The sequence below is a fragment of the Parasteatoda tepidariorum genome, chromosome 12, assembly GCF_982258835.1.
Source record: "Parasteatoda tepidariorum strain Cologne lab strain chromosome 12, Ptep-v5.0, whole genome shotgun sequence".
Lineage (NCBI taxonomy): Eukaryota > Metazoa > Arthropoda > Arachnida > Araneae > Theridiidae > Parasteatoda > Parasteatoda tepidariorum.
Genome location: NC_141766.1, coordinates 56,342,594 through 56,414,682, shown reverse-complemented (window position 1 = coordinate 56,414,682; position 72,089 = coordinate 56,342,594). Strand labels below are relative to the sequence as shown.

Here is a 72,089-nt window from a genome sequence, read left to right as displayed (position 1 = left end):
ATTTAGTTTATTTAGTTTTTTCAGTTTCTTCAGTTTATTTAGTTTATTTAGTTTAGTTTTTTTAGTTTATTTAGTTTAGTTTTTTTAGTTTATTTAGTTTATTTAATTTATTTAGTTTTTTCAGTTTTTTCAGTTTATTTAGTTTATTTAGTTTTAGTTTTTTTAGTTTATTTAGTTTTTTTAGTTTATTTAGTTTATTTAGTTTATTCAGTTTATTTAGTTTATTCAGTTTATTCATTTTTTTTTTAGTTTTTTAGTTTATTTAGTTTATTTAGTTTATTTAGTTTATTTAGTTTATTCAGTTTATTTAGTTTATTTAGTTTAATTAGTTTATTTAGTTTATTTAGTTTTTTTAGTTTTTTTAGTTTATTTAGTTTATTTAGTTTAGTTTTTTTAGTTTATTTAGTTTATTTAATTTATTTAGTTTTTTCAGTTTTTTCAGTTTTTTCAGTTTATTTAGTTTATTTAGTTTTAGTTTTTTTAGTTTATTTATTTTATTTAGTTTATTTAGTTTTTTTGGTTTTTTTAGTTTATTTAGCTGATTTAGCTTATTTAGTTTATTTAGTTTATTTAGTTTATTTAGTTTATTTAGTGTTTTTTTAGTGTTTTTTTTTAGTTTTTCTTAGTGTTTTTTTAGTGTTTTTTTAGTGTTTTTTTAGTGTTTTTTTAGTGCTTTTTTAGTGTTTTTTTAGTGTTTTTTTTAGTGTTTTTTTTTAAGTTTTTAAACTATAAGAACTATAAAAACTAAAAAAACTGAAAAAACTAAAAACTAAAAATTAAAAAATAAAATAAAATAAAATAAAATAAAATGAAAATAAAATAAAATAAAATAAGAAACATTATGAGTCTCGATGCTCAGGAGATAGAGCGATCACTTTCCGATGAAGTGAGCCGGGTTCGAATCTCAGCAATGGTTGGTCGATACGAATCTGCATCCGGCTTGCACCGACCGCAGTGCTGACATGAAATATCCTCAGTATCCTCAGTAGACGGATCTTGGGTACGCTGACGGATAGAGTCCCCCAGCCGTCAGGCTAACCGTAGGTGGCTTTCGTGGATTTCCTCTCCATATAATGCAAATGCGGGTTAATTCCATCCAAAAGTCCTCCACCAAAGCAAAATTTCTCCCAATACTCGTTCCAGGAGTTCCCTTGTCAGTTTATTCAGTTTTTCTTGAGATCAAAATTACAAGGCAACGGAGTTGAACATTAGCAGTCGTAAACCCATTAAATTGGGTCGGCTGCTCTGTGACGGTTATAAAATTAAAAAAAACTAAAAAAAACTAAAAAAAAACAGAAAAAAACACTAAATAAAACACTAAAAAAAACACTTAAAAAAACACTAAAAAGAACACTAAAAAAACACACAAAAAATACTAAAAAAAACACTTAAAAACCAAATATTTAGTTTTTTTTAGTTTTTTTAGTTTATTTAGTTTATTTAGTTTAGTTTTTTTAGTTTATTTAGTTTATTTAATTTATTTAGTTTTTTCAGTTTTTTCAGTTTATTTAGTTTTAGTTTTAGTTTTTTTAGTTTATTTATTTTATTTAGTTTATTTAGTTTTTTTGGTTTTTTTAGTTTATTTAGCTGATTTAGCTTATTTAGTTTATATAGTTTATTTAGTTTATTTAGTTTATTTAGTGTTTTTTTTACTGTTTTTTTTAGTTTTTTTTAGTGTTTCTTTTAGTGTGTTTTTAGTGTTTTTTTTAGTGTTTTTTTTAGTGTTTTTTTAGTGATTTTTTTAGTGTTTTTTTTAAGTTTTTAAACTATAAGAACTATAAAAACTAAAAAAACTGAAAAAACTAAAAACTAAAAATTAAAAATTAAAATAAAATAAAATAAAATAAAATGAAAATAAAATAAAATAAAATAAGAAACATTATGAGTCTCGATGCTCAGGAGATAGAGCGATCACTTTCCGATGAAATGAGCCGGGTTCGAATCTCAGCAATGGTTGGTCGATACGAATCTGCATCCGGCTTGCACCGACCGCAGTGCTGACGTGAAATATCCTCAGTAGTAGACGGATCTTGGGTACGCTGACGGATAGAGTCCCCCAGCCGTCAGGCTAACCGTAGGTGACTTTCGTGGATTTCCTCTCCATATAATGCAAATGCGGGTTAATTCCATCAAAAAGTCCTCCACCAAAGCAAAATTTCTCCCAATACTCGATCCAGGAGTTCCCTTGTCTTCTAGATTGAGATCAAAATTACAAGGCAACGGAGTTGAACATTAGCTGACCCATTAGCTGAACATTAGTAAACCCATTAAATTGGGTCGGCTGCTCAGTAACGGTTATAAAATTAAAAAAAACTAAAAAAAACTAAAAAAAAACTTAAAAAAACAAAAAAAAACAAAAAAAAACACTAAATAAAACACTAAAAAAACACTTAAAGAAACACTAAAAAGAACACTAAAAAAAACACACAAAAAATACTAAAAAAAACACTTAAAAACCAAATAAACTAAATAAACTAAATAATATTTAGTTTTTTTAGTTTATTTAGTTTTTTTAGTTTATTTACTTTATTTAGTTTATTCAGTTTATTCAGTTTTTTCAGTTTTTTTAGTTTATTCAGTTTATTTAGTTTATTTAGTTTATTCAGTTTATTTAGTTTATTTAGTTTATTTAGCTTTTTTAGTTTTTTTAGTTTTTTCAGTTTATTTAGTTTATTTAGTTTAGTTTTTTTCAGTTTATTTAGTTTATTTAGTTTTTTCAGTTTTTTCAGTTTATTTAGTTTATTTAGTTTAGTTTTTTCAGTTTATTTAGTTTATTTAGTTTTTTCAGTTTTTTCAGTTTATTTAGTTTATTTAGTTTATTTAGTTTTTTTAGTTTATTTAGTTTATTTAGTTTATTTAGTTTATTTAGTTTATTTAGTTTTTTTTAGTTTTTTTAGTTTATTTAGTTTATTTAGTTTTTTCAGTTTATTTAGTTTATTTAGTTTAGTTTTTTTAGTTTATTTAGTTTATTTAGTTTTCTCAGTTTTTTCAGTTTATTTAGTTTATTTAGTTTAGTTTATTTAGTTTATTCAGTTTTTTCAGTTTTTTTAGTTTATTCAGTTTATTTAGTTTATTTAGTTTATTCAGTTTATTTAGTTTATTTAGTTTTTTTAGTTTTTTTAGTTTTTTCAGTTTATTTAGTTTATTTAGTTTAGTTTTTTTAGTTTATTTAGTTTAGTTTTTTTAGTTTATTTAGTTTTTTCAGTTTTTTCAGTTTATTTAGTTTATTTAGTTTAGTTTTTTTAGTTTATTTAGTTTATTTAGTTTTTTCAGTTTTTTCAGTTTATTTAGTTTATTTAGTTTATTTAGTTTATTCAGTTTATTCAGTTTATTCAGTTTATTTAGTTTATTTAGTTTAATTAGTTTATTTAGTTTATTTAGTTTTTTTAGTTTCTTTAGTTTATTTAGTTTATTTAGTTTAGTTTTTTTAGTTTATTTAGTTTATTTAATTTATTTAGTTTTTTCAGTTTTTTCAGTTTTTTCAGTTTATTTAGTTTTAGTTTTAGTTTTTTTAGTTTATTTATTTTATTTAGTTTATTTAGTTTTTTTTGGTTTTTTTAGTTTATTTAGCTGATTTAGCTTATTTAGTTTATTTAGTTTATTTAGTTTATTTAGTTTATTTAGTGTTTTTTTTAGTGTTTTTTTTAGTTTTTTTTAGTGTTTCTTTTAGTGTTTTTTTAGTGTTTTTTTTAGTGTTTTTTTTAGTGTTTTTTTAGTGTTTTTTTAGTGATTTTTTTAGTGTTTTTTTTAAGTTTTTAAACTATAAAAACTAAAAAAACTGAAAAAACTAAAAACTAAAAATTAAAAATGAAAATAAAATAAAATAAAATAAAATGAAAATAAAATAAAATAAAATAAGAAACATTATGAGTCTCGATGCTCAGGAGATAGAGCGATCACTTTCCGATGAAATGAGCCGGGTTCGAATCTCAGCAATGGTTGGTCGATACGAATCTGCATCCGGCTTGCACCGACCGCAGTGCTGACGTGAAATATCCTCAGTAGTAGACGGATCTTGGGTACGCTGACGGATAGAGTCCCCCAGCCGTCAGGCTAACCGTAGGTGACTTTCGTGGATTTCCTCTCCATATAATGCAAATGCGGGTTAATTCCATCAAAAAGTCCTCCACCAAAGCAAAATTTCTCCCAATACTCGATCCAGGAGTTCCCTTGTCAGTTTATTCAGTTTTTCTTGAGATCAAAATTACAAGGCAACGGAGTTGAACATTAGCAGTCGTAAACCCATTAAATTGGGCCGGCTGCTCTGTGACGGTTATAAAATTAAAAAAAACTAAAAAAAACTAAAAAAAAACAGAAAAAAACACTAAATAAAACACTAAAAAAAACACTTAAAAAAAACACTAAAAAGAACACTAAAAAAACACACAAAAAATACTAAAAAAAACACTTAAAAACCAAATAAACTAAATAAACTAAATAATATTTAGTTTTTTTAGTTTATTTAGTTTTTTTAGTTTATTTACTTTATTTAGTTTATTCAGTTTATTCAGTTTATTCAGTTTATTCAGTTTTTTCAGTTTTTTTAGTTTATTCAGTTTATTTAGTTTATTTAGTTTATTCAGTTTATTTAGTTTATTTAGTTTATTTAGTTTATTTAGTTTTTTTAGTTTTTTTAGTTTTTTCAGTTTATTTAGTTTATTTAGTTTAGTTTTTTTAGTTTATTTAGTTTTTTCAGTTTTTTCAGTTTATTTAGTTTATTTACTTTAGTTTTTTTAGTTTATTTAGTTTATTTAGTTTTTTCAGTTTTTTCAGTTTATTTAGTTTATTTAGTTTATTCAGTTTATTCAGTTTATTCAGTTCATTCAGTTTATTTAGTTTATTTAGTTTAATTAGTTTATTTAGTTTATTTAGTTTTTTTAGTTTCTTTAGTTTATTTAGTTTATTTAGTTTAGTTTTTTTAGTTTATTTAGTTTATTTAATTTATTTAGTTTTTTCAGTTTTTTCAGTTTTTTCAGTTTATTTAGTTTTAGTTTTTTTAGTTTATTTAGTTTTTTTAGTTTATTTAGTTTATTCAGTTTATTCAGTTTTTTCAGTTTTTTTAGTTTATTCAGTTTATTTAGTTTATTTAGTTTATTCAGTTTATTCAGTTTTTTTAGTTTATTTAGTTTATTTAGTTTATTTAGTTTATTTAGTTTATTTAGTTTATTTAGTTTATTTAGTTTATTTAGTTTATTTAGTTTATTCAGTTTATTTAGTTTAATTAGTTTATTTAGTTTATTTAGTTTTTTTTAGTTTTTTTAGTTTATTTAGTTTATTTAGTTTAGTTTTTTTAGTTTATTTAGTTTATTTAATTTATTTAGTTTTTTCAGTTTTTTCAGTTTATTTAGTTTTAGTTTTAGTTTTTTTAGTTTATTTATTTTATTTAGTTTATTTAGTTTTTTTGGTTTTTTTAGTTTATTTAGCTGATTTAGCTTATTTAGTTTATATAGTTTATTTAGTTTATTTAGTTTATTTAGTGTTTTTTTAGTGTTTTTTTTAGTTTTTTTTAGTGTTTCTTTTAGTGTTTTTTTAGTGTTTTTTAGTGTTTTTTTAGTGTTTTTTTAGTGATTTTTTTAGTGTTTTTTTTAAGTTTTTAAACTATAAGAACTATAAAAACTAAAAAAACTGAAAAAACTAAAAACTAAAAATTAAAAATGAAAATAAAATAAAATAAAATAAAATGAAAATAAAATAAAATAAAATAAGAAACATTATGAGTCTCGATGCTCAGGAGATAGAGCGATCACTTTCCGATGAAATGAGCCGGGTTCGAATCTCAGCAATGGTTGGTCGATACGAATCTGCATCCGGCTTGCACCGACCGCAGTGCTGACGTGAAATATCCTCAGTAGTAGACGGATCTTGGGTACGCTGACGGATAGAGTCCCCCAGCCGTCAGGCTAACCGTAGGTGACTTTCGTGGATTTCCTCTCCATATAATGCAAATGCGGGTTAATTCCATCAAAAAGTCCTCCACCAAAGCAAAATTTCTCCCAATACTCGATCCAGGAGTTCCCTTGTCTTCTAGATTGAGATCAAAATTACAAGGCAACGGAGTTGAACATTAGCAGTCGTAAACCCATTAAATTGGGTCGGCTGCTCAGTAACGGTTATAAAATTAAAAAAAACTAAAAAAAAACTAAAAAAAAACTTAAAAAAACAAAAAAAAACAAAAAAAACACTAAATAAAACACTAAAAAAACACTTAAAGAAACACTAAAAAGAACACTAAAAAAAACACACAAAAAATACTAAAAAAAACACTTAAAAACCAAATAAACTAAATAAACTAAATAATATTTAGTTTTTTTAGTTTATTTAGTTTTTTTAGTTTATTTACTTTATTTAGTTTATTCAGTTTATTCAGTTTATTCAGTTTTTTCAGTTTTTTTAGTTTATTCAGTTTATTTAGTTTATTTAGTTTATTCAGTTTATTTAGTTTATTTAGTTTATTTAGCTTTTTTAGTTTTTTTAGTTTTTTCAGTTTATTTAGTTTATTTAGTTTAGTTTTTTTCAGTTTATTTAGTTTATTTAGTTTTTTCAGTTTTTTCAGTTTATTTAGTTTATTTAGTTTAGTTTTTTCAGTTTATTTAGTTTATTTAGTTTTTTCAGTTTTTTCAGTTTATTTAGTTTATTTAGTTTATTTAGTTTTTTTAGTTTTTTTAGTTTATTTAGTTTATTTAGTTTATTTAGTTTATTTAGTTTTTTTAGTTTTTTTAGTTTATTTAGTTTATTTAGTTTTTTCAGTTTATTTAGTTTATTTAGTTTAGTTTTTTTAGTTTATTTAGTTTATTTAGTTTTCTCAGTTTTTTCAGTTTATTTAGTTTATTTAGTTTAGTTTTTTTAGTTTATTTAGTTTATTTAGTTTTTTCAGTTTTTTCAGTTTATTTAGTTTATTTAGTTTAGTTATTTTAGTTTTTAGTTTATTTAGTTTTTTTAGTTTTTTTAGTTTATTTAGTTTATTTACTTTATTTAGTTTATTCAGTTTATTCAATTTTTTCAGTTTTTTTAGTTTATTCAGTTTATTTAGTTTATTTAGTTTATTCAGTTTATTTAGTTTATTTAGTTTAATTAGTTTATTTAGTTTATTTAGTTTTTTTAGTTTTTTTAGTTTATTTAGTTTATTTAGTTTAGTTTTTTTAGTTTATTTAGTTTATTTAATTTATTTAGTTTTTTCAGTTTTTTCAGTTTTTCCAGTTTATTTGGTTTATTTAGTTTTAGTTTTTTTAGTTTATTTATTTTATTTAGTTTATTTAGTTTTTTTGGTTTTTTTAGTTTATTTAGCTGATTTAGCTTATTTAGCTTATTTAGTTTATTTAGTTTATTTAGTTTATTTAGTGTTTTTTTTAGTGTTTTTTTTAGTTTTTTTAGTGTTTTTTTTAGTGTTTTTTTAGTGTTTTTTTTAGTGTTTTTTTTGTGCTTTTTTAGTGTTTTTTTAGTGTTTTTTTAGTGTTTTTTTTAAGTTTTTAAACTATAAGAACTATAAAAACTAAAAAAACTGAAAAACTAAAAAAACTGAAAAAACTAAAAACTAAAAATTAAAAATGAAAATAAAATAAAATAAGATAAAATAAAATAAAATAAAATAAAATAAAATAAAATAAAATAAAATAAAATAAGAAACATTATGAGTCTCGATGCTCAGGAGATAGAGCGATCACTTTCCGATGAAGTGAGCCGGATTCGAATCTCAGCAATGGTTGGTCGATACGAATCTGCATCCGGCTTGCACCGACAGCTGTGCTGACGTGAAATATCCTCAGTAGTAGACGGATCTTGGGTATGCTGACGGATAGAGTCCCCTAGCCGTCAGGCTAACCGTAGGTGGCTTTCGTGGATTTCCTCTCCATGCAAATGCGGATTAATTCCATCAAAAAGTCCTCCACCAAAGCAAAATTTCTCCCGAGTTCCCTTGTCTTCTGGATTGAGATCAAAATTACAAGGCAACGGCATTAGCAGTCGTAAGCCCATAAAATTGGGTCGGCTTCTCTGTGACGGTTATAATATTAAAAAAAAACTAAAAAAAAACTTAAAAAAAACTTTAAAAAAACACAAAAAAACAAAAAAACAAAAAAAAAACACCAACAAAACACTAAAAAAAACACTAAAAAAACACTAAAAGAAAAACTAAAAAAAAAAACACTAAAAAAACACTAAAAAAAACACTTAAAAACCAAATAAACTAAATAAACTAAATAATATTTAGTTTTTTTAGTTTATTTAGTTTATTCAGTTTATTTAGTTTTTTTAGTTTTTTTAGTTATTTTAGTTTATTTTAGTTTATTTAGTTTAGTTTTTTTAGTTTATTTAGTTTATTCAGTTTATTCAGTTTATTTAGTTTATTTAGTTTTTTTAGTTTTTTTAGTTTTTTTAGTTTATTTAGTTTAGTTTATTTAGTTTATTTAGCTTTCTTAGCTTATTTAGTTTATTTAGTTTTTTTAGTTTATTTAGTTTATAAAAAACTAAAGTTTATTTAGTTTATTTAGTTTATTAGTGTTTTTTAGTGTTTTTTTTAGTGTTTTTTTTAGTGTTTTTTTTAGTGTTTTTTTAGTGTTTTTTTTTAGTGTTTTTTTTAGTGTTTTTCTTTTGTTGACGTGAATAAACTAAATAAACTAACTAATATTTAGTTTATTTAGTTTATTTAGTTTTTTTAGTTTTTTTAGTTTTTTTAGTTTATTTAGCTTATTTAGTTTATTTAGTTTATTTAGTTTATTTAATTTATTTAGTTTTTTTAGTTTATAAAAAACTAAAGTTTATTTAGATTATTTAGTTTTTCAGTGTTTTTTTTAGTGTTTTTTTTTTAGTGTTTTTTTTAGTTTTTTTTAAAGTTTTTTTTAAGTTTTTTTCTTGTTTTTAAACTATAAAAACTATAAAAACTATAAAACTAAAAAACTAAAAACTAAAAAAACTAAAAAAACTAAAAATTAAAAATAAAAATAAAATAAAATAAAAAACATTTTGTTATGAGTCTCGATGCTCAGGAGATAGAGCGATCTCTTTCCGATGAGCCGGGTTCTGAGCCGGGTTCGAATCTCAGCAATGGTTGGTCGATACGAATCTGCATCCGGCTTGCACCGACCGCAGTGCTGACGTGAAATATAGTACACGGATCTCAGTAGTAGACGGATCTTGGGTATGCTGACGGATAGAGTCCCCTAGCCGTCAAGCTAACCGTAGGTGGCTTTCGTGGATTTCCTCTCCATGTAATGCAAATGCGGGTTAATTCCATCAAAAAGTCCTCCACCAAAGCAAAATTTCTCCCAATACTTGATCCGGGAGTTCCCTTGTCTTCTGAGTTGGGTTAAAAATAACAAAGCTACAGATTTGATTATTAGTAATCTTAAGCCCGAAAAATTGGATAGGATGTTCAACGACTGTCATAAATACATTTTGTTATAATAACGCCCTTTGTTCAGGTTGTGCTTTACTGAAATTCAAAAAGAAAAACTTTTCGTAATTATTAATTACTTCTAAAAAATGTTTCAGTCAAACCTTAATCACTTACTCTTAAGTTTCTTTTTAAACGTCATCCTCCAAAACAAATTGCAAAGGTTCAGCATTTTTAAAAATTCTTTTAATTAATTACAAAGTTAATTCAAGGTGGCAAATTTTCAGATAAAGACACAATATATCTTCAATCAAATTTTTACTTAACATGGCAACCAAAGATAATAAGGAAAAGAAAATGATAATGATTAACTTAAGATTACTTAATAATTAAACTCAGTTTGTTAATAATTGCTTCTTGCACATTGTCAGTTTTGCAGATTACCGTTTGACGAACGCTGATGTATTCTTTTACATTTATTGGCAATCTTTTAAATTTTGAGTGAATTAAACATGCCATCAAGCAACAAGACTCGAACCAAGTGTTATTTTATTATGCGTAATGTATTATACATATGCGTAATGTATTATGCGTATGATTTTACTGCACCTGAATTGTTTTGTTTTACGCATAATTTTACTGAATCTGGAAACTGTATTTTGTTTTATGCATAATTTTGTACTTTTATTTTTCTTGTATTTTTAATTTTGCATAATTCTGTTTATGTATTATATTTTATATACAATGTTTCTGTCTTTGTAATATATATTACATTTACAATTTTACTGTATATGTATTGAATAATATTTTAAAAACAATTTAACTATCTGTATTGCATTATATTATCGGTTCAATTTTATTATATCTGTATTGTACTACGCAAGAAAAAAAAATTTCAGCATCTGTATTGTACTATATTATATGTAAAATTGTATTTTACTGTATGTGTATTGAATAATATTTTAAAAACAATGTAACTATCTGTATTGCATTAATAGGGGAGAGTGGGGTCAATTGTAACATTTTTTACTTAACTATTTTTAACTAACAAAAAATCCAATATATTATTAGTATTAATTGACAGACGAGTAAAGTAGACCATCCTCTACTAGAAAAAAAATAAATACCTGATTTTAAATATTATTATATTAGTTATTAACAATTTTTGACAGTCGTGCAGTTGTTGCAATTGTCCCCACTTACGGGGTCAATTGTAACAGTTCATAAATTCAACTAAAATAGTTAATTATACATATTATCATAGTTGTGATATATTTTGCTATTGATCAAAATAGTAGTGATATTTTAGGAGTAAAAATAATAATGAGCAGAAACCTAAAGGGTTAAACTTTTAACTTTAAGGGGTTAAAAAATTTTATTTATGCTGTGAAAGGTGACAAATAAAATAATGCACATGCCACATAATATAAATGATATAGGAAACTATTGGTGGTTCTTAAAGACTTAAGTAATGGTTTGTAAGCATAAGATTATTTATTTTCAGCTGTTACAATCGTCCCTTTACTTATTGTTACAATTGTCCCCAAGACGCCATTTCAGCTTCATTTGTTAAAAACAATGCTAGTTAATTAGCAAAACTAATCTTTTTTTTATTGAAATGTTAATTAAAGTGTCCACTTACATATTCGGTTACTAATTTTTATTTGTTTAAACAAAATTACTTTGTTACAATATAATATTCTAATACCAAAAAAAGTACTTGCGTGGCGTGAAAATATCTTTTGTGATGTAACTCTTTCAAAAGTACATAAAAATGGTTGCCATCAGGGGTGTACATGTAGATTTATTAAATACACCCTGTGCGCCACCTAGGAACCAAATCTAGAACCCGACACTCGAAATTTTAGCTCTGTTACAATCGTACCCTGTTACAATTGACCCCACTCTCCCCTACAGATAGTTAATACAAGGAACTCTCCGGTATCTGTTCAATTTTATTACATCTGTATTGTACTACATGCGTGAAATTTTTCAGCTTCTGTATTGTACTACACTGGTTATCATAAATTAAGGAAAAATCACAAAAATAGCGATAACTCTTTCAAAAGTAAGCCAAACCGTGCAAAATTTGCATATGTTGTCCACTAAGAGTAGCTGAGTAAAATTGCAATATGCAAATTAGTGGCGCTGCACTCGGCTTACGTCATCTGCCTGGAGCATAAAAGTCCAAGTTTGAGAGAAAGCACACAAATTTTACTGTGATTGCGACATTGAAAATCTGAGATAGCCAATTCGTAATAATGACCTCTAGGCATCATTTGCCTGAAGAACTACGATGGAGAGCCATCGGGAGACTAGAGGCAGGGCAGAGTCAATCAGAAGTGGCCAGATGGCTAAATGTGAGTCCATCTGTGGTTCATAGACTTTGGAGGCAATTTCAAACCACAGATTCGGCATCTAGGAGGTTCAGTCAAGGACGGCCAACTGTTACGACCAGTGCCGATGACCGATATTTGACATTAAGTGCACGCAGGAATAGAACCGCTACTCCGACACATCTTAGATCCTCTCTTGCTGCAGCCACCGGAAGGTTGGTGTCAACGTCAACTGTGCGCAGAAGGCTCCACGAAGGTGGTCTGTATGCGAGACGACCAGCCATTTGCGTGCCGCTCACATCACGCCATAGGAGAGACCGTTTGCAGTGGGCCCGACAACATGTCCACTGGACGTCAGATCAATGGAGGCCTGTTCTCTTTACGGATGAGTCCAGGTTTAGTCTAGAAAGTGACAGTAGACGTTATTTGATATGGAGAGAACCTGGGACCCGTTATCATCCATCAAACATCCGTGAAAGAGATGCATACGGAAGAGGCAGTGTCTGTGTTTGGGGAGGCATATCCTTAGGAGGGCGCACATACCTCCATGTCTTTCCAAGGGGAACCGTGAATGCTCAGGTTTATCGAGACAACATCCTTGATGCTTATGTGCGCCCATATGCCGGGGCAATTGGTGATTGCTTCCTGTTACAGGACGATAATGCAAGACCACACAGAGCTCGCATTGTTGATGATTATCTTCAACAGGAAACAATTACTCGCATGGAGTGGACAGCTCGATCCCCGGACTTGAATCCTATCGAGCACGTTTGGGATGCTCTAGGGAGGCGTGTATCTGCCATCAATCCGCCCCCTCAGACCCTTGCCACGCTTGCAACTGCTTTACAAGAGCAATGGCTCTCACTTCCTATTGAACTGATAGACCGCATAATTGAAAGCATCACACATCGCTGTTTGTGCTGTATTGCTTCTAGAGGCAATCATATTCCATATTAAAGGTACTTTTTCTATTGCAAACCGATACTTCCAATTTGTTTATTTTATACATGTGCTAATTTCTATACTACTATTAATGTCTGATAATTTCTTTTTATGTTGTTTAATACCTTACTATGTGTTGTATATTGTGGGTAAGTTTCATAAAATTCCATGTGTAATTTCTTGAGTTATCGCGATTTTTGTGAATTTTCCTTAATTTATGATAACCAGTGTATATTATAAATAAAATTGTATTGTATTTGTGTTGTATGTATATTTTTATTGTGTATGTATTACTTAAATTTTCAAATTTTATTGTATTAGATTACAATAAAATTTTGAGAATCAACTTTGCCATCATTAATCTTAAAAGTTTTGAAAAGTCTTTTAAGTGATTTTTTGTCGAGTTAAAATTTAAATGTGAACTTTAAACTTTTTAAGATAAAAACTTAATCTAAAAAATATCAGACTTAATTTTCCCCTTCTTTCAAAGACTTAAAAGAGCTTTCTATTTTATACAAAGCTATCCATTTTCATATAAACTACCTGTAATCGTCTATTATCGTGTTGCTAATTGAAAAACAAAAGGAATTTTAAAGGATAATTAGCCACGTTAATCTGCAAAGAATATAGTTGACGGATAACCAATTAGAAAGAATATTTTAACTAGGTATATTGGTGATTCTTGATACAGCAAGAGATTGCAAACTATAAATAAGACAGAAATGCTCAGAAAATTATTTGCTAATGATGCTTGGATTGTTTGTACTATTTTTTTATGCTTACAGAAAAAAAATTAACCACTTTTTTCATATTATAATTCTATTCTGTAATTTTGACAATATTAATTTTTCTATAATCGCTCAATACTTCTGCTCCGGAGATCGGTTTTTCAATATTCCTTAACTATTTGTGCTGGGGGGAAAAAACCACACACGTCAAGATTTTTTTTTCTTTTTTTGTCCTAAAATCAATCCCCAATAACAAGCTGTGGACGACGGCAGACAATTAACACAGACATATAAAAGAAGTTTTTGGTTTGTATCACAGAAAAAATTGTTTCAATATCCCGTAGGGCATCAAACACATTGCTGTGGGTCGCTGTTGACTGTCTTGTTAACCTTTCATAAGTTTGTGAAAATTATATTTCCTGTCAACTTCAGTAATTTTAAATGTCGATAGAAGGCCATTTTCTTAACTACACCCTTGTGCAAATTAATTGAAACAAACTTTTTTTTCGTGTTTTTTTAAAGAAGATGTTTTGGGGTTGTTTCGGTTACAATGGGGTTGGACCTTTGCAGCCTATTGACGGTATGATGCGTTCTGAGCAGTACATTACTATTCCGGGTAAAAAAGTTGTTCCAGAGTTGAAGAAACGATACCCTGATGGAACAGGGATTTTTCAACAGGATTTAGCTCCTTGTCATACGTCCAAAATTGTCAAGAAATTCATGTCTGAGAATCAAATTGAGACATTGGAATGGCCAAGGAACTCTCCGGATATCAACCCAATTGAGAATCTCTGGGCCATATGCAAGAATCGCCTATTAAATATGGACTGTACAACTATGGAGAAGCTAATCACCGCGTTAATTCATGTGTTGTACAAGGACACAAATATTATAAATGACTGTAAAAAATTAGTGGAATCCATGCCGAATCGTGTCCAAATGTTAATAAAGTGTCGTGGAGATCATATTATGTACTAAAAATTTTTGAGTTTGTATAAATTTAAATAAAATAGCATTTTCTCTTAGTTTTCTGAATTTATTGAGTTTGTTTCAATTAATTTGCACAAGGGTGTAGAAAACGAAAACACACACAGAAAAAGAGAGAAAAACGAAGAAAATTAATTGGTTTTATTAACTGCGCATAAGCTGCAAGCATATAGAACTCCTAAAATAAGTTAAAATGTAGAGGAAATATTCAAAATATATTCAAAACTCGCACTATTGCATTGATATATTTTGCTTCGGCAATATTGATACAATATTAGAAAGCACTCATTTTTACGGATATAATCGTGTGAGCTGATGAAGAGATTATATATTTTTCTTTCTTTGTCTTCCATAAGTTTAAATTTTTTTAAAGATAAATAAATAAAAAAAATAAGTAGTTTTAAAAATTATTTTATTTTAATAATTTTTCTTCTTCTCTTGTCATCAATCTTTATTATTTTGAATATTTTCTCAATATTTTAACTTTTTTTAAATATATATATATATATACCTACTAATACCTGCAAATTTTTACTATGATAGAATTTTTACTACTCTATATAACACATTTCTGTTTCTACGCTAACAAGGTTTCTCTAAAAAACTGACGATTTATAAAAAATAAAAAAATCTACCGTAAACCGGGGCGAGTAAACCGATCCAGGGGCGAGTCTACCCATTTTAGTTTTATTTAATTTTCCCTATTTTAAATTGCAAATAAAATTTCTTTTACCGACTGAGGACTTATTTCAGACTCTAAGGAAGATGGCGCTGTAGTAGTTTGATCCGTTTTTATTTATTTGGTGTCTTTTTAACCGACCTGTTCAAACGTCTTTTGAGAGATTTGTATTGAAAATCAGCAAACTTTTAGTTGGTGCTCCGTAAGTATATTATTATTACTACTATTTTTCACTTTGGTTAAGTGATAAACTTATCTAAGACTAAGATTACATTAATTTTATATGAAAAAAAAACAAAAAGAGTGCAAGTTTTGCTGTTGTAAACAAAAAGCCAGAATTCGCGGGGCGAGTCTACCCATTCGTATTTAGTTTTAATAAAGCATAATAATATAATTTAGAACTTTGTTTATATTAAAATTAAGTCATTTTAATTGAATTTGAGTATATTATTTTAATTCTGCATTGATAAATTTATCATTAATAAGAAAATTTATAGGTTAAATATAAATGTAAATATAAAATATGTTTATTTTACCTATTTTTTCAATTTTTATATTACAAAATTAACTTTTTTTATTTAATGCAAGTTAATTAAATTATTATTTATTATTACAGATGGTTCGAAAATATATTCGCAAAACAAATGGATTCAAATGTTACAAAAACTGCCACCTGAGATGGAAAAAGCTATCCAAAGGATAAAAGCCAAGCAATAACAATATTAATTTTAATTTATTTTTATCTACAATAATCAGAAAAAAAATTTATTTTATAATGTTAATGATTATAAAAACAAAACTGTGATCAAAATGGGATAATCGATCAAATACTCAATTTGTGCTATTTTATGAATAAAGAAATGGAATATATAATAAAGTTATGAATTTTACTTCATAAATATCCTATATAGTAACTAAAATAACAATTTAAAAGTAAAATTTGATTATTTACAATGTTAACATTCATTTTAGTAGAATGGGTAGACTCGCCCCATACGAGAGATTTGTCAGCAGTTCTATAAAAATATACAGTAACAGCGTAACTGTTATTATTTTCTAAAATCGATTTCACAGCTTTAAAGAGGGATAAATAGCGATTCCGAAACACCTATTAAAAGCCTTTTTTCTTTAATATTTACAAAAGTTTGACCACTTGAAAGTTGACAAACTGGAAAAATGGGTAGACTCGCCCCGGTTTACGGTATGTAAAATAAAAATTAAAAGCGATAAAAAAAATACGATTTGTTGTGTTTTGTTTAGGAGAGCAGTTTATTTTTTTTAGTAAATTGCAAAATTACTTAAAGTTCTTCAACAGTCGGCACTGTTAACTGGAAAACTAAAAAACAATGTTTTATTTCTACTGTGCCAAATTATTACGAATAAAATGTGCACCTATAATTAATCAATTTTTCTTCAAACTGTACTGCATTTTTCTTACAAATAGTGATTATTTTCAAAATAAGTGTCTCGTAATTTTTTAAAAGGTGCATTACCCCCGTAAACGATTGGAAAACCTTATGAAAAACTGACCAGATTCCCTTAAAAAAATATCAACTATTAATTTCTATCTTCTTCCATTTTTAAAATAATTTTCAAATAGTTAATTAATTTCCGTGGTTCATAATCGGAGTAAAAAATTAGTACTTTTGGTCATCAGATCGAAACTACGTATGTTCAGAAATAAAATGCAATTTGACAATTTTAATAGTTGATAAACTAAGTAAACACTAAATTGAATGATAAACCACGGTAATTTCAATTAACTAGAACACTCAAATTTTAATGGAATAATTTTTTAACGAATTATATTTTAAAATGGCAAGCAGCCTATTAATAGTTTTTCGTTTCAACCCTCCAAGTACAGGCTTTGTAGTTCCACATCAACCATTTTCTTTCATCTCCTCGTTTATATATGTTATTATACATATGTCTTTGTTTATATGTGTTATTATACATATGAGCAATTCTACAAGTAAACGCCAATCAGGCGGCCAAAAAAAAATTAAAAAGATTTTGGGGGCACACTATTTCTACATGAATTTTCTTCTTTTTCACACCCTAAAAAGACAAGAAAAAATCGTGAACATGAAATTTTTTCTTTGTGACATACTTTAAATGTGACATACTCTTTCTGACATACTCAGATAAATCTGAGCCATTTATTCAGATAAAACGATTTTTACATAAATATAATATTATTATACTCTCTAAAATGTATTTATAGAGATTTCATACTATAAGATTATATTTTAGTATAAAAATTGGCGTTTATTTGTAGAATTGCTCATATCGTCGCTTTGAAACTAAACCATGGTAACTCAAAAAAGCAAGTTTTTCAGGAGAGCAATTTCTAACTTTCCGCGCTAATTTTAATCGCGCCAATGCGATAACGATTTATCTGCTCTCTAAATTAATTTTATGGAACTATGAAGAACACTTTGTTTCTCTAAAAGGGTGATTTTTTTTTACACAAAATGACCCAAATATCTCATTTTTCGATTTTTTTGAGTTATTACGGTTTAGTTTCAAAGCAACGATATGAGCAATTCTACAAATGAACGCAAATTAGGCGGGCAAACGAAAATTTAATTTTTTTTTGGGGGGGGGCACGCTATTTCTACATGAATTTTCTTCTTTTTTACACCCTGAAGAAGCAAAAAAAAAATATTAAACATGAAATCGTTTCTTTGTGACATACTTTAAATGACAAAATACCAATTTTAAATTTTTCCCGATTTTTTCAATTTAGGAGCTTTGATTAAATTTTTTATTTTTGTTTTTTATACTAAAATATAATCTTATAGTACGAAATCTCTATAAATACTTGTTAGAGAGACATTATAATATTATATTTATGTGAAAATCGTTTTATCTGAATAAAGGGCTCAGATTTATCTGAGTATGTCAGAAAGAGTTTGTCACATTTAAAGTATGTCACAAAAAAAAATTCCATGTTCACGATTTTTTTTTGCCTCTTTAGGGTGTAAAAAGGAAGAAAATTCATGTAGAAATAGTATGCCCCCCAAAAAAATTTTTATCTTTTTTTGGCCACCTAATTGGCGTTTATTTCTAGAATTGCTCATATATATATATATATATATATATATATATATATATATATATATATATATATATATATATATATATATATATATATATATATATATATATATATATATATATCTATATATATATATGTATATATATATATGTAAAATGATGCAGTTGGACCGATCAGTTATGTTACATATAGATAGATAGATAGATAGATTCTGTGACTGACAACTTGTTCAACGACGCTTTATTTCAAGCCCAAATGACTGCCAAAGGGGCGTTGCGAGTTGCAACCTGCAGAATTTTAGACCTACACTATCCTGCAATAATTAAAGAGATACTTTCAGTTTTTGACACTTTTTTTAAACTTCTCCAGAAAGCCTTAAAATATCATTTATAAATTTAAAAGTATAGTGACTTTCTTGAACTAATAATTTCTGAAAATATTTATATTCACAATATTCTTACTTTAAGCCTTTATTTTATAAAAAAAAGTCCCTTTCTTACAGTTAAAATTTCTTAATCTGGAAAATGTGAAAATTTTATAGCTAATAATTAAATTCTATTTAATTTTTTGACTTGAAAATCTTTTGCATATTCACTGGACTTTTTTTTTTCGTTCCAGTTTTGTATAGCACGAAAGGTCGTATTATGAGATTTGAGGGTCTGCACACCCAAAGCGATACGTAAATTGAGCAATTTTTGCAATACTTTAGTTTTAAAGTTTATATTATTTCACACAAATACGGACTGTCATTGTAAACAAATCTCTTTATGTTTACTTTCCATTCAAAGTATTTTTTTCAAATATAAAAAGTTTCTTTTACGCATAAAATTTCATGAAACATTAATGTCAAAAACAAAATAGTAGAAAATTAAGTCGGGCTAGAACTAAATGTCAACCTGATTTTCTCAGTAAAACTGACTTTAGACTAAAGGTGCTATAAGTACTTTCAAATGTAATGCGCGCAATTCATAAGTTATTGTAAATTTATAATAATTGCCGCTGAAAGACTTTTTAGTCGTTCACAAATTAGTTTTCACTTTGAACTGTGACCTTTGAAACAAAATTTCTATAAGAATTTAGTAATTCAAAAATTTGACTTTTGTTACAAAAATAAAATTTCTAATTAAGTTAAATTTTTCAGCGCAGTTTCTATTCAGTCGAATCCAAATTATAATTTTACGTGTATTACAAAGGTGCTTACTCTATTCTTATTCACCAACTGAAGCAGAACATTAGTGTTATGGTTAATTTTAAGGTATGTTACGTGATTACTGAACAGTTAGTAATTATTTTGCTACTCCAGCAGCAAATAAGTATCATTAAAACTCATATAAACTTATGATAGACGTGTAATTTAATTCATCTTCAATTTACCATAAGTAATTTGACTAGATTAAATAGCGCATTACCTTTACAAAATTAACTACTCGCTAAAATAAAAATTTTATATTAGTTTAAAATTGCGTTGAAAATTCTTGAGAAAATTACGCATTTTGATGTCAATTTGTTTTATTAAATTTTGTTTTCAACTGCAACTACACCAATACTGTAAAATAATTGGATTTAAGCTAAATCACGCACGAAGAATTATTTAGTACTTATTTATAATTTGTTTTATCAACTCATTTTTTTTAATGTAAGTATATGTAGACTATTAAAATGTTTAATAGGTTTGAAAATAAAAATCGTAATATATAATTAAGTTTGAAAGTAAAAATCTTATTTAGGTTTTTAAATTCATAGTCTCCCTCACTTCGGCGCTAGAGGTTTAGAATTAACTTAGTAAGGAAAAAAGACTTACAGCTAAGTCCATTTCTTTTTCATAATTGAAAATCACTTTTAACTTGAAAGCAAACTAATTTTATTTCTTATCAATGCCCCATACTTATCAGAAATAAGTTCTATAAATTTCTTTCCGAACGATAAGGTTTTATGCTTAGTTTCTGATATACTCAAAATCAGATATTTATGAATTATTAAGCTTAACTTTAAAAAGATATTAATTCATCTGTTTTGTTCATCTATAGAAGTACCAAAATTTACAACAAAAAAAAAAAAAAAAAAAAAAAAAAGGAAAGAAAAAAACTTAACACAGCAGAGAATCTTAAAAATTTTCATAGAAGGTTTTCAAACTACAGAACTTTTAAGTAAAAAATTAAACATATCTTAAAATTCAAGAAACTTAAACAATTTTTTGATACCCATAAGTTGCTCTTATGGTTATAGGTCTAAAAACGTCTCATTGTCTGCTTAGCCAGAAAATCATTCAGTATGGTTTCTTAAGATTCAGATTTCATCAGTTGTCAAGAGCATAATTAAAAAATGTTATATATTGTCTGTAAATTCCTTGTTTATTCTTATCAATACATGCATGATCCTTTCTTATGTTTTGAAATGCTAATGCTTAAGTACTTCGTTAAAGTTTAGTTCCTTTATTAAAAAGTAATTTTATATAAACATACTACGAAACATTTTAGAAATATTTATAACTATACGTAAATCAGTGTCACTATTATTAAGCAGACAATTACGATATTTACTCGTTAGTGAGTTACTTAAAGCTTTCAAAACATGCTGTTAAAAGTGAGACATTTGGGACTAGCATTACGCCTTAATACTTAATAATCTAACCAAAAATTTTATAGAATGTCGAAATGGCAAATTTTGGACATTCATGGCCGTATGGTGTATATGAAAATAAAAATATGTTAAAATAAATAAATAATAAAGAGAAACAATGAAATTTTTAAACACCAAAATTTTTTGAAGGTTATATTGTGATTTATTTCAAAGTATTTAAAATACTAAAAAATCAATTTTTGTAATTCTTTACTACATCATCATCATCATCATAGCTGGTCAGACAGCCCAATGTGAGCCAATGCCTTCCTCTGAAAATTTCTCCATGACGACTTCTGATTCACCTTTGATCTCCAATTCTTTTCATTAATTGCGAGAAAATCAGACTCCACTGAGTCAGCCCATCTAAACCGCGGCCTTCCCCGCTTTCTTGTTCCAGTGGGACTAAAAAGCAGTATCTTTTTTATTGTATTGTCATCACTCATTCGAATCAAGTGGGCCATCCAATTCATTTTATTTATTTTTATGTATTTAATAATATCAGGTTGTTTATAAATCTTGTACAGTTCAAAGTTAAATCTCCTTCTCTAGTTATTGTTTTCATTTATACCACGAAGTATACTCCGCAAAATCTTTCTCTCAAATGTTGCGATACAATTTTCCTCCTGTTTTGTCATTGTCCAAGCTTCAGCAGCGTGTGTCAAGACTGGCCGGACAAGAGTTTTGTTGATTAAGAACTTTGTTTGTTTAGAAAGAAATCCAGATTTAATAAATCTTCTCAGCCCATAGACAGCCCTATTTGCCAGATAGAGTCGGTTTTTTATTTCAGGAGTAATTCTGTTGTCAATGGTAATAATTGATCCTAAGTAAGTAAACTCTTTACTGTTTCAAATCTATAAGAATTTATTTCAAGATAAGGGTCTGGGACTCTGTTTCTTGAGAAAAACATATATTTTGTTTTCTCTACGTTTATGACTAAGCCCATTTGCCTTGCAGGCACCTCAAGGGCCTGCTTTACTACAGCTCATTCATTTATATATTTCTTTCGAAAACTCAAAGACAAAAGAAATATATATACTTTTTTTGCAAAGGAAAGTAACTGTGCGTGAGGTCGCAAGTTAACAGGATACACTAGGATACGTCCCGGTGGGCGAGTCCATTCCTGCATGTTTTATTTGTCTCACAGTGGCAATGATCGCAAGCAGTGGCGTAGCGAGCTTAACTCGCGCCCGGGGCACAATACCCTTTTAGCGCCCCCCCCCCATTCGAAAACCATATAATATTATATGTAATATATACTCGCAAATTAATAAATAAATAAAGCAAAATAAATAAAGTCATAGACTTAAGCTAGGCTTTAAATTTGAGACAAAAAATGTAGTTGAGAGAACAAGTCTAGATTTTGAAATGTATATGATCATCTAGAATTAGTTCAAAAGATACCTATTATTTATTTTACATATTTATAAAGAAATATTTTAAAAACATGCAGTTTTAAAACAATAAAAAAGTAAATATTTATTATCTCTAAGGGGATACATATATTTAATAATCATATGATTATAATACATTAATAAAACTATTTACTATGTCTAAATTTTCAGTGCTTTTGATGGAGCAAATGTATCAATAATATCATCAAAATTGATCGTTTAAAATTTTTCTCTTTCCACACTTAAAAATGCTAGGTCACTTAAGCGATCTGTCAAAATTAATTTTAATTTACTGAATGAACGTTCGCAGCTGGCAATTGATACTGAGATAGTCAGGAGTATTTGAAGTGCCGCTCTCAGATTTGGAAAAACATCTTCTCCATTCGAGATTGATTATAAAAGTAAGAAATTCTAATGGAATTTTAGGTTCAATTTCTTTTCTACTGCGGAGTAACATTTTGCTGTCACATATTTTGATAAAAAGTTCTATTACATTGAAATCTGTATTATAAAATTTGCCCAAATTTTTACTATTTTTTTTCAAGGTCGTTATCAACATTATCCTTGTTTAATAAATTTTCAACGTCTAGTAGAAATCCAAATTTGAAATTAAGGTCACTTTATCGTGTACACATTTCTTGTTGGAGACGATCAAGAGTGCTTTTCATAACGCGAGAAATTTCACTTTCTGCGGAAAGACCACCATAGTTAATTCTCCAGGCACGTATTGTTGTATCCATATCCCATTTTTTACAAAGAGACTCTGCTTTTTCTATTGCCTCTTTACAGAGTTTGTCTCAAAATTCGGCTAGTTCAGTCGCTAATGATTCAAGATCATGGAACACTTCTCTAAAATTCATTCGAGTATCTTGTAATCTGAGCTGCACACGATCAATCCTTCTTAAGATTTCATACCAGAAATGAACTAAAGTTATAAAATATATAAAGTTATAATTGGTTAGTATATTTGGCAACAGAATTGCAGCTTCACTTCTGTTGTCACTTGTAGTGGTAGTGTGCTCTGCTAATTTTTCTAATAGGTCTTTTATATTCTCTAGCCCATAGATGATAACGCTAACCGCTTGCATTCTGGTGCTCCATCGCGTTTCAGATGTGTGACCTGCCATCACGGCAGCATTATCGTAACATTGTGATCTGCAGTTTGTTAATGAAATTTCATCGTAATTTAATTTCTCTAAAATTGTATTTTCGATCGAGGCTGCATTTTTAGCATGTATTTCAATAAAACCCAAAAAAGATTATTTGATGGAAACTTTTTTATTGATAAAATCAGCATCTACGTACATACCTAACGATTTGGGACATTTGTTCTCGATGAGAGATATCAGGAGTTGAATCAAACAAAAGTCCATAATATTTATTTCTTTTGATATCGTTTATTAGTTGATTTCGAACTGTAGATGCCAGAAGATGAATGAATTCATTTTGAATCTGTGGTGACAAATATGAGATCAAAAAATTTTTCTGTTAACAAATTTTTTCATACTCTATTCACTTACTAATACAATCGTCGTGTAGATGTAGTAAGTAATCTTATTTGATTTATTACTTACCAAGAATGCCTTGAACTTGAAAGGTAGTAACATAGTGAAATATACAATATAATTTATGCTGACATTAAACTTATATATAACATTTAATATTTAATAACATTTCAGTTTTATTCTAAGCAGAGCGCGATGACAAGGACGCAAAACTGAAAAATACACGCCCAAAATAACTTAAAAGTTACTATTTCGGGTATTTCACTAATTTGTTACGGGCTTCCACAACCTGTCGCAAATGTCACGGATATGTACAGTCACGGAAAAAAGTATCCGGAAAGTAACAAATAATCTTTTTTTAAAAAAACAGATAGTTCTTAGGCACACAACAAATACGGCGTTGTTTGTGTCCTTTCCTAGAAACGACAAAACGCTGTATTTGTTGTGTGTCTGAGAAGTATCTATATTAAAAAATAGACGATCCTTTAGTTGTTATTTTCCGGACACTTTTTTCCCGTGACTGTACATATAAGTACATTAGAGTGTTATTGTTATCGTTTTAAAATAACATGCGTAAGATGGATTGCGCTTATACAAATAAAAATAAATAGTGTTCTGAAAGAATGTTTGTACTTTGTGCACTGCAAATATTTATTATAACATATTATGAGATAATTTATGTAACCACACAGCGTAGATGCCATAAGGAAGTGCTGACAGACACAGGTCTGCCAGTAGAAAAGACGTGCCATTTCTATTATGAATATATTATTACAGTTTGATTTAGACTATTAAAGTGACATTATGAATTAAATATTATGAATAATATTTATGAATTAACATTTATTATATTACACTGGCACTAAATTTAAAATATATTTTCCGGAAATCAATTATAATAAAAAAAAAATTACTCAGCAATTTTTTGTTTTGCGGACCATTTGGCGCCCCTTTGTGTGTAGCGCCCGGGGCATGATGCCCCCCCTTGCCCACCCCTCGCTACGCTACTGATCGCAAGACACGATTCCTAGTAGATGACCGAAGTCTTGCACTTCAGGTAGCTGTTAGTGAGAAGGCGGGTGACAACTTTGACCCGTGGGGGGACCTAGGGTGTGTCGTATTGGTCCTCGTTGAACTGATGTAACAGCAACAAGTTAAAAAATATTTTGCCGAACTTGTGCATAATTTAATTATTGTGTTAACACTCCCAGTACAAGTATTAAACGTTCTTTTAACAAAATAAAAGCTATGAAAACCTATTTAAGACCTACAAAGACACAAAAGAGTTCTTTAGAAATAATTTTTATCGAAAATGAAACCAGAAACAATTGATTTTGAAGAGTCTACAAGGCTATTTGCATCTGCTAAAACACGAAAAAATACATTTTAATGTTCATGCTTATATATTTCTGTGAGATTACATTCATTAAAAATATTACTTTCTATAGACATTTATTAAAGAATATTTGAAGTGATATTCTCATTAAATAAATTGACAGTTTTTTTTAACCTTGAAATCGCTAATTGTTATTTATTCCATCAACATTCTGGGTTGATTTAGATTTTATAATTTTCTGTCAGCAATATTGCAATTTAAAATATAAAAAGCAATTTTATACAGCGTTATGATTAGACTACACCAGAGAAGCAATTCAAAGGATCTTTTTTTAAAATTAACTTTTCCAAAATTGAGTTAAGGGCGCCGTTTTCAATATCGACCGGGTGAGGTGAACCGGGGTTCAATCCTGGCGAGGGCTGATCGATGCGAATTTCGCACCCGGCTTGCACCGACCACAGTGCTGACGTGAAATATCCTCAGTGGTAGACGGATCATGGGTTAGAGTCCTCTTGCCGTCAGGCTAATTGACGAGAACCTCCCCCAACGTCTTGCCGTCGTGGGAGGTTCTCGTGATCTTCCTCTCTATGTAACGCAAATGTGGGTTAGCTCCATCAAAAAGTCCTCCACGAAGGGAAATTTCCCCCAGTATTCGATCCAGGAGTTCTCTTGTCTTCTGGATTGGGTTCAAAATTACAAGGCTACGGAGTTGAACATTAGTAGTCGTAAACCCATAAAATTGGGTCGGCTGTTCAACGACGGTTATAAAATATTTAATAAAAAAAACTTTAGATCTGGGCTTTAGAGCAGACAAATAACTAAATAATATTTTAAAAGTTATTATATTTTTTAAAAAAATCGATAATTTGGCGACATAGTTTCACTTAGATGAACATTATCAAACTCACCGACTTATTCTCAGTTTTTGCAAATTCTTATGAGCCCAAGTAATACAGCATTGGAGTAAGTTTTTATTATAAAATCAAACCACTAACGCTTTTCCTTTTCACAAATCTGTGGCTTTTCTCTATATTGGCGTTTTCCGCCATTTTTAAAATAAGCGTAGACAACGCTGACTTTAGATGGGCTAACAGTCGTGAGTAACAGTTGCAAATTCACAGCAGTTATAACAATAACATACTATTCGCAAAAATGCCTCATTTCTTGTTACGGCGGAGCTTTCGAAAAACAACCTTAATATTATTAACCTATTTTCTTACCTAATTGCATTTAAATTGGTGCATTAGTTCGGGAGCTATTGACAAAATATAAAGATTTAATTAGTTTTAAATAGAGTAGTAATTCAATTAGTTACCAACGCATATAATTTGAAAATAACATTTACTTAGTAATAATATTAATACTTACTTGGGAGTCATTGAGGCTTCAAACTAAGTTGGGGTCGAAATTTCAGGATAATTTGGAGTTAAGCATTTTAACTAGGCTTTAATAGTTTTATAATGAACAAAGCCGAACAAAAACAAAAGTAAAACTGAATTATGGATATTAAAAATGAATATTTAAAAGTAAAAAAGGTTACAAGAGTGAATCTAAGACTTGGAACTTATATTTACCTAAAGGAAATTATCCCTTTAAGAAGATGTTACACTATCAAATAATTAAAGTTCAAGCTATGAAAATTTAATTTCACGGTTTCGTAGGTTTTAATTAACTTAATAATATTTTTTCTTCTATTTTTATGCTTAGCAAGTCAAATTCTATTACACTACAAGGGCCAAATCAGCAGTTTTTATCACACCGTAGGCTACATTTCAAAACTAAATAAATAAAAAAACACTGAAAATTTAATTTAAATAGCAGTCTTTTCCAAGAATTCCCCTTCAAACTTCATTACAAAAATGTATTTCCTTGCTTCTGTTTGGCATAGATTTCTTTTAAACAATTTTCTAATTTATAATTCTCTACAAAATCTACCTATAAGCAATTTTATATTATGTCTACATATTTAATGGCTGTAATATTAAATTTAAACTGATTTAACATTTATTCCAATATTTATAATTTATTTTAGCCTTTTTTCAGCTTTGTAGTTTTTTCTGCTTCTATTTTTAAAAAAAAATTAAATTCTCCTGTGGATTTAAATTTTATTGTATTTTTTTTCTTCATTTTATTCCATTCTATTTCTTCTCGCATCTAAGTTCTAACAAGCTACTGTTTTTTCATTAATTTTATAAACAAACGAAAAACATTTATTCCTTCGACTTTCCATTCCAGTGTTATTTCATTTCATTCTATTCCATTTCCATTTCTTCTATTCCTTACTATATTCTACATATACCACTTTCTAACAAACTGATTTTTCAATTATTTTTATTAACAGAAGAAAAAACATATTTTTTAAATTTTTTCTTTAAAACTTTCATTCCCTTGTTAGTTTTCTTTCATTCTATTACATTTGTTCCATTCAACTCTTTTTTTCGCATAACATATTTTCTAACAGACTACTTTTTCCATTACTTTTAAGAACAAAAGAAAAAAATTACTTATTTTAATTCTTTTGAATTTCAATTATATTGTCTGTTTTTTTCACTGCTATCCATTACATATCTTCCATTCAACTTTCTACATAATCCATTTTTCAACTGACTGATTTTTCCATTATTTTTATGGACAGATGAAGTAAAATAATTTCTCTTTTTTTTAAATTCGTTTGAATTTCTATTTTTCTTCATTGCATTCTAATACATTTCATCCATTCAACTTTCTACATAATCTCTTTTTCAGCCGAGTGATTTTTCCGTTATTTTGATGAACAAATGAATTGAAATAATCTCTTTTTTTATCGAGTTTGAATTTCTATTTTTTTTCATTCTCATTTTACACTATTACATTTCCTCCATTCAACTTTCTACAAAATTCATTTTCTAGCAGACTGATTCTTCCATTATTTTTATGAACATAAGAAAAAACACATCTTTTTTTATTCTTTTAAATTTCCATTCTATTGTTTTCTTCATTGCATTCCATCCATTCAACTTTCGACATGATCCATTTTCAAACAGACTAATTTTTCCATTATTTTTATAAACAAACAAAAAAAAACTAATTTTTAATTATTTTATTTTCCATTTCATTTCTATTTCAACCTATTTCTTTCGATTCTCCCTATTTTCTTCATAATCCATTTTTTTAGAAAATATTCTAATAGTTTTTAGAAATATACAATAAAGCTACTAGACATTAAAAATTTTTTAAAAAAAGTACTCGTTTCTCACTTATATTGCTAATAACTTCTAAATTACTATTTCTTAAAAAAAAGGCGTTCTAAATTTTTTAACGACAATCTAATACTTGGAGAAAAAAAAGTTAAGCATATTCATTAAAAGCTCTGTCTTCAAATGAAATAATCCTTCGCAGCGAATAAAATTTAAGTTTTTTTTAACTGTTGCAAGCTTACAACAGTTAATGAAGACTGTTGGATTTTATTTATATTTATCCAACGTTATATAAGCCTATTCTGAAAATAAAGCAATTTGCCTGCAACGAAGTAAAGGAAAGTTACTGTTTTGTGAAAATAAAAAAAATGAAATTTGAAAACTTAGTTCAAAGCGACTCAATTCATTGTCAAATTTACCAAAAATGAGAACTATTCATTGCTTGTGAACGAATTTCATCTTGATTGAAATATCTCGCAAAATTGCTAATTTTTAAAAAGTTGAAATATAAGTTGTTTTTAAAACTGTAAGTCTTTTGTTCCTTTTAAAGTAAAGACAATTTTTTCAGCATTATAGTTTACAGAATTTAAAACCAAAGGTTTTTTCAGTCACTAAAATTGTAGCTTTTGCCTTGGCGATAGAATTTCATAGAATACAAAAAAGTAACGATGGTATGTTGCCTGAAAAAAATAATTATGAGCCCGACACAAATCACACAAAAAAATTTAAGAACACCTATTTAATAGAGATCTATTAAATTTGTGTTGAACTGAAGTAACATGAAGTAAGGGAGCATTAAATGATGTGTCAGTTAGAAAGAAATAACAATAAACCCTACACAAAACAAAGACGAAATCTAAAAGCATATACAGAATTTGTGTTGAACTGAAGCAGCCTGAAGTTAGAAAGTTCGAATTGGTGTGTTACTTAAAAAGAAATAATAATTAAAAAACACTAACGAACCGGGAAAAGAAATAATAAACCACACACAAAACAAAAAGGAAATTTATAATCATCTAGACAATTTGTGTTGAACTGAAGCAACATAAGGTATTAATTTTAAAACAACAGAGATCTGTTTTGGAGAAATTTGAGTTCTTAAATAAGTAGAGTCTTCACAAATAATTTTACCGTACAAAGGGCCCTTCGAATTATTTTATACTAAAAACTAATCAGTCACACATAATCAATCATCAAAATAAATCCTTCTCGAAATTCTCCTTTTGAAAAATTGAGTCAACGGCAACATTATCTCATAACTTTAAAAATAATGCAACTCCTTAAAAAATATGTATTTTGTATTGTATGCATTTTTTTAACTAAAACAGGATCTTATTTTAATATTCACGAAAACTTGACTCTGACAGGAAGAAACCGATTCTAAGCCAATTTTGTGAAACATATATCTCTAAAATACTAAACAGCGTGTTCTGTAAACATTGTCCTTGATATGTATTTTTAAAAACCTTATCAAAAATGAAGACTAAGGGGTTACAAATAAATATTTTAAGAAAAAGAATACAAAAATGGAAAAAAAAAATCTATCAATACACAATTGACCAAAAAAAAAAGACTGAAAATATCGAAATCAGTTTGATTGCCGGAAAAAAAACGGAAGAGTTGAAAGACGATTATTGTAAACACCTCCTGGTGTCATCAAAAAACCAATATGTAAGGTGTAACGCTTTTTATCCCGCCTTTCTCACAATTGATATTTAAACGAGGAAAAAGTAAAAATACTAACAAAATCTGTCAAACTACAGTTGAAGAAGTAGGTGTAAGAAACACTGAAGTTGGCTTGATTTCAGAAAGAAAAAAATGGAGGAGATAGAAAATTATTATTAGAAACACTCAGGAGTTTAAACCTTCAATAAAATAGGTTATAATGATCTGTACACTCGCCTTCCTTTGCTGTGATTTGCCTGATTTTGATAGCAGTTTTGTTTTTTCCTCGTTTAAGTTATTATTTGAGATTCCCAATTGTATATACATTTTTTTTATCTTCGGTTTGAATTAGGAGTCTAATATATATGCTAAAAAGGTAGAGTTTAGAGAACACTTGTATCTTTAACAAAATCTCTAGTACATAGGAAAATATTCACAATTTCAAAGAAAGAAAATAAAACAGGTTCTTTCTTAAAATTCCTGAATTTTAAAAAGTTTCTGGTAAAATTACGGTAAAAAGTACTGGCCCCCCGAGTGCCGTTAATTTTTACTGTAAAATCCATTTTAACCGTAAAATTTTATAACACAAAAAATCTGATATACCGCAATTTTCACTGAATTGCTGGAAATAAATAAATAGTACTATAAAAATTAAGATATAAAATTTTAATTTAAAATAGATTTTATAATAAAATGTATCGGCACACTGGGTGCCTGTACTTTTTACTATAACTTTAGTAGGATTTTTTTACAGTGTGAACAGACCCCTGAATATATTTCGAAACTTAATCTTTGTTGGGTAAAACCTAAATGTAATCTAAATAAGCATTGAATAAATTGAAAAAAATATTTCTCAAGTGTCACAATTTACAGCATTTTGTCCCTTAGACAGCACGTTTGCTCTAAAGGCACTTTGTTTAATTAAGTTATCAGCAAAGAGGTAAGTTCATCCAAATGAGTTAACATTAATTCCAAGAAATGATATTGTTAACCACATCCTACTTTCGATGCATTAAGTATTACTCTAGTTAAGATTTCAGAGAATTTTTTTCACTACTGCGGTTTTTTATTTATCACCTTTATACTAGAACTTAATCACTAAAATGATATATCTTATTGCATAATGCTAAAAGATGAATTTTTATCATCGGAAACTTATAATAAAAAATTGTGTTGATCGCAGTTAAACCTTGCATCCCAACAGTTGCAAAGCAGAAAATATTTTCTGCACTTGGAGGAGGACTAAGTTGATTTAAGGTGTTGATTTTCATTGCTTTCTTTTGAAGTAAAGAATCGAAACCAAGATGGTTTATACAATCGGAATAGCTTTGCCCACCAGATGTTTTCTACCTAAAACTACCATTAAAATCAATATATTCTGAATATTGCCTTTGCCGGGGTAAACTAAAAAAAATAATAATCTGGAGAATGGTTGAAAATAAACAATTTATTATTTTTATAAATAATTTGTATTTTTCAATTTGCTAGATTCTTGTAATAAAATTTTGATTGATAATTAATAGCAAATGATGAAAAAAAAATTGAATCTCTAAGTAAGGACGTAATATGATTACGGAGTTTGAAAAAAAAAATATTGAATAATCTTTCTCAGAAATAATTCACTACACCCTTTTCTTGGTGATGGAAATTTAAAAGCAATATCGGTAAGGGGGAAATTCGTTCAATTTTTTCAACAAAAAAATCTGAATTCCTTTGATAAAATTCAGATAAACTCAGAGAAAAATACAATTCTGCCACACATACATTTTTAAAGTTAAATTGCATATTTTTTAGTCGCTCATATGACAAGCTATGTTCATTTTAGATAACCGGTCATGTGGGGGGCAAAATAGTTTTTAAACCGCTTTAGAGTGAATATTACAATAATCATAAAATAGCGTTAAAAATAAAGAAAATATTAAAATTGCCTTAGGCTTTCCATATCGCTTAACCCACGTTAGATTCCAGACTATCAGTTGCAAAAATTATATGGCAAAAAAACTTTTTTATTTTCATGAACCAATAACCACTAACGAAATTATATTTTTTAAAGGTTATATTTTTCTGATTGTTATGACATTTTTTTTCATCACTCAATTTTAAATGATTCGCAAATTATAATCATTTTAGTATAATTCGCTCCCTTCCCCCAACTGGTCAACGACGTGGGAGGGCGAAGACATTGATTTTCTTCATCACTATAGTATTTACAACTATAACCAGAAATAAATTAGCATCAGCCTTTCCATATATGTTTAACTCCCTTCAGAACCTAGATTAATAACAAGCATAAGCATTAAAAAATTCAAAAATGAAAACAAGAAAAAAAATTTCTTCGTTGTTGATGTTTACTTTTGCCATAGATGTTTGAGAAGACCAGTTTCTAACAACTAAAATTTAAATTAAGAATAAATAAAAAAAAGCGCTCTCAAATTTTATCTCATAAATTTTAAAGGTTTTGAAAGTTAAGTGGAAACTTTTTGCGGATGCTTTGTAGACACGTTCAAAAAAAATATAAAAAAATAAAAATACTATTATGAAAAAGAATTTCGTCTCACAATCTTTCCCACGAACTTTGAAAATCATTGTAGGGGTATTTACCTCATTACCCTATCCCTTATTATACCACCCACGTTTAATCCTTAACTGTACAATTTAGAAGCGGTGAATAAAGTTTAAATTAAGTATATAGATTTTTATGCTGCTTCTTTGCAATAAAATTTGTGACATTTTAAACCTCGAATTGACTGTATAATTGAAAAACAAGATAAATTTAGAAAAATATAAAACAAATTCTACATCACTTAAAACCAATCAAAATACAAAACTTTAATAAAATTTTGGATTATAATGAGTTTGATTGTTTCGGCAAAAAATACATAAAATAGTTTCACATTGCAACTGGTCCTGTAAGAGAAAACATATTACTGTAACATATTTAACATACTGCACTGTAACATTACTGTAATAACTGTAACATATTTAACATATTTAAGAAAATCGTACATTGAGATTCAGCAGACTAGATAGAAAAAAAAGAATCTACCGGATTCACAAAGAATCAATTTTTTTGAATTTAATGCAAAGTATTTTCTAATCCTCGTCCTTGGAATAATTTTAGTCTTAGTTAAGAACCTTCACATTTAGAAAAGAAAATATATCAATATCTCACGGATCATTAACAAGATTAATCACTGTACCATCGAGTAAACTGAGAAGCTTTTCTGATCAGTACAAGTACACCATTTATTAAAATCTCACAAAGTAAATTTTGTGTTCCCGATAGTTTTTGTTATAAAGAATGATAGGTAAAATTATGAACAAATTTCCAGTTAAATTGAAATTAATAAGCATTTCTGATTACTAATATTATGTAGAATTGCTGTTATGTCACACTTTTTAGTTTCTTCCAACAAATAAATTGGCTTTTTTGAGATTTTGATTCTAATGGTGCAATTCACCGCGATGATTAGTCAGATTTTAAGAAAGTTTTGTTTTCATCATTTAAATATTAATATTCAACTTCTAATGACTACTTTTTAGAAAAGTCTTCCAAATGTATTTTAAGAACTGATATAAAACGGAATGACTTGAAATAAAGCTCTTTTTTTTATTTTTAGTAGGTCTTAAAAAATCGAAAAAAGTTTAAGTATCTTAAATCTTCTTGCGATAATGCGGACAACTACCAACATTAGGAAATTGGCATAATCTTATAATGTAGAATTAACATATTTTGCAGCCTCAATATGCAATAATTTATGAAACCATGTAAAAAATAATTTCTTAACAAGAATATCTGTACAAAATTTCATAATTATAGCTTAACGGCACGGAAACTGGTAACTTGGATTGATCATTAAGAGGACGTTATACCACAGGAGAAACTCTTCATGGCAAAATCTCTTCCCCCTCAAATAGTAATTTAAAGTTTAAAGTATAGAAAAAAGTGAATTCAGATAAACCTAGAGCAAGCCAGGCTGCTTCAGATTCCGGAAAAAGAATTATAAAAATGCAAACAAATTATGAAAGAATTACTTAGGATTACGCTGTGGGGAATCTCTCCTAATTTGCTTGTATTGTGATATTTTAACAACATTTTTTAAACATTTGAATTTTTATGGTTTCCTCTAGATTTACCTAAACACGATTTTCTCTGAACTTTAAATTTCAATATACCAATGGAGATCTTAGAAAAAGAAGCATTTGCAATGAAAAGTTTCTCAAGAGGTATAGCGACCGCTTAAGGTGACAATTCAGCTAAAGAGTTGATTTTTCTAAATTGATATCTTTGACCACTTCAGCAGCTGAATTTGAACTTCAATGCTGTTGCTATGTTAAAATTTTAAAACCGTGTTAATAAATGATAACGAAGTGCTTTCGCAAGCTAATAAAAAATCTGATTTTTTTTCCTTATAATTTTTTTTTAATTTCATTCATTGTAGAAGCAGAATATATTAATTCAGAGTTTTTTTCCACCTTGTATCAAATCCCTTTGGCGCAGATGGGACACCGGTGTCCCTTATATATATTCTGAGGATCTAACTACAAACAAAAATGTATTTGATATTTTTTAATTATACAAAACAGTCTAATAGCTTCTAAAAAAATCTGTTAGATAACGGAATTATATGCGCTCTAAAAAATAAAATACTAAAAAAATAATTTAAAAAAATTTTTTTTTTCATTTATATTCAAAAATTTATCAATAATTGACTTTATAAATTAAAGAAATTTCAATGATGAATTACTGTTTCTCTTAGATCTAAATAACTGCAAATAAGTGCACATTTGAAAAGTTACCGTTTAGAAGTGAGCCGTGTTTCATCCTGTATTTTATAACTCCAAATTATTAAAAGGCTAAATATAATATTTTCACTTCATTTGAATTAAATTAATACGAAGTGATGAAAAATATTTAAAAAATATATTTTATACAAATTCTGCGTCAAAGGATTAATGATGGAAGTAGACAACTTTTCCGTATCATAGCTAAAAGATTTAAGATACTTCAAACTTTACAATCTATCCTACACTATAAAATGTTCCATCTAAAATTGCTGTAAAAAGTAATGGCACCCTAAGTGCAGTATCCATAAAATTCATTTTTACTGTAAAGTTTTACGGAACAAAAATCTGATAGACCATAATTTTTTTTTACTGATCGCTGTAATTAAATAAATATAACTGTAAAAATTGCGGTGTAAAGGTTTACGGTAAGAATGGTGCCATAACTTTTTAACGTATTTCTATCTGAAATATTTTACAGTGTAACAGATATGTCTCATTTTAAATGTTATTTGGAAGGTGAATCCGGTATTATCCAGGAAATAAAACACTTTTTAGAGTTCTGGATTTTCTCTCAGAACCCAAATGTTCTCTTCACTCGAACTGGCACTCGAGCAAGAAGCAGAGAGTCTAAACACGGGAGCTCTAATATTTTTCCAGTCAAAATCTGGTGGCAGATCACGAATCATTGAATTTTGCAACGACATCTTCCTTAAATGAGAAGCATCTAAAGATGTCTTCGATGAATGAAAAGTTCTTGAAGAAGCCTCAAGATTCGGGCAGGATGGAACGCGATTCGACTCTATCTGAAGTCTGTTTAATTTTAGAGCTTCTTCAGAAACTGTATCAGCAATGTCGACATTCAGTTCGAGATTTGTGTTGGTTAACATTCTGGAAGTTTTCTTGCACGTAATAGGTAGTACAGCTCGTCTTCTGGAATCACTGCGGTTCAACATTGTTATTGATGGAGAAGGACTGAGTTCACTTTGACTATAACATGATGCTCTTCGAGACAATATTTTATGTGAATTATTATCAAATGATTGAGATACTGAAAGAGATCTCTGTTTTGGAGAAGATATGTGAATCGCTGGTTTGTCCGATGAAGAGAATTTAAATTTCTCAGCGCCGGGCAATCTTGGCTGCTTCATAATAAAAAATTAACAATATTGCTTTTCAGATAAAAGAAGCTGTGACCTGAAAAAAAAAATGAAAAAACTCAATTAATTTCAATGAGCAAAACTATATTATTATAAATATTGGTACTTTTTATCACTAAAAGCAAATTTATTTTCTGATCACGCATTCATTGCAGTTTCCAATAAATTTAACACAGATTAATTAAACAAATACTCAGTATTAATACTGCCGTGCAATCGAAAAAACAACGTGTCTCCTGATAGATTTCGCGAAAAGTGGCTTGACAATTATTTTCTTTCTATTGCTGATATGAACACTAAAATAGAATTTCAAAAAAATAAAACAAAATTTATTCTTGAAAAAAAATTTGAATAAGTAACTTATCATTAAAAAATATCTAACTCAAATCTCTCAATCTTGAATTTTTTGTTACTTCCGTTAATTTTTCTACTACACTGTAGAATTGTAGTTAACGAGGAACTAGAGGCAATGATAATCAAAGTAATGATTAAAATAATAATAATTTTTTATTATTATTTTAAATTATTATTACATTTATTATTTTAAATTATTATTATATTTATTATTTTAAATTATTATATTTATTATTTTAAATTATTATTATATTTATTATTTTAAATTATTATTATTTTAATTTCTTATTATAATAATAAATAATAATAAAGAAATATTTTAATGTTAAGAAATGGGATGTGATATTCACATGTTAGAGCTTCAGCAAAAAAAAGAAAAAATATTTACTTTTCAATTGAATTTAATGCATTACTAATTCTGAAATATATAGCTTCAGATGTCCAACTCACTTTTAAGATGTTTATGTAATAATTAACGCAAACCTCGAAATTAATAGTTACATGAACGAATGTGTATTATTAGTATATCACAAATAGCTAATTCGCTAATGTAAAAACTGTTAACCAATCATGAATAATACAAATTAAAGAAATACTATAAACACATTTAGATTTTTTAATGTAGTTTTATTTAGATAATGTTTATTCGAGCATCAAATAATAAAGCGCAGTCAAACGTTCCAATCTGTTCGAATGAGGGCACTTCTCTCAATATTAAATAAACCACAGGGAAATTAATAGCATTTACTTCAAAAAATAAATACAATAAAATAATTTAAATAGTTTTCAAAACGTAGATTATTTTCATACAAAATGGTTTTGTTCATATCACGAGGTTCTTACATGTGACTAAGCATGTTTTCAAAATGATTTAAGCAATTAACAAAATAACAAAATAAACAAAATTTTTTAAAAATGTAATTTTAACGAAATTATAGTTTTAAAAAAATATTTGAAAAAAACTTTGAGATAATAATTTTTGGCGTTTTCTTTATTTTTAAAGTATCGCTGGTATTGTATATGAGTTTAAATATGAAATATTTAGCTATGGAGAATTTTAAAATCTTTCTATTTTAAATAATAATTCAAAGTTGATAGAATTTAAATAATAATTCATGGTAAATATTAAAATTATCGAACATCCGCACTTGAATCAGCATAAATTTCATATCAGCTGTAACTGAAAGAGTACATTTCTATGGGGTTCCCCCCCCCTCTTTTTTTATTATCAACGAATAAATTGATAAGAATCGAGTAGAATATTTTTAATTTTTTTAAAAAGACGTTTAGAATTGCAATATGTGTCATTTTCAACAGCCAGTTATAATTAAATTGACCTATTACAATACTAAATAACAATTTTATAAAAAATATTTTTTTTAAAAAAAAACATAGGATATTATCTTTTAGCATTTTTTTTCTTCATTTTTCAATTCTTTCTGGTATTGTATATCAATACATATATGGAATACTTATCAATGCAGAATTCTTATCACTTTCTCTTTTAAATAATAAGTCAAAGTTGATACGATTTAAATAATAATTCATTAAATTTATCGAACATATGCATTCGAATCATCATAAATTTCATATCCTCTAAAACTAACTGTAAAAATACATTTCTATGGGGTTTTTTCTTTTTTTTTTACCTACAAATAAATTAATAAGAAACGAGTCATTTTTATTTCACTTCTAGAAAACATGCTCCGCCCTAAGCACACAAGTGATTCCTTAATGACTGAACTGCCATCCACGGCAGAAAAAAAAAACTAGTTTTTAATTTTTTGTTGGTGGTAATGCGTTGACCAAGAGTGTAAATATTTGAGAGAATGCTGCCGAGAATCGTCATCACATGCTTCAAGAAAATTATAACTCTTCAAAATTCTCCTTCAGAAATTTTGTTCACAAATTAATAACAGGGTTCCGGTGGTCCTTGAAAATTATTATAGTGGTTATTAGCATAACCAATTATAATACTAACAGAAATTTACTCTTCAAAGATACCGCTCTATTTTTTGGTGGTCTGGTATGGAAGAATTTTCACATAAATGCGTATTCCTTGAAAAATACTGCGTAATAGTCCGCTCAAATATATTGCATTTTTGCTTTTACAAACACAAAGAAAAAAAAATCTGGTAAGATTTCAGCACTTTAAGATAATGACACTTCTTATAAAAAAAAACATAATTCTGGTTAAGGAAATCAAAATATACAATATTTAAACCATTGATAATTTTTCCATTCATATGATAACGGCTTACCTGAAATTTGGTTTTTAAAATTATAGTTCTTAGTATCGCACATTTAATGAAAAATACAAAACTGAAAAGTAAATTTAACCGAATACGGGATTTTATGATGAAATTACCAAATTTTATCACACATTATAAAACTATATTTTTTTGTTAATTTTACCAAAATCATTACTAAAGAATATGAGAAAAAATTACCGAGATATTTGGTGTCCCCATATATCCAGAAAATGACAAATTTTATAATATTCACGTTGTTTTGAAAATACTCTTTCTTTTTCTCAGAATCGATATATTCTCCCCTACTTTTTTATGATAATCTAATACTTTCTTTTTCTCAGAATCGATATATTCTCCCCTACTTTTTTATAATAATCTAATACTTTCTTTTTCTCAGAATCGATATATTTCCCCCTACTTTTCTATAATAATCTAATACTTTCTTTTTCTCCGAATCGATATATTCTCCCCTACTTTTTTATAATAATCTAATACTTTCTTTTTCTCAGAATCGATATATTCTCCCCTACTTTTTTATAATAATCTAATACTTTCTTTTTCTCAGAATCGATATATTCTCCCCTACTTTTTTATAATAATTTAATACTTTCTTTTTCTCAGAATCGATATATTTCCCCCTACTTTTCTATAATAATCTAATACTTTCTTTTTCTTCGAATCGATATATTCTCCCCTACTTTTTTATAATAATTTAATACTTTATTTTTCTCAGAATCGATATATTCTCCCCTACTTTTTTATAAATATCTAATATCAATGAGATACCCTAATACGAACTATAAATAATTTAATAATAATACTGAGAAAGCGAGACAATGAAGTGAACAATAAATGAGTTACATTTGTACAGTTTAAGCATTTTCTTAAAAAATATAATGTGTTAATGCTCTAAAGTTGCAACAAAACTATAATATAAAGTTACACAAAACTTTTATATAAACTTTCTTTTAAAATTTATTTCACGCTTTTTCAATCTAATGAATAAAAAAAGATGTATTTATGATAGAATTACCACATTTGATCAGGGACCTATTTAAAGAAAAATTCGGATCCATTAACTGCCTTTTCACAAATTATTATGCAATAAAAACGGAAACTTCACAATGTTTTTAATCTCAAAATTATTTGAATTATTTTAAAATGGCTGAAATGGTTCCTTGCTTTCTGAATGCGTTAAAATAAGGTCCTGTTTTTATGAGAAAAATTGAAATTAAGTGTCTTACAAGCAGTTTTATATTTGCAAAACACAAAATCTCAATTTTTCTCATAAAGACAGGACCTTATTTTATCGCCTTCACAAAATAATACTTTGCCACAATGAGCTCTATTGCATGCTAATTATAAATTCTAAAAATTATAAGACCAAAAATCTTACAAGCAAAAACAAAAGAGACCAGTAAACAAACATTTTCAAACCTACTATAACAAATATGAAAACAAACAATGAAAATCACAAAACAGAACTCTTTTTCACAAATTCACAAAATTATGACTAGATTTTTCACAATTTCACAACAAGTCTGAATCGACTCCTAATGCATCAAAAGAAATAACATCTTACTGCCTTTCTCCGTGAACAAGGTCCACGATAGGCATCTTCATAAATTATCTTCAATTGATGGGTGTGCAATGGTGTTTACACCCACATAAAACAATGTAATCTACATTAAACAGCGAGCATATTTTTAATGGGCGGAAATGGATTTTCAATACAACGGAACACTCCCAATTAATGGACATTTTAATTAAATTCTTATTTCAATTATCATAAGTATTTCAAATGAATTCTACTTACGGCGATCGCAGAAGGTGAGCCGGCATCTAGTTCAATGTAAAAGGTTTTCTCTGTTTAAAATCGCATTGATTTTGTACGTAAAGAGGTCTACAGAACTAATAAAAAAGACCTCTTACGGTTTAACTGCCGCATATAAAACCCATAAAATCTGTTCTACTAAATGGAAGAATTAATCGACTAAATAAAAAGAGTCTATTATAGCTTAATTTTACGTCTTCTATATTTTCAAAAAAATTACGATATCGTTTTAGATACACTCTGGTGTCGATCCAGATGACGTTTTATGAAATGTTCTGTTTTTGTGAAATTGTGAATAATAACAAAATCTAGTGGTCTTTTCAATTTTTTGTGAGAGGTTTTGTTTTTGTCCTTCAGTTTTTCAAATGAAGGATTTTGTGAAGGTTTTTAAAATGAAAAATGTTACGAAGAATCCATTTTTTAAAAGAAAATATTTTTTGCTTAAATTAATTAATATCAAAATATCATTAAAAGAATAAAATAATATTCAAATTATTATTTTTTTTCCGTTTACACGATAAAATATTTTCTAAAAGATCACAGTTTACAATTATATTAAATTCTGTTCTGCTAAATGGAAGAATTAATCGACTAAATAAAAAGAGTCTATTGTCTATTATAGCTTAATTTTACGTCTTTTATATTTTCAAAAAAAAAAACGATATCGTTTTAGATACTCTCAGGTGTCGATCCAGATGACGTTTTATGAAATGTTCTGTTTTTGTGAAATTGTGAGTAATAACATAATCTAGTGGTCTTTTCAATTTTTTGTGAGAGGTTTTGTTTCTGTCCATCAGTTTTTTAAATGAAGGATTTTGGGAAGGATTTTAAAATGAAAAATGTTACGAAGAATCCATTTTTTAAAAGAAAATATTTTTTGTTTAAATTAGTTAATATCAAAATATCATTAAAAGAATAAAATAATATTCAAATTATTTTTTTTTTCCGTTCACACGATAAAATATTTTCTAAAAGATCACACTTTACAATTATATTAAATTCTGTTCTGTGCTTAATTTTACTTATAAATAATAATAGTATTTATAAGTAGTAATTTTACTTATAATTAATTTACTTAAAATATAGCTTAATTTTACGTCTTTTATATTTTCAAAAAAAATTTCGATATCGTTTTAGATGCTCTCTGGTGTCGGTCCAGATGACGTTTTATGAAATGTTCTGTTTTTGTGAAATTGTGAATAATAACAAAATCCAGTAGTCTTTTCAATTTTTTGAAATAGATTTTATTTTTGTCCTTCAGTTTCTTAAACGAATAATTTTGTGAAGGTTTTTAAACTGAAAAATGTTACGAAGAATCCATTTTTTTAAAGAAAATATTTTTTGTTTAAATTATTAAATATCAAAATATTCATAAAAAATGAAATACTAAAATATTATTAAGAAAAGTATTATTATACATTTTTTTAGATTTATACGATAAAATATTTTCCAAAAGATCACACTTTATTTACAATTATAATTTGTTATCGTTCTAAATAAACCCCTAGCTAGTTTCGGACAAGACACATGGGAATTACTGTCCAAGACTGTGTAAAAAATTTTAAAAATGACCAAAAGTGAAAGCGTTCACATCTTAAAATTCTAAAAATAGATAAAACTCAATTCCAGTTGTGATCATTGAGTCTGTTTTTCCATATTTTCCAAGAAAAACAATTATAATCAAGCTGTAAATTAAATAATTTATTTAAGAGTCAGTTTGGTTAAAAATAACAGAAAAATATACTTTACTTCTGCTGAATGAAGTCAGTTTTTACAAAAAAAAAATTAGTTATTAAAAAATAAAATTATTTTGAAAGGGTGTGGCAACAGGGCCAAGTCCCACAAAACACCCACGTCCATCAAGAAATCAGAAATGCGAGTAGACGTGAAGTCGTGTAACAAGTAGACGTAAGACTATTTTTCGCTAGTTTAAGAAATTTATGTGTTGGCCGTTAATTTCTTTATTTATTTATTTGCCAAGGCTCCTTTTACTAGACTTACGCATTCAAATGTGTAGGCGGAAAAGAAAGAGCGATAAATAATAACTAATTTTAATAAAATCAAAATATTTAGTAATAATTTCGAATATAATGCTAATATTGAACGTAAGTCAAGGTTATTGAATAAAAAGATTACCGATAATAGTATTTATGATATTTATTTATTGAGAAAAAGATTATATGAGTGTTACTTTTTAGTAATTTTAATGAAATTTAGTTAATAAATGATTTGAAATATGTTATGAATATCATTACATGACAGGATGGAATAAGAAGAATAAGAAGCTCTGCCTGCGATGTAAGTCACAATATTTAGGTCAAACGACGACTTACACAATTATTTTTTTCCTTGAAAAACAGAAAGAAGATATTTCTCAATAGTTTAATGTGTTTGAAATATCCAAGTATCAATAAAAAAACTTTTAACCTGCTTTTAGAAAGGAAAACACTTTTTTTTTATTTATCTAAAATTTATCAATTTTTTTTTATTTATCAAAATTAAAAATAAAAAAAACATGTTATTAATATTATCGGCAAACATAATGAACAGCATTAAATGAAACGTAACCGTGAATTTAATTATTTTTAACTTAACTACATTTAATCATTAATTTCTAAATTTATAAAATGATTTATTTATTTTTACGTAATTTGAGAGCTTGCGAGTTTACCAAAATGTTCCTAAAGCTGAAACGGGGAACCGGTTCGCTCCGGAGTCGTATTTTCCCCGAAGCTGGAGCTTTAAAGTGTCCCATGCTCCGGTACTCCAGCAATTCCATTATATCCTACAGACATCCTAGACGGAATTAAAGTTTGCCAAGTTTCAGTAAAAAAACTATACCCGGCATTAAAATACTTTCATAAATATTTAAGTTCAAATATGAAGAAGAATTTATTAAATTCTATTCTTTTAAGACTGAACATATATATGTGAATTAAATTTGTATTTTCTATATGAGAAGACGATTAATCATTTATTAATTCTAATGCTATGATGAAAATTAAAAAATTTAAATTGAAATTTGAAACTCACTTTAATGGAATATCCAAGTTAATCTGCAGTTAGCAAGGAAGTGAACATATTTACAGCTTTTGAGCTTTAAAGGTAACAAATGTATAGTTAATGAGAAATTAAGTATACGTGTTTTTTTTTTATAAAAAATATAGTTTAAAATGTATTAAATGCATGTTTTTTTAAATTTTATAGCAGTGATCTCCAACCTCCAAGCTCTCGAAAGAGTATTAAACTATTTCCATTTTATATAATGTGGTGTATTCCTCTCAGGTTTGTACGACTTTCCATAGACAACAGGTTAACCGGGAGCGATTTTCTAATCCAGCGGCGTTTAACGTCCCGCTTCCCCAGTTAAAAGTTTTTTTTTTAAACTTAAATACCTGATTTTTGACATTGTTTTAGTTCAGGTAACAAATTTCAAAAGAAATTAAAGTTTCTTTTAAAATTGGGACCCACTACAATAGAGAACGAGTCGGTAAAAATCACTGGATTGTAATTTAGCTATCCAAGAACTGAGAGGCGTTACCTGAGCGTGAAATTGTATTTTATTTTGAAAGCTTGTTTAAATACAGTTATTTTTTTTAAAAAAATAGTAAACCAGAACAATCAAAGTCCCCTCTCCCCAGTGGATAAAATTATCAAACATTGAGCGTTGAAAAAGGTTGGGAGCTCTGTCTTTTAGGATCAATAAATTTATTCTGTCTAAACCACGGGTGGCCAACACGGGGCACTAAAAGGCATTCTGAGTGACATGCGAACCCATCTTTTTTTTTAATAATAAATAAATAAATAAGTAAATTAAATTTGTTTTTTATTTTTTTAGCTGGTCCATTTTTCAGCTTAATAGTGTGTATTACTTTCGTACTCATATTCCGTACTGAACAAACGTCGTTAAATGCTGACTCATGAATATTTAAGTGTTATGCGTTATTATTTGAGTTTTTTAAATTATTGTTTCAATTTGTGAAAATAATTTTGTTTGAAAAGTTATCAAAATACATTTTCTTGCTGATTAAAAATTATTTTCTAATATTATTTAACAATAGAAATTGGCTCCCATTATTATTTTAATTTAATTTTTATTGTATTTAACGATACATTTATTAAAAAGATGTAAATTTGTTTTCATAAAGTTAAAACTAAGTTTATGATTCTATATTATAATTTTTTTAACTTTTTAATGTAAAACTTTATGTTTTAATTCGAATTTTATTTATTGCAAATAATACTGAAGGGAAGAGCAAGGAAAGTGGAGTGGCACGTTCAACATTTTTTTCACGAAAGATTGTCCTTAAGGTGTTCGTTATTGGTCATCCCTGTCCAATACGTGTTCTATGGAACCCTAGGATTCCGCGAAAAATGGATCTCATAGAGGATCCAAGAGTTAAGGACTTGTTTTTTTTTAACTTGTTCATATATATATATATATATATATATATATATATATATATATATATATATATATATATATATATATATATATATATATATATATATATATATATATATATATATATATATATATATATATATATATATATATATATATATATAGTCAAATAGTGAACTTCCGGATATAGTGAACGAAATGTTCGCTCCCGTGCCTTGCTGTACACATATAATATTATTTTTTGTGTATATAGTGAAACAAATGAAGAGAGGAAATTGGATATAACGAACTTTTTTCTTCATTTTTTGGTAATTTTGAAATTTTAACACAAAGTCATGTACCGATTTTTAAAACTATCTATTGAGTTTAATGTAGCCATAAGCATTTTTTCTCGCTTGCTTCTTTTATCTCAGTTTCCTATTCTTATATAAAGACCATCCCTAAAATTTTTGTGCTCAAGACGAAGAGTAATAAAAAATAACACATTTTTTTTGTTACAAAATATTGTTTTTTTAATCATTTTTACATTTTTTTATTGGTCATATATTTAATTAATGTGTATATATATATGTATATATATATTATGTATACATATATATTATATATATTATATTATATTATATATATATATATATACATATATATACATATATATATATATATATATATATATATATATATATATATATATATATATATATATATATATATATATATATATATATATATATATATATATATATATATATATATATATATATATATATATATATATATATATATATATATACTCTGAATAAATTATGAGAAAAATGCGTATTTTATAAAAAAAATTGCGTAAGTATTTCCCATTAAACATTTCAACCCTCAGTTTTTTTTTCTTTTTTTTTTTTATCCAGCTTTCTAATTCGAATTTTCTTGAAAACCCTTTTCAACGTTTATAACTGTTCTTATACATTTTTTAAACGAAAATTATAATCCAGCCTTTTTTTCAGCATGTCCTCTTGAAAATAAATAGGCTGGTTTACATTTTTAAAAGTAAATAATAGATTTGGATGCCTTTAAAATCCTTAAGAGCACCGATCTTTCACAAAATCTCACAACTTGTGCCGAAAGTATAAGGCGTCACAAATAACAGTGTTCAAGGAAAACCGAAAACAAGTTTCAAACCATACGATTTGTCTTGCCTGGAAGCAAAACTTGCGGAACTGTAAATAGTAAAATACAAAACCATGCCACGGTCACATTGAAAATCCGCCTTATTCATTTTGTTTTAAAAAAAAAAAAAAAAAGAATTCCAAAATTAATGGCGGCATTTTAGGCGTTTGATTCCAGCAGTCTCGACAAGGCTCAAAATAAAATTAAAACACACCTTAAAACGTGAATTTAACGTTTATAAAAGTAACTCGAATTAAAGGACCCCTGTTATTCAAGTAAGCGTGAAATCATTCGAGAATGTTTACCCCCTCCCCCCTCAAACGGATTTAACTAGGGTTTGGTGATCTTACAAGAATTTTACTTTCTAAACACGTACTAAGATCGTGATACCACGCCATAGGAAGAGCTTTTCTTTCGCCAGAACTGTCGTAAGGGTGGGGCAAGTGGGGCATTTACCCAGGGCCCCCACATTTCTAGAACTTTAGGGTGCTTGCATAAATGATATCCAAAACAATTTTTATTAACAATTATAAAAAAATTTCCTTTTTCTTAAATAATTTACGTTTTATTTCCTATTCCAATCATATAGATCAATGCATTAACCTGAAGAATAGCTCCTGGAGCAGTGGCGGTCATAGATTTTGGTGTGCCCCCCCCCCAAGCAAAATATTTCAATGCACCATATCTTAGACTTAACATAAAATTCTCAAAATTATTTTATAAAACAAAAACACTAGGAAGAAACTATTGGATACTTATAATCATTCATTTTCTATTAATATATATCAATATATATATTTAAATTAAAATTATTTAATTTAAATTACGTAATTTTAAGTAATTAAAACATTGTATAAATTTACCTACTTAGCACATTGAAATCAAATTTATCTTAATAAAACGAGGAAATAACTCACTATTTTGCAATAAATATATTCAAAGTTTAGTTAAGGGTAATTATCATTTGTAAAGTAAATTAAAATAAAATTTCTTATAAATTAACAAAAATATTTTTATTGTAATTCATATATTGTTATTTTCTTCTAGAGTGAACATCCCTTCCTGTTCCGCTGGGTTGGGAGGGCGTTATTTACGTCTATGTCCTGAAGGCTGTATTATTCTGATGATTCATTGATTAATAAACGAAATCATAAAACTAGCCTTAGAAAAAAAAGCAGTGAAGCATTTTTACTTGATTATTAAAGCAAGGTTTTTAGGTTTTGATTATCAACGCAAGGTTTTTAGGTTTTGATTATTAACGCAAGATTCTTAAGTTTCAATTATTAACGCAAGGTTTGCATAATTATTAACACAAGTTTATCAGTATTTTTCCCTGTTCCTAGCTGATAGTGATAAAAGTTAAAACGTAATTTATTTTAAACGAAACATGCATCATTCGTTTTTCGATTTTTTAATAAATTTTAAATACATAAGTGAATTTAAATAGTTAATTAAAGAGAAATATAAAAAAACAAATATAAACTGATGTTAGCTGATTTCCCGGATGTTAGCTGATTTCCCGATAAAAATCTTCTTATGACTGTTTAAATATTGCTTATTAAAAATAATGACTAAACTAAATAGAAAACAAGCATATACAGAGGTAAGCTAATCTGTAAAAATATGTTTTATAACTGATGAAATTTTTTCTAATTAAAAAATAATACTCAAAATACATAATAAGCATAAGTAAGCTAATCTTCCAAATAAAAATCCTATTATAACTGACTACATATTACTTATTAGAAAATAATGCTCAAAATAAAAAAATAAAAATAATCAGAGGTAAGATAATCTGCAAATAGAAGCTTAATCTCTTTCAAAGGTTACAAAGGTATAAAGAGAGGTAAGCTAATCTGCGCATGAAAATCATCTCATGCCTGAATAAATATTGCTAAGTAATTAATAGCACTCAAAATAAATTTTAAAAAAAGCATATGTAAACATGATAAGCTAGTCTTCCGATAAAATTCGTCTTATAACTGACTAAACAGTGCTAATTAAAAAAATAGTACTCAAAATAAATTTAAAAAAGAAAACAAAAAAAAATATAAACAAGGTTTGTTTATCTCCCAAAAAATAGTCCTATTGTGAATTAAGTAAAAAAATAGTACTCAGATATAAACAGAAGTAATCTAATCTTCCGTTAAAAATCATAGTATAACTGATTAAATATTGCTGGTTAAAAAATGATACTTAAAATAAACAAATAAAAAAATGGATATAAACTGAGCGAAGATAATCTTCTGATAAAAATCGTTTTACAGCTGCTTAAAATTCTTCTAATTTAAAAATACTTAAAATAAATAATAAACACAGGTAACCTTATCTTCCAATAAACTAATTAAATATTGCTTATTAGAAAATAATACTCGAAGTAAATAAAATAAAGAGGTAAGTTAATCTTCCGATAAAATTCGCCTCATATAACTAATGAAGTATTTTTAATTAAATAATAGCATTAGAAATAAATTTTAAAAAAAGCTATATATGGATATGAGCAAATCCTTCGATAAAAAACGACTGATTCCTCATTAAATATCGCTAATTAAAAAATAGTACTCAAAATAAATTAAAAGAAAATAGATATAAACAGACGCAAGCTGATGCCTCTAAAAAAATCGTCTTATAACTGATGAAATATTGTCAACTGAAAAATAATACTCATACAATAGAAGTAACACAAGAAAAAGTAAGAAAGAAACGCTATAGCATACTATTACATTTAACTCAATCATTTTCAAAATCATTTACAAAAAAAAAAAAAAAAAAAAAAAAAAAAAAAAAAAAATTACGCTATCAATTGTTATATTTCAATTTGTTTTTATTTAATAAAATGGGTTATTGTCGTCACGGCTCATTGTTCATGATTGATCAAGCATGACTCATTGATAAAGAGAAGACAAAAGATACCTTATTGGATTAAGTAACTTTCAATCTTTCACAGAATTGTCAGTTTAAATATAACATAAACAAATCTTAATAAGACTCAATCTGTCAGCGCAAAAAAGAGAAGAAAAAAATTAACCAAAGGAAGCCGTTTCAAAACATCAACAAATCGTTTCGAACAAGTAACTAAATATAAAGAAAATCATGATACGAGAAAAATATCTCACAATTATTATTCTTTACGAAGAATAACTTGATTTTAAAAGTGTTTCAATGAGTGAAGTTATTTTTGTTTTATTATTCTATACTATATATTATGAACTAGAATATTTTGTATATTTATAACAATTATTTATAGACTAAACATACATCAACGTAAGTGCAAAGTTTTACTGGTTCCAAAACATTTTTTTTAATATAATCTAGCTTTATAACTATAATACTTCATATACAAGTTATCATAATAAAACAATTAAATAATTTTTATAATAATTAATAATTTTTAATTAAAAAATTAAAAATAATTCATTATTAATTAATTAAAAAAAGCGAAATTTCGATTCTTCAAAGTCAGCTTTAAAACGTTATCAATATTTTAAAATTCTTAATATTTCATTAATGTATAATAATTATACACAAACAAAACATACAATAACATTACTGGAGCGTTTCAATGGTTATAAACAAAACGCAATATTATAATATTTTATTTATTTATAATAATTATTTATAAACAAAGCATACATTAACGTAAATGCAACGTTTTACTGGTTTCAAAATATTTTTTTAATATAATCAGTTTAATAACTATAACACTCTGTCTGCTAGTTATCTTAACAAAACAATAGTTAGACTTAAGCAAAACAATAGTGAAGTTTCAATTATTCAAAGACAGCTTTATAACGTTATCAATATTTCAAAATTCTTAATATTTGATTAATGTATAATAATTATATAAAAGTAAAACATACAACAACATTAGTGCAACATATTAATGGTTCAAACTCATTTTTTTATTCATATTTTATATTTCATTTGTGTTCAAAAATTTTAATAAAACTACCATACTGTACTATACCTTAGGGGTGTCAAATTGCACGAACGAGATTCGAGGGAAACTCAAACAATCCTGTTGAAGTTATTTGTTGAAGTTATTGACATTGTTGAAGTTATTGTTGAACATTGTTGAAGTTATTGTTACAATTTTCTTATAGCAAAAAAAATTTCCGCTTTATGAACTTTACTGTTAATTCAAGAATTGCATAAAATAAAAATAATACTTTTTCTTTATAAGAAAAATTTATTGAAAAACGTTAGCAACAAGTAAGCTTTACTTTCTTAAAATATCTTGAAAAAGTAATTGTAACTAAATAAAAAAAAAGAAAAGGAAATATAATTTTGGGGGAAATTTCTAACCAAAAAAACTGTGTTCTGGCTCTATGAATTTTCCGCATCCCTGCACGGCGAAAAAAAATTCTTGCAAAATCACCATACTTGCGTAATAAAGACATTTCTGGTGGAAAAAAACACAATTCTAAGAATTAAACTAAAATATACGGTATTAAAACCATACATATAGTAATTTTATCATTCGTTGTAACGGTTTTCTGGGAACTCTGCTTAACAAAATTATAGTTCTCATTACAATTCATTAAGTAACAAATAAAAATTGCAAAAGTAAATTTATCTAAATAAATGGTACTTATGCCATACTCTGAAGATCTAAAATCCAAATAATCTTCAAAACTATCATTTATTTGGTAATTTTAACTTTTTGAAGTCTGCCTCTTACGTAATAGAAGGGTAATAATCTGTTTACACCTCTATGCATTATACTTTTCTTTTAAATAAAATGAACACTATAATAACTTTTTCATCAAATTTTAGGGCATTACAGTCTCTTAAACAAACAAAAGATTATTGAAAAAGCTTCCGACGTTGCGTACGTTACATAATTTTAACAATCCTATATTTCACGTGTAACGAAATACCATTTAACTGCAGAAATATTTTCTAAAAACATAAGAAAATATTTAAATAATTTTAAAATCATTTTCAGGAAGGATAAATAATTTTCAATTACATTCTTTAATCCAGTTTTTGTTAAAAGAATAACGTGATTTTAAGCATAACTGTTTTGAACGTGAATCGAAATATTAAGTTACTTTTCGAAAAATCTTTCACACTACAATATAGCTTATCTATTACTGATATTTAAATAAATAATTTTAACAATCCTATGTTTCCCGTGTAACGAAATACCATTTAACTGCAAAAATATTTTCGAAAAACATAATAAAATATTTTAATAATTTAAAAATCATTTTGAGGAAGGATAAATAAGTTTCAATTACATACTTTAATCCAGTTTTTGTTAAAAGAATAACGTGAATTTAGACATTACTGTTTTGAACGTGAATCAAAATATTAAGTTGCTTTTCGAAAACTCTTTAATACTACAATATAACTTATCTATTACAGATATTTTTTTGTCCTATTTCCAGTTTTTGTTAAAAGAATAACGTGATTTTAGACATTACTGTTTTGAACGTGAATCAAAATATTAAGTTGCTTTTCGAAAAATCTTTCATGCTACAATATAACTTATCTATTACTGACAATTTTTGTCCTATTTCCAGTTTTTGTTAAAAGAATAAAGTGATTTTAGACATTACTGTTTTGAATGTGAATCAAAGTATTTAGTTGCTTTTCGAAAAATCTTTCATACTACAATATAACTTATCTATTACCGATATTTTTTGTCCTATTTAGAATTTATGCCTTTATTTTTAAGCACAACCATCTACACTGTAAAACCTGTGGTGTAATACGTATCCGAATTTGGTGTTAAAAAACTCTAAAAATTTTATATTATTTCAAGCTAATATCGATTCAGACGTTCATACACGCTTTAAAAAATTTAGTAAATTCTAAACTCTAATGAATAAGAAAGTTTACTTTTAGATTCGACATATTTACTTTATTTATGAATTATTTTCGCCAATTTTCGCGTAAGTCTAGAAACCATCAGACAACAACTAAATTGTTAACAATTCGAGCGCGAGAAGGTAACAATCAGTTTTCATCTCGATTCAGAACATTACACAGAAACAGAAGTATATTTGGGCTGCGATAGCATGGTTGGTAAGTCTGGGCCTATGTCCAACAGGTGGCGGGTTCGATCCCCGCAGACAGAAGACTCCCCGTGTTGTAAATAGTGACTGATGCACGTTAAATCTGTCGAGTCTCTAAGCTCTCCACGTTCCCATAACAAATCATACCTCTGGGGGCACTGATCCAGAAGTTTCTTGTCTTCTGGGTAGATTCAAAATTACAAGGCTGCTGATTTAAATATTAGCAGTCGTAAACCCAAAACTGGGTAAGCTGTTCAACAACGGATATATATATAAAAATAATCGAACCATTAAGTCCTAGAACGTGAAAAATTGCTCATTAGATATAAAGTTATTCAGGGTGGTACGATTTTATTTTCCTCAATGTCCTTTTTTTCTTGGGGGATATAAGTCATTAATCATTCAAATCCCAAATATTTCATAATTTCCTATCATTTAAATTGAATCTTCACTGTATATAGAGTTTGAAGGTTAAAAGTATAAATTCGTAAAAAATGCTTTAGAATAACAAACTATATCATGTATATAAATATGAATTAACTTTTCTTAATAACCTCTCATATTAAACTAAGTCAGTTTTTTATTCAAAAACATTTTCAACATTGGTGTAAATCAGGGGTATCAAACTCGCGGCCCGAGATGAACATTTTTGTGGAGCAGTCAATATATCCGGAGCAAAGTAAAAATAAAATAGAAATGTGAATTAGAAACGAAACCAGCATATAAAATTATAATATACTTTATTTATAAACTATACGGATAATTTTAAATCGTACGCACGAAAATGTAAATTTCTAATTGGCTGAAATGGAGTCTAACTAAGCTATCGATTAGATAGTATATATTCAGGTTTATCCTACTATAGCGAGGTACGTTGGTAATCTTGCTCCAAGGTTCTCAAACAATTCTGGGATTTGAAAGAAGAAATATGTAAGTTTTTACAAACTAAAAACCAAGATACATGCTTGCTCTCCGATCAAATATGGTTGCAAGATTTATCTTTTATGACTGATATAACCAAACAATTATCCGATTTAAATTTATTGTTACAAGGCAGGGATCAGATCATTATGAACATGTTTGATATAATTAAAGCATTCAAATGTAAACTATTTCTTTGTGAAAGGAAACTGAAAAATGAAGATTTAACGCACTTCCCAGCGTGCAACAGGAACAAATCTAGTTTAGATGATACTGCATCGTATCAAAAATACGCAGAAAAAAATTTCAAATCTTAGAACAGAATTTGATACAAGGTTTATAGATTTTAATTCTTTGGGAGACAAATTTTGTTTGTTTTCTTCGATTTTCTCAATAAATATAGACTTATTACCCAGTTACAAGCAAATGGAAGTGATTGAGATTCAGTGCGACAAAGTCATTGAAGTGGGTGTGCCTGAATTTTACGAATATTTACAGGCAAGGTTTGAAAATACTTGAAAATTCGCATATGAAATTATTTCCATGTTTGGAAGTACTTATCAGTGAGAGCAATTATTTTCTGTTACAAATGGAAATAAATATCCTGTCCGAAACCGTATTAATTACACTCACGTTGGGTCAGTTTTAAAAGTAGTCTCGGCCAATAAAATTTCTCCCGAAATAGAAAAGATAGTACCAGAGAAGAGATGTCAAGTATCAGGACGTAAACAATTATTTAAAGTTATATATGTTTATTACAATTCAAAATAAAAATATTTGTTTTCTATGAACATTGATTTTTTTTTTTTTTTTTGCTGCCCACCTAATGTTAAGCATTGTTTATTTGGCCCAAGTTAGCTTCTGAGTTTGACACCCCTGGTGTAAATCATACACTCCAGCAAAGTATGTCTACTAAAAGTAGTAAAGTAGTAACTACATTTCGAAAGTAGTTTGTGGTCGTTACATTTTAAAAGAAAGCAGTTGTAGTTAACTACGATTGTAATAAAATAGTTGTAGTTGACCAAAAAGAAAATGTAGTTTTTTCGACAACTGCTATTACCAAACAGAATCATAAATTTACTCTACAATTTTTATTGCGAATTAAATTTAAACTTAGTTGTTGCCAAAATTTAAAGTTTAGATCTGTGTTATGCTCCCACCTTTTGTGAATCGCCCAATACTTATTTTCAATTTCATACATAAAATAACATTGAATGAGATTAAAATCCAATTAAAAGTGTGATACAATATGTAATGTTTTGAACAAAGCGTGGGCGGAGAAGAAAAAAAGGGTGTCCTGCTCTTCGTCATCAGTCAGTGGGTGACGTCGCCTGAGTATTTATTTTCCTTTAACAAGAAAAGAAACCAGCTGGGTAAACCACACATTTGTTATACCGTGTCAAGACTTTTAAAACAAACTAGAACATATCTATGTAGAAACGTGATTCTTTGACGAAAATTCGAGATATCGGCCATTTAATCGTTATGAACTCTCTGCCCTCTGTCAGAAATTAAAATATTAGAACATTCAAAAGAAAGGTGCTGAGAAAGTTATTGAACCCAGTTTTTTTAAGTGTATTTTTTCAAAGAAAAAAATATACTGGGTGGGGTTGATTTATTATGCGACAAAAACATTAAATTGAATTTTATTTATTCGTTTAATAGACGAAACTTTGAAAAATGTTGTAATTTGAGGAAGGAACAATGAAGGTAAAATAAAAAATTGATCTTAGCTGTGCTTAGCACAAATATATATCTGATAAATACACTGGTTATCATAAATTAAGGAAAAATCACAAAAATAGCGATAACTCTTTCAAAAGTAAGCCAAACCGTGCAAAATTTGCATATGTTGTCCACTAAGAGTAGCTGAGTAAAATTGCAATATGCAAATTAGTGGCGCTGCACTCGGCTTACGTCATCTGCCTGGAGCATAAAAGTCCAAGTTTGAGAGAAAGCACACAAATTTTACTGTGATTGCGACATTGAAAATCTGAGATAGCCAATTCGTAATAATGACCTCTAGGCATCATTTGCCTGAAGAACTACGATGGAGAGCCATCGGGAGACTAGAGGCAGGGCAGAGTCAATCAGAAGTGGCCAGATGGCTAAATGTGAGTCCATCTGTGGTTCATAGACTTTGGAGGCAATTTCAAACCACAGATTCGGCATCTAGGAGGTTCAGTCAAGGACGGCCAACTGTTACGACCAGTGCCGATGACCGATATTTGACATTAAGTGCACGCAGGAATAGAACCGCTACTCCGACACATCTTAGATCCTCTCTTGCTGCAGCCACCGGAAGGTTGGTGTCAACGTCAACTGTGCGCAGAAGGCTCCACGAAGGTGGTCTGTATGCGAGACGACCAGCCATTTGCGTGCCGCTCACATCACGCCATAGGAGAGACCGTTTGCAGTGGGCCCGACAACATGTCCACTGGACGTCAGATCAATGGAGGCCTGTTCTCTTTACGGATGAGTCCAGGTTTAGTCTAGAAAGTGACAGTAGACGTTATTTGATATGGAGAGAACCTGGGACCCGTTATCATCCATCAAACATCCGTGAAAGAGATGCATACGGAAGAGGCAGTGTCTGTGTTTGGGGAGGCATATCCTTAGGAGGGCGCACATACCTCCATGTCTTTCCAAGGGGAACCGTGAATGCTCAGGTTTATCGAGACAACATCCTTGATGCTTATGTGCGCCCATATGCCGGGGCAATTGGTGATTGCTTCCTGTTACAGGACGATAATACAAGACCACACAGAGCTCGCATTGTTGATGATTATCTTCAACAGGAAACAATTACTCGCATGGAGTGGCCAGCTCGATCCCCGGACTTGAATCCTATCGAGCACGTTTGGGATGCTCTAGGGAGGCGTGTATCTGCCATCAATCCGCCCCCTCAGACCCTTGCCACGCTTGCAACTGCTTTACAAGAGCAATGGCTCTCACTTCCTATTGAACTGATAGACCGCATAATTGAAAGCATCACACATCGCTGTTTGTGCTGTATTGCTTCTAGAGGCAATCATATTCCATATTAAAGGTACTTTTTCTATTGCAAACCGATACTTCCAATTTGTTTATTTTATACATGTGCTAATTTCTATACTACTATTAATGTCTGATAATTTCTTTTTATGTTGTTTAATACCTTACTATGTGTTGTATATTGTGGGTAAGTTTCATAAAATTCCATGTGTAATTTCTTGAGTTATCGCGATTTTTGTGAATTTTCCTTAATTTATGATAACCAGTGTATATTAAGTTTCATATTAAATAACGAAATATAAAACTGAGGAGTATGAACAGTAATAAGCGGGGTGGGGATTTTTTATTATTCTACGAAAAGTTCGAATCGAATTTTATTTATTCTTTTATTTAAAAAAAAATCTTTATAAATTATTTTATTTAATTAAAAAATCAAAAAAGAAACCTTGAAAATACGAAAGTAAGAAAATGATCTGAGGAGTGCTTAAATATATATTTGATAAATTTTTTCGGTTTTGTATTAGAAAATATATTTATCAAAATATATTAAATATATTTATGTAAGTATATTTAAAATTTATTTATTTATTTACCTCTTTGAATTTGTTTTGTTCATTTATTTATTATCGTTAAATCAAATAGATGTTTTTGTAGAGCTTTTAATCAATTCAAAATAAACTATTTTAGATACATGGCATAATTTATGATCACGGAATATAAGTTTGTCATGATTGTTTCTCAAACTAGTGATTTCTGTGCTTCAAAACGCAACACACTTTTAGTTAATTATTATTAATCTCGTTCAATTTATAACGATACCAGTAATAATAATAAAGAAATAAGTCACCACAAACCATATATGCAACACTTATAAAATGAAATGACATCTGAAAGTCGATATAAATATATAAAATGTTAAAAAAAATAATTAAGCAGCAAAAGTCATAAAATATTAAATATGATAATCAGAAAAATAAGTAATCTATAAAATTATACTCTGTTAGATTTTTTATTCTGAAGTTATGGAAAAATAACCGGTAGCGGTCTATCCCTCCAATTTACCATGAAGTTCCCGATAAAGAACAGTTTTTACTTTTTCGGCGATTCCTGATGTGCTACTTTCTTGCTTTTAATTTTGATAAGGATTCTACAAATTCATCTAAAGAAGCCGCAATGGCTCAGGGGATAGAGCGGTCGCCTCCTAATGAGGGGAACAGGTTCGAATCCCAGAGACAGCTGGTCGATACGAATTCCGAATCGACCGCAGTCCTGGCGTAAAAATATCCTCAGTGGTAGACGGATTATGGGTTAAAATCCTCTTGCTGCAGGGCTAAACGTGGAAGGTTTTAGTGGTTTTTCTTTCTGTGTAAAGCGAATGCGGGTTAGTTCAATCAAAAAGTCCTCCATGAAGGCTATTTGTCCCAAAACTTGATCCAGGAGTTTCCTTGTCTTCTAGGTAAGGTTCAAAATTACAGGGTGACTGAGGTGAACATTGATTATCGTAAACTCAGAATTGGGTCGGCTATTCAACGCCGGTAATAAATTAAAATGCATCTAAGGGTGGTGTTCATGGAACATTTTTGTATAATCAACAGCACTAAATTTTGCCCTGTTATATTACATTTAACCCGTTTTCTTTTTTAATAAAAAACATTTGTATAAAATTTAAAATCATATTCATTACTATTTTATTAATAATTTAAGCAATGTTCATTTGAAAAAATTACATTATTAATAATTTTGAACTACTTTTAGAAATAACTAAAAACATTTGCATTCAATTAAAAATAAAGAAGTACACAAAAAATGGGTGCATACGTTAATAGAACTTTTTAAAAATGCGATAAGTTTTGATTTAAAAGTCTGGGTCGCCTGGCTGTGATGATTATTCATTGGCCGAATATTTGGACGAATACCGAATAAGAAATATTCATTATTATATCAAGAGCATCGTCTTCTCTCAATTTTACATTGCATTCAATCTTTTCAATTTTAATAAAAAAATACATTTGTATAAAGCTAAAAATTATATTAAACTAAATACTAAAAGTAGTAACTTTAAAAATTACTGAAAGAAGGGACAGAAAATAATATATTATCGTCATTATTCGCCAAAACAAACATTAATAATAATAAAAACTTTTAAACCACTCGACAATTGCCATCAACTAATGATATCGTAGATCGTAATTTCTCACTGGCCTTTTCAAAATCTCATCAAATTTAAGATGCCGTGATTCGAGTAATCATATATCCACTTTTCAAAAACATGCTTTTTTTTCCCTATGAATGCAGATTTGAACAAAAACCTTTTTATATCTCTTAACATATGAAAACAATGATAATATTCTTTTCGAAATGCGGGAAAAGAAATATTGGAGAAGGCACTTAAGTGATGATAAAAAATAAAAATTAAAAAATTCTCACACATGCACAAAGTTATCAAAACTCCACATCATTCTGAAGTATTATTTCAAGGATAAACTAAGAAAATAACCCAACAAGTTCAAGTCTCTGGCCAAATTATTCGACGCATTATTAGATTCTATGTAAAATCTTTATTATCAGAAGATACTATACAGATTTACTGTTTTTACGCGGTTGAAAAAGGGTTTGCACTTACTTACGTTCGTGTATTAATTGGCTAACATTGCAATGCAATACGTTACAAATAAATACTAATCGGAAGTATATAAAAAATTTCCTGAATAAAAATCGATTACATATATGTTTAAATGTAAAAGTATTGCTCATAGACTCGTGAAAAACATGTAATTATTAAAAACAACAGAGCGTTTAATAATTTGATCTAATTATTACAATATATTTATATGATACCTGATATAATAAATTTTCTATATTTATATAATATATTGAATTTATCCAATCGTCGAATTTATATTATATATCACCTAATTTAACCAATTGATACACGAACATAAACAAGTGCAAACTGGTTTCTGTCTCGTAAAAACAATAACGCTGTATAATATCATCTGATAATTAAGATTTTACATAGAATCTCAGAGTACTTCTAATAATTTGGCCAAATACTGTATGTGGTTTTCAAAATACTAATTCGTAATAAGCTAAACTTCTCAAAAGGCGGAAACAATAATACTAACTGCAGCTAGTGTTGAATTCCAGTGATACATGCACTAAATATTCACCATAAATGCAAAATATTTTTTTATTTAAAAGAATTAACAATATAATGTTTTTTTTCCATTGAATTTTAGAACATTGGATTATCTTAAATAACAAATGCATGTGTAACAAATTTTCATAAAAACGAGGAAAATATTTTTAATGTTCAAAAATATTTTTAACGATATATAAATAAGTTTAAATTACTCATTAAATGTACTTTCTTCATAGATTAAAGAATTCTGGTACAATTACTGCACTGCGTACATTTCTGCTTAAAAACTATAATTCTAATAATAAAAACCGAGATATGCAAATATTTTTTTTCCAATGTTTGAAAATAGTGTCTTGTTTTTATGAGAAAAAAAAACTCAAGAAAAACATCTTTTTCAAGGAGTTGAAATTTTAAAAATACGTATTAATGTTTTCGTTCTTCTAGGGAAGAATTTTAAGAAAACTTCATTTCTAAAACAAAAACAATTTATGGAGAGAATAAAATTATTTTCTAATTGCTGTTTTTTAGCTTTCACTTGTTTAAAAACTATGTATTTGAAGAACTCAGTTACAACTATTATTTAAACTAAATTGCAATTATACAATGTTTAAAAAAATTTTTTAATGTTTCATATTTCTTTTTGAAAAAAGAATTTTTTCCATTTCTAGAACGTGTGATCGGAGGAAATATATATCGTACGCCGTAGTTTTACCACGGTTTTTACCACGGTTTTTTTATTCGATTATGGAAGAAACTTGCCATTGAACTGATAACACAAAGATAACATTCAATAACAAAGATAAGGATTATCATTATTTTATACTTCTGCATCAAAAATTAGTCAGGCATGAAACTAATTTTTAATGTCCTGATAAAATTTAACTTATTAAATAAAAAAGTGGCACAATGAGTAACTTTCTCTAAGGTTGAGAAACGTTCGAAGTCATCCGTAGCAAATCATTACGTTAAACGTTGATGAAAGTGAGAAGACAAATTAAAATTAGCGCAAATGAGTAAATGATTGCTTCATTTACTCAAGCTATTTATCTTTCCGATCTTTTTTTACCAATAATTAAAATTTACACAATTATTCACTTACAAAATACGGTTAGAAAGTGAATGTTTCATTTCTGATTTGCAAATTGATAAAAATCCAGTTATAACTTCTCACTGATACATTTCACAAATTTATTTATTGTTAGTAAACAACAAAACTTATAATTCAGGGGCAAAATATACCATAAATCCGTAACATATTTAAAATTGCTTCACACAAACAATTTGTTCAGGTAAATTGTTATATTGTTTCCCGAAAATTTTATAAAGAAATATTAAATGTAAAATTACTTGAATTAATCAATGTAAAATTGCGTAACAATAATTGATATGAACAAATACGTTTACTAACGTTTATTTAAAGCACTGGTAATCAGTTTAGATGCTAAAAAGATACTTTTGTTTTTTAAAATCATTTGTCTTTATCAGAGGCAAATATGGATTGACTATCTTCCGGGAAGTCGGAAATATTGTGACTTGATTTATTATCTTTTTTTCGCCTATCAATTTAGGGTCTGTAATTATTATGCACTTTTTTAAAACAGCACAAACAAACACCATTATTTATATCACTGAATTGCATTTTTATACGAAATAGAATAAAATAGTATGCAGTTACAAATGTTTGTTGATATCTAGTTATACTTTAATTGTAGCATTTATAACAAACAAAAAAAGTTTCTGAAAATCCCAAAAATGTTTTATTGTTAACAACCTAAGACATAAAATGTCTATTGTTTTGAAACAACTTTTAATCCCTTTCATAACACCATCAAAATGATCAAAATATGAATACGTTTTAACCAACTTCAAAACTATACCGTGTGCTGCCATCTATTCAATAGATATTTAATTAATTTTGAATATTTTATCAATTATGCAAATTGCTATAAACTCAAATTATAATAATTATACGCACAAAAGGCTATTGGTATGCAGGATGTAATCACCACCTTTAATGTGTATTTTTCGAATCCTTGTCAATTAATACACTGCTTGAATATTGCTAAGGAACAGTTACGTTTTTCCGAATAATTAACAATAAACGTTGATTGATTAAATAAAACTTAATACATATTTAATAGAAGCGATCTGGATTTATTATAATTCAAAATAGTTCAGAAATCGACTTTTCGAAAAACAATAAAATTAGAAATAAAAAAGATGCTCAGTGGACGATTTCCAAACAGCCATGAAAAATGGGTTTTCTTGCCAGAATGAAGCAAAAATGAGTACCTTAGCAGGATGTCTGTATTACTTCAGACACTAATGCACTTAATACATCGGACAATAATGGTACGCTTCCATACTTTCTTCGGTTGCGCACATGTTTTGATGATGATCGCTGCTCGAATTCTCAGTTTTTTTAATAATCTATCAGCGAGGAGATATGTTCTACCGTCAAATAATGCAAAATTTAAAGTTTTCATATAAAAAAATAAACATAATTATCTATGAAGGACCTTTTTAATAGTATTACTTTCCTTGATGGGTTTTCGAACAATATTCTTACAAATGCACGATGTCGAATATATAAAATAAAATAGAAATAAAAAAATAGTTATTTCCATCGATGAATGTCATAAAAAAGGCGATATTTAGAGCTAATAGAATCTATTACTACACTGCTCAAAATTTCTAGGGGAAAATGGTTAAATAGCAGTTTATTTAATAGTTGTTTTGCCATTTTCAAACAAAACAGTTAAATAACCATTAAGATGGTAATCAAGCTGTTAGTTGTGAGGTAACACAGTTTGTTAACTGTTTTCATCTAATACGATTAAACAACACGATTTTTCATCACACCAACTAAGCTCACCTAATGAAGACACTTGGTTCCTTTCAACTGCGTACATATTATAGCCAAGAGGGCAAATCTCGCAGTCTCATGACCGATAGAACAAGGGTTCAAGTCACAGAGTTGACACCACATTATTTCCTCTATTATTTTCAATACATGAAGAGTTTCCAATGTCCTGCACTCCTTTATTTGTGTCCTGCACTCTCCGATGCCTATTACCCAACGAAAAGCTTATCTCCTATGTCCAGTTAACTTTCGTTTTTACGGTTTTGAAACTACGCTAGTTGTAAATGGTTTAAAAACAGTTTAGGTAAAACATTTTTTTTTACCTTAAACTTTACGGTTAATCGGATGTTGAGACTGCTGACGGTTATTTTACCATAATTATAGAATGAAAATTCTAAAAGTGTAAACGAAACACCTCGGATGTTAGTTTGATACTTCGAAGTATAATCATACTTCGATCCTGATTGCAGCTCAAACCTGTAAACACGTAAAAAATGTTCTTATTCCTTAAATTATGATTTTTTTTAAAGTAAATTTTGTTAGAGTACCATCTTAAATCATTTTAACCACAAACAAAAAGAACATGTCTTAATGCTGTCAACAAGTTAAAACTAACCAATAAAGAGTACACAAACAAAAAAGAAATGTCTGAACAGTTTATACAAAATGATGGGTAACTTTTCACGAATCTTTAACCCCGTTTAACTCACGCGTTAAACTACTTGAGTCGGGATACATGAAAGAGTGACTGAGATACATTTCCGCCCCAACAAACAAGCCGTGAGAACTTTCATCAGTCAAAAATCAATATATCTTTCAAAGATGAGGTGATAAAATACAATTTAAGAAGTTAATAAAGTTTCATCGAGTCAGTAATGTAGATAAACTTGATTAAAAACAAACTGTTTACTGGGTTAAAACAAAAATATCAAATTTATGAAGCTAATCACATCCAAAAGTCAAATGCCGATGCTTAAAATAAAGGCTTAACTAGGGACAAAATAATAGCAAATAAAATTAAGATGAAGGGTTTCTAAAAAAAATATTTTTTAAAAAAAAACAACAAAGGAAAGAAAAAAAAAATTTTTTTAAAAAAAAACAACAAAGGAAAGAAGAAATTCCGTCCTTTACGGATATATCTTAATCACTTAATTAATCAAAACCACACTAAAAAAAAATCCCGGATAAAATTCCTGTAAAAAGTACTGTAATTTTATGTCTTAAAACTTAAAGTTGTTAATGATTTACATTTTGTAAAATTGTTTCTGTATTAACTGCAACTAAATTCTTAGTATTCTTTGTGTGCAATTTATATAATTTATGAAATTAATCAGCGAATCATTAAAAACAGAGAATTGTTTTTGTCTTTTTGTCTACAAAAGATTCAATAATTTATGAAATTAAAAAAAAAGTAAATGTGTATAAATTAGAGTTATTTAAATATTATAATAAAAACATATTTTCTTTTAAACAAGTTGTTACTTGATATCCTTGATTAACTTAAAAAAGGAGATTTAAAAAGAAATCAGTTTTTTTATTAGAGTTAGAAAATGTTTTGATTATTCTAATACAATGCTAAACTAAGATAACCTTCACATAGTAAAGAATACTCATATTTTATCCTGATGTTTTAACTCAATATTTTCCTACATTTTGGCAAGTGAGGCTTTCCTCCAAACTAACTTTTCATGAAGAAGATAAACCTGCTTTCTTTTCGAGATAAGTTGTACATTAATTTAAAGGAAAAAGTAATATAATTTTAAAAGTATTAAGGAATCAATTTAGGAGAAATTCTGGTCCATTAACAGACCCTTCATCACCAATTATCTTACAGTAAAAATTTCAGAACTCACTTTATCATTAAAATAGACCCGTCACAAACTATTTTATGTTAAAAATGGATCCATTAAAAAAAAAATTCTTCTTTAATTCACAATCATAAATTTAGAAACTCAACTTTTTTAAAGTCATGTTTTTTTTACAAAAACAGAACTTTATTTTCATATTTTCACAAACATAGAGCACTAAAAGAAAGAGCCCGATTCAAAGTTATATAAGTTTCAGAAAGTTATAAGTAGTGTAAAATTCACAATAATAAATATTATATAAACTCACAAAGACCGTTCAACAAATGTTAGGACACAAAAACTATTGTTTCTTGAAATTTTTCCCAAAATCGCAAAAACAGGATCCTATTTCCACAAATTTACTAAATTCTGAGACTTTTTAAAAAAACTGGGTATTTTCACAAAAAATATGGAATGATCCCGGTTATAGCATACAGCATAATTCAGAAGTGTTTATCTTAAAAAAGTGTAATTCTGTTTTGGAAAATCTAGTTAACATTACATTTACTTTAACTCAACTCAACTTTACTTAACTCAAATGTTTTTAAATTCAACATCATACTGTATATATAGTAAATTAAAATCTTCAAATCAATTTCAATTTCTTGCACACGATAAGCACCAAGAATTCTTTTACTTTTTATTTCGTTTAGAAGGCTTAAGACAAAAATTAAGTTGAGCTGTTTTTTTTAATATATTGCGTGTGTTTCAAAAATCGGTCTAGTAAAGACCCTTCAATCGCTCCAATGTTTAAATTAATTCACTTGCAGTTAATTTGTAGACTTTATGTATGCTTAACTGCAGAACAAGTTTAAATTATTAAGGCCAATCTCCTACAGATTCAAAGACATCGTTTGTTACTAACATTTTTATGATCAAATGCTTAAAAGCTGTATTATTTTGAAGCTTTACTGGAAAGTTAGATTCTTCAGATTTCTTAATGTTGTCAAAATTATGTTAATTAAAATTTTTAATTAGACTGTTCCGCAAAAATTAAAAATCCAATTATAAAAATTATTATTACAGAGAATTGTTAAAAAAATAAGGAAAAACGTTTGATTTTTGACATTGTTCAAAAATAAGTACTTAAAACAATTCCTGTTCGACTCTTGTTATTTATACGAAAAGACGTGATGCTCTAATTATTGTTCAAAAATAACAGTTCAAAATTATAGCTTTCTGGTGAATCTATAAGTCAGAAAACAACCTTTAACATTTGTTTTTTGTTTTCTATTTGCTAAGAACACTCGAATAAATAATCAAATATTTTTCTTTTTTTCTTAAGAAAAAGAACATTAAATTCTGAACATTGATTAGATATTATTTTCATTGTCATTTTCCTATTACTGCTAAGACAAATTGACGACAAATAATAAATAATGAGCACTTCAGTGTTTACACTGTAATTACTTTTCACATATAACATGTTATTTTTGGAACAGTTCAAAATTATTACAAATAAAAATATTTCTTATAGCTTTCAACTAAAAGTAACAGTCACACTGTATTTTGAATGCTACGTTCACTCGATAATGGCGTGAATACTAAACTCGTAAAATTGACGAAAAGTAAAGTTATAAAATTAAATAATTGCGTCATTTCCCCTGATCAATAAAGCTATAAATAAAACAATGATATAAAAAAATACTCAGATTTTATTTCGGAATTCTACTTAATATAACAGCAATATTTAATTTAGTTATAAATGGCATTCTTACGAGATACAAATTACGACTAAGCCATATTGGAATGTTAAATAATACGAAACTTTGAAAGAAGATAAATTTTAACTCTTGCAGACATTTCATAAGCAAATATTGTGAATCACAAGGAATTTCTATGTAAATAGTCATAGGCTGCATACGTGTATTAAAACTAATACATTATTTTCTTGAATAAATCTTTGTTTTGATTGGTATAAATATTAAGCAACGCTGAACATATCTAACTTTGGAATTTTATTTCATTGAGGATTTTATTTTATTTTGAATCATTATTTATCCCTAATAATTGTTGCTATCATGTTATATCTTATAAATTTTATTAAAAATTATTTCTTTCAAACTGCGACGTAGTTGTAATCTATCGCTAAGGAGGTTATCACACAAATAACACAATAAAAACAAAAAGGATAATAGAAAAAACGAGAAAGGCAGAGAAAAATAATAAGTTTTATTAACTGCGCATAAGTTGCAAGTATATAGAACTCCTAAAATAAGTTAAAAATGCAAAAAAAAGATTTATCAAAAGCAAGGAAGAAAAATAATTCAAAATAAAAAATTTTAAAAAAACATTATTGTTAAAAAGTGAAAAAAAAGAGAAAAAAATAAGAAAAAAAGGGAAAAAAAGGAAAAAGTTTTTATATTTACATCCTACCTACCGTACAATAGCTCATTAATCAAGTAATGTATAATTTTGGAGGGAATTTTTTCCCAAACCCTCTCCAAAATTACACCACTGCTTTCAAGCAAATAAAAAAAGCCCATTTGAATGTACACGGTGGTCTTTTTCACAATTCTTTTCAATTTTCCAAAATTAAACAATTGTTCTCGAATAAAAGAATGCATAAAAAGACACATTTTTTGAAACTAATTAAATTGCAAAAAAAGGTTTTAGTGAAAATATATTTCTTTACCTTAAAAACTTTGTTAACATTTTAACGTATAACAATCTTAAGTCTCATCAACAAAATTCCACCCTACAAAAACATTTTCGTTTTCTGATTGAAGAAGCAACGTGAGAACGAAATTTAGAAGAAAAAAATATATAACCAAGACCCGAAGGCATGAAAAACTTTTATTCAGTTCCACACGTGTGGCGTTACAGAAAACGTCAATAGAACAATTATAGTTCGAAAAAGTTATACGATGGGAAAAATTGTCTGAGCGAAAAAAAATATTTTTACATTCCATTATTATTAATATAATAAACAATTACCCTGAACATAAAGGTTATTGCAGACATTCTAAGAAATATCTGTTTGAAAAATCTACTTATAATTCCGTGAACTTTTGAAAATAATGATCTAATTTTTTATGAAATCATAAAAAATATACTAAAATAATATATCTAATAATGAAACTTAGAATTCACATTTTAAAAAAACTCTTAAAAATCAAAGACAACAATAGACGATCAAAAAGTTCTATGGCCTTAACTTACCAGAAGAAAAAAAAGGAAAGGGAATCACAACTTCTATGATTTCACTTGACATTTACGATAGACATTTTTAAGAGGTCAAAGACAACTGAAAATTCTCGAAAGAAATTTAGAACACTTTTCTCTCTAGTGGTTTTTAAGTATTAATTTTTAAAAATGTAGCGATTCCAGTTGAAATTTGTGATTAATAGGGAAGGAAAATATTAATTCATGAAATTCTTTGTGTTAAAAGTATTTATCTAAAGCGGGATTTTCCAAAATGTTGGCTGTACCTTTGTTTGCCTCAGAGAAGGACTTCCCTGCCTAAGATTTATCCTTTAATTGAATGAATATGGATAGTTAAAAGGGAAAAGTTTTAATTGAAAAGTTTCAGATATTTAGATAATTCAATATTAAATCCTAAACAAAAAATCTACATTATAAAAAAAAGTTTTCTGAAAATTAAACAAAAATTTGTCTTTCCGAATATATAAAAATATCTCCGAAACAAATATTAGTAGAATTTAAGAACCTCTTGCATTTAATTTTGAAACAGCATATACTCATTTTTGAGCAAAAAGCATGCGGAGTGAGAAATGTGTGGAAGAGATGTTTGTAGGCTGCCGGCAGGATTCGAACCAAGGACCTCTCGGTTTTTAGCAGGATGCTTTAACCACCATAGTTTTACACCGAAATCCAGTGAAAACTAAGAAACTTCATGTATTGGTAAACTGCAATGACACATCATGATGTACTAATTGCAACGTACTAATGGACGTACAAATAACGTTCTAATTTACGTACAAAGGGATGCAATTTGAAAAATATGACTCCAATATCTTAGTCAGGAGATCGGTAATTTTAATTTCACTTCCTGTTCATTTCGTTAAATTTAAAAAAATTTTAAGCAATGGAATGTATGCATTGTGGATAAGAATTCAGAGCACCATCTCCGGTTTCAGTTCCTGGAATAACATAGCTCCGGTGTGCTCCAGATCTGTCTCCCTGATTTTAAGGATGTCTTAACCATGTTTATATTTTCATCATTTACTTCCATAGTTTTTGTTTAACTGTTTTACACATAATAAATATTCATAAAATATAAACACGAAAATTATATTGACCGAAAAGTTGTGAGATTTCAGTCAGATATCTATTATTTACCCTTAATCAGATACCGTAAAATACCGAATAAACGCACGAGGAAATTATGACAAATATAATAGGGATAAAAGGTACTTATTGTATAAACATAAAGTTACTTTATGTATAAACATAAGCATAAAGGTCGAATAAAACATAAAGGTACTTTTATGTTTTACTCGAGCAAAATAACCCGTGAGCATTGCAAAATAATTCCATTAATTTTTATTCCATTTTAAAACTTCTACGTAAATAATTCTGATTCATACTAAAAATGAAAATGTTAATGTAGACATAATGTTTTTAAAATTATTATTTTGATAGATTCATTAGTGGTACTTACATACATATTCGAAAAAGATGTTTAAACATGTATTTAGTAACACTAACATGCCCGGCATTTTGGATTTTTGAGACTTGCATTATATGTATACAGCAGATATACATATGCATACAGCAGAATTTTTGGCGTGAATTTACAGCTTTTTTTTCATAAATCTAAAGTTGTCTGAGACAGCAACGAAGCTAGACTAAGATTATTATTCTAAAAAGTAAGCTTAATCTAACATAGGTGTAACAAAATCAGAAAATATAAGGTTCTTAAAAATTATACATGCATAAATTATGTTGTCTAAATTTGTTTAAACTGTACACTGATCCTCAAAAGTTGGAATCAATCATTAAACAGTTAAAGTTGTAACCAAGTAAGAGAGAAAAAAAAGAAATCTTTACTATTTGTCCCTTAAGAGATAATCTCACAATTAGGAATTTTAAATTTTAATGGAAAAAGCTTTAGAAATGTTTACCAATGAATGCAAATTTAAAAAAAAAAAAAAAAAAATTAAAATTCGATTTCTCAGGAACTATTCGACCGATTTCGTACAAATTTTGTATTTTGCCTCGTAAAATTACATTCTTTAAAAGGATGCAATAATTACATACTTTACAATTCAAAATTTTTAGACTATTATTAAATAAAATAATATATGTATAAGAAAAGTTATTTTTTGCTAAGTTACATTTTGGTATAAACGACAGTTATAATTTTGTGTAAAAAATTTTAAATTCGCTTCAAAAGTTCTCGATATGAGGTGAAATATGCAAAAAATATAAGCATTAAGGGTTCCGTACTTTAGATCATTCTCCTGACAAAACTATAGGGACCATATTTCCCAGATACTCTCTAAATTTCGAGGATCGGAAATCTGAATCCGTTAAAAAAGGTATGCTTATACAGAGAAAGTACTTTCATGCGTCTGATATCGTAACTTAAAATATCGTCTGCTTTAATTAATTAGCATACTTAAGGTCAACTCCTCGAACAATTAAGATTGAGAGAGCATGAAAATCCGCTAATTAGATGAAAAGTTAATCATTCTGGTCCGTTTATTTATTTATTTATTTTTCATTTTTTGCGCTTAGTACGTAAAACAAATTTAGAAAAAAATTACGTTTCCTAAATTATTGACTTTATTAACAACTTATGAAGCAAAGTAAATAAATTGTTTATAAAAAAAGCAAAAAAATCTTTTCTTTGAAATAAAATAATAAACTAGTTTATTTTAGAGACCAAGAAAAGCAAAGCTTAATTTGTTTAGAAAAAAAGTAAATTCATAAATAAAAAATTAAATTGTATAGGAAAATCAAATGGAAGACGAAATTATGTTAGATGAAATATAAAAGTTATAAAGAATGAGAAATGATAATTTTATCCCGTATCTCAAAGTAAATTAAATTTAAAGATTTTTGAGAAAATGAAGGATTGACTGAAACTGTTCCGAAAAAGCTAGAAAGGAAAATAAATAAATTATACCAAAAACTTCAGTAAAAAAAGTTGAAAACGTTGGACATAAATGCTGTCTAACATAAGTATTTTAGTTTAATAAAAGTAAATAAATAAACAAAGAAGTTTTCGCTGAATCAACTTATAAGAGAATCGCAAACTAATTTATTTTTTTCTTTAGAAATATTTAAAAAGCAACTTACCTAAGCAACAGAATTATGAACTGTTTAAGAAAGCAAATTTAGGATAGAAAGCAAATTAAACAAAATAAATAAATTAATAACTTAAAAAACAAGAACAAAAATTCAAATGGGAACGAAGAGAAAGCATAATGCTCATTCTAATACAAAAGTTTTAAAAGCTTAAAAATCTTCACAAATTGATACCTTATTAATACTTTTTAACTATTTACTAACATATAAAAAATCTATAAAGGACTTAAAATTTAAGCAAATTTAGAAATTTCAAAAAAAAAAAAAAAAATAGAATAGAATAAATAAATAAATAAATAATTCCACTAAATCGAAAATTAATTAAATCACTACATTGTATGTGTCAAGATAAAACGAGTTTATGAGCAAAAAGTATCTAATTTAAAATTTTAAACAATATCTACTAAATAAATTTATAAAAATAGTAATGAAAAAAAAACAATAATATTGAAACAATAACGAAAAACTTGACGAACGTAAGTCAATTAAAAAATTTATAATCAGAAACTGTTAAAATTTCTATTTTTTTACATAAAACCCATTATGAAATATTAATATTCGAAGAAAATGCCCTCTAATTTAAATTCTAAAAAGCAATAGTTAGAAAAAATTTCAGCAAAAAAAAATTTTTAAATCGCTCAAAATTAAAGAATCAAGAAGGGGGTAACTTTTTTAGAAAGACGAATCAAATCTGTATTCATAACTTTTATCTTCGAGAATGATATTTACTGATTTATAAAAAAAACTATCAGCAAATTGATTTAAATTTGAAGACAAAATTTAGAAATAAGAACTTATCAAAACAAATCATTCAATAATAAAAGACAAAAAACAATAGACTTACTGTAGCACAAATCAAGAGAGAGAAGAAAAAAAAGTCTAGTAGAATCGGAAAGTGATCAACCCCATTCTAAAGAAGATCAACTAAGTGAACAAGATCACCTCATCAAAATAATGGTTTATTCGCTCAACGAAAACCTGAGAAGCTTTAGTTTCCTCTGACAGATCTGAGTAAGCACATGGATGCGAATCTAGGGTTGCCCACTTTTGATATTATTTTCACTGCCATTTCGATATCATATCTGGAGGGAAGAAAAAACACATTTGGCGCCAGATAAGTAAAAAACTTCACTTTTACCTTGCCAAACAAGTATTCGAAACCTTTAGTGACACTCGCCTACATAAAAACTTCGCCTAAATCTTTTTTTTTTTTTTAAATTCTTTTATTTGTTAAATACAATCTTGCTACGAAATGTATCGAAAGGTAATCAATAACAAAAGAGCATAATTAAAAGAAAATATTTAGAGTTTATTTTTATTTATTTACAATTCTGGATTTTTGATTTTTTACCGTTCTAGTGTTAAATGTTTACTCTTCTATGAATAAAAATTACTGTTGGACCCCGTTACAGTGAAACATCTTCTGACCGAGCAATAAGTCCTCTATAAACGATGATTCACTTTATCAAATTCTTTAAAATATTAGGTGGACCGGAAAGTAATGTCGTTTCGGTGCATTAAATATTCGTTAGTCTTAAAAACCGATTCATTTTTTTTATCGATTTCGATTCATTTTCGAGCAGGCATTGAAAGACTGTTGCTAACGAGGATGAATACGTTATTGATTAAAAATAAAATCTTGATAACAAATATCAAATGCATCGAAACGACATTACTTTCTGGTTCACCTAATAATATAATAGTATTGTTGATGAAATAGTAATTGCAATAGTAGGTAATTTGCTTTAAAAAATATTAACTAACTACGTATGTAAAGTCTCTCTCCAATAAAGCTTCCTTATAGAGAATTTCATTCTATAAAGAAACTTTTAATCTGAACGTTAAATAACGTTTAAAATATTCTCAACTCAATGAAAAGATTGTATTCCTGCATCAAACTTTTCAGACGTATGTCATTTCAATTTTCGTCATTTTAGGAATATTTTAAGTATTAATCTATTTTATTTCCGTCACTTTTGAAAAGGTTGCAACTCGAAATTTGAATTTCTGCGCAACAAACTTGCCCTTCCATAAACTTGTTTTTGAAACCACTTGCTTTATTTTATCCAGAGAAATGATTCATTTTATTTGCGAATTACTTTCTTTTTAATTAAAATTGATAATAATATACTTCTGAACTTATCACATTGTCTAAAAATTTTGCATCGTTTATTTAAATAACTGCAAGAAAGATTTGTCCACTATAAGCGAGCTATCAATTTCTCAACTACTCAGTAAAAGTGTATAAAGCTTTAGTTAAACATCAGTTCAGAGACATTAAAAACATTCAGTGCAACCAAGTGTTTACTAAATTATAAA

General features: G+C 27.5%; 1 protein-coding gene across 3 annotated transcripts; it reads right to left on the bottom strand.

The window, feature by feature from the left end:
• Nucleotides 1-32,560: 32,560 nt before the first annotated feature.
• Nucleotides 32,561-70,812, bottom strand: LOC107452324 (uncharacterized). 3 transcript variants are annotated; one of them, XM_016068723.5, is made up of 2 exons: nucleotides 70,615-70,812; nucleotides 32,561-35,738 (listed from the first exon to the last, which is right to left on the bottom strand). In XM_016068723.5, the coding sequence occupies exon 2, from the start codon at nucleotides 35,690-35,692 to the stop codon at nucleotides 35,096-35,098; it is 597 nt and encodes a 198-aa protein (XP_015924209.1). In that variant the 5' UTR covers nucleotides 35,693-35,738; nucleotides 70,615-70,812; the 3' UTR covers nucleotides 32,561-35,095. The 3 variants fall into 3 exon arrangements, with proteins under 3 accessions (XP_015924209.1, XP_087012295.1, XP_071044177.1); XM_087156169.1 differs by lacking the exon at nucleotides 70,615-70,812 and adding an exon at nucleotides 41,891-41,909; XM_071188076.2 differs by lacking the exon at nucleotides 70,615-70,812 and adding an exon at nucleotides 40,124-40,263.
• Nucleotides 70,813-72,089: the final 1,277 nt, after the last annotated feature.

Bases quoted from the DNA above. Each gene is read 5' to 3' on its own strand.
- LOC107452324 (XM_016068723.5), bottom strand. From the start codon at position 35,692: ATGAAGCAGCCAAGATTGCCCGGCGCTGAGAAATTTAAATTCTCTTCA.